Genomic DNA, 68,767 nt, shown 5'->3' on the forward strand with positions numbered 1-68,767 from the left:
TTTGCAGTGGACTTAGTCTATTTGCCGTTGAGTGGGATGAATGTGATACTAGGTATGAACTGGTTGGAGTTTAACCATGTTCATATTAATTGTTTTAGAAAGACGGTGTGTTTTTCTTCTGCCGAAGAAGAAGGAGAAACTGAGTTCTTGACTACTAAGTAGTTGAAACAGTTAATGCACGATGGAATCCAAATGTTTTCTTTGATGGCGACCCTGTCTATTGAGAATCAAGCAGTGATTGATAAGTTGCAAGTGGTGTGCGAATTTCCAGAAGTTTTTCCTAATGAAATTCCTGATGTGCCGCCAGAGAGGGTAGTAGAATTTTCTATAGATCTTATTCCATGTACGAAGCCTGTTTCTATGGCACCTTACCGTATGTCAGCTTCCAAATTAGCTGAGTTGAAAAAGCAGTTAGAAGATTTGCTTGATAAGAAGTTTGTAAGGCCGAGTGTGTCGCCTTGGGGAGCGCCGGTGTTATTGGTTAAGAAGAAAGATGGTAGCATGAGGTTGTGTATAGATTACCGGCAATTGAATAAAGTGACGATAAGGAATATGTATCCACTTCCAAGAATCGATGATTTGATGGATCAGTTAGTGGGTGCACGTGTGTTTCGCAAGTTTGATTTGTGATCGGGCTATCATCAGATTAAAGTGAGAGATGAGGATATGCAGAAGATGGTCTTTAGGACACGTTACGGACATCACGAATATTCAGTGATGCCTTTCGGTGTTACTAATGCACCGGGTGTATTTATGGAATACATGAATCGTATTTTTCATGCTAATTTAGATCGCTTTGTTGTTGTGTTCATTGATGATATTTTGATATACTCTAAGTCTGAAGAAGAACATGTCGAGCATTTGAAGATTGTTTTGCAAGTGCTGAAAGAGAAGAAGTTATATGCCAAGTTGTCAAAGTGTGAATTCTGGTTGAATGAGGTGAGTTTTCTTGGCCATATTATTTCTGGGAGTGGTATTGTTGTAGATCCGTCTAAAGTTGATGCAGTATCACAATGGGAGACTCCTAAGTCGGTTACCGAGGTTAGAAGCTTTTTGGGTTTGGCAGGTTATTACCGCAGGTTTATAGAAGGATTTTCAAAGTTAGCACTTCCATTAACTCAGTTGACCTGTAAAGGTAGAACTTTTGTGTGGGATGTTCAGTGTGAGAACAGCTTTAATGAAATGAAGCAGCGGTTGACGACGACTCCGGTTTTGATTTTACCAAAGTCCGATGAACCTTTTGTTGTGTATTGTGATGCGTCCAAGTTGGGTTTATGTGGTGTGCTTATGCAGAATAACAAGGCAGTGGCTTATGCATCGTGGCAGTTGAGGATTCATGAACAAAATTATCCTACTCATGATCTTGAGTTAGCTGCAGTAGTCCTTGTGCTTAAGATTCGGAGACATTATTTGCATGGTTCTAGATTTGAGGTGTTCAGTGATCATAAAAGTCTGAAGTATTTGTTTGATCAGAAGGAATTGAATATGAGGTAGCGAAGGTGGCTTGAATTGTTGAAAGAGTATGATTTTGGGTTGAATTATCATCCAGGTAAAGCTAATGTTGTTGCAAATGCTTTAAGTAGGAAAACTTTACATGTGTCTGCTATGATGGTTAAAGAGTTGGAGCTGCTCGAACAGTTTAGAGACTTGAGTTTAGTTTGTGAATTATCACCTCAGAGTGTGAAGTTGGGAATGTTGAAGATTAATAGTGAATTTTTTAATAGTTTTAAAGAAGCGCATAAAGTGGATGTAAAGTTGGTAGATTTATTGATTTGTAGAAATCAGACTGAAGATAGTGACTTTAAAGTTGATGATCAAGGAGTGTTGCGATTTCGAGACAGAATTTGTATTCCTGACAATGATGAGATGAAGAAGATGATTCTTGAAGAAAGTCACAGAAGTAGCTTGAGTATTCATCCGGGAGCTACAAAGATGTATCATGATTTGAAGAAGTTGTTTTGGTGGTCTGGGTTGAAACGTGATGTGGCACAGTTTGTGTATTCGTGTTTGATTTGTCAGAAGTCAAAAGTTGAGCATCAGAAACCTGCTGGGTTGTTGACACCTTTATATATTCCAGAGTGGAAGTGGGATAGTATATCCATGGATTTTGTGACTAGTTTGCCGAATACTCCAAGAGGACATGATGCGATTTGGGTAATTGTGGATAGACTGACGAAGTCGGGCCATTTTATTCCGATTAACATCAACTTTCCCGTATCTCAGTTGGCGGAGATTTATATTCGTGAGATTGTGAAGCTACATGGTGTTCCGTCGAGCATTGTGTCAGATAGAGATCCAAGGTTTACTTTTAGATTTTGGAAGAGTTTGTAAGAGGCTTTGGGTTCTAAGTTGAGGTTGAGATCTGCGTATCATCCGCAGACAGATGGTCAGTCGGAAAGAACAATTCAGTCGTTGGAGGACTTGTTGAGAGTTTGTGTACTTGAGCAAGGTGGAACTTGGGATAGTCATCTACCGTTGATAGAGTTCATGTACAATAACAGTTATCATTCTAGTATTGGAATGGCACCTTACGAAGCTTTGTATGGTCGGAGGTGCAGAACTTTGTTGTGTTGGTTCAAGTCAGGAGAAAGTGTAGTTTTGGGACCAGATATCGTTCAACAAACTACCGAGAAGGTTAAGTTGATCCAAGAAAAGATGAAAGCGTCGCAGAGTCGACAAAAGAGTTATCATAATAAGCGTAGAAAAGACCTTGAGTTTCAGGAAAGAGACCATGTATTTTTTAGAGTCACTCATTTGACTGGTGTGAAACATGCATTGAAGTCAAAGAAACTGACTTCGAGGTTTATTGGTCCGTACCAGATATCAGAAAGAATTGGAACGGTGGCGTATCGATTGGGTTTACCACCGCATCTTTTGAATTTGCATGATGTGTTTCATGTGTCACAACTTCGGATGTATGTTTCGGATCCATCTCATGTGATTCCAAGGGATGATGTGCAAGTTAGAGATAACCTTACGGTTGAGACCTTACCAATGAGAATTGAAGGTCATGAAGTGAAGAAGTTGAGAGGCAAGGAGATACCTCTTGTGAAGGTCGTTTGGGGAGGAGCTGATGAGTCATTATTTAGTTAATTTTTATATATTATTTAATTTCGTTTTATTTAGATTTGGTTTTATTTTATTTTAATATTGTTTCCTTTTTGAGTTATTTTACTTCAATTGCCTATTTTTATATTTCAGGAACGAATATTGGATGGAAGGAGTCTTGGAGCAAAAGAAAGGAGTCTGGAATTGATTCGGAGCGAAAATACGAAAGATTCGGGAACAAAAATATATTCCCCCAAGTCAGAAGCTTGGCACGGCCCGTGCCAACATGTGGCACGGCCGTGCCACACCCCAGAAGCTCTTTTTGCTGCTTTTGCTTAGGCCCAAGCTACGCTGTTTTAGTTTTACCGAAAAGTCCTTGTAATTGCTTAGATTTTAAGTCGATTGTAAACTATAAAGAGAGTAGCCTCCCATCACAAATATTCATCTTTATTTCTTGGAATTCAATAGTGGCAATTGTTTTCTTAATAAAGTTCTTATTTTTATTTCTTTACTTTCTTGCAATTTATTTTATGCTTTATCTCTTCTTCCCTATGTCTACGATGAACATGAGTGAGTAGACTTCTCTTATCTTGGGATTGTTGGATAAGTCTAATGACATAATCCTAATCGAACTAAGCTTTAACCCTAATTTCATGTAACCTTAATTTCTAATCTAAATTCACCGTTTTAACATGAATTAACCATTATCAAACTGTGGAAACGAAAGTGGAGGGTTTGATAATTGTTAATCCATCATCTCAAATATCAATTCATAATGCGAAAGCGGAGCTTTGATATTGGAACAAGTGAATTTAGACAAGAATTGCAAAGGCAGTGAAATAGTCTTTGCAATTCTTGAGACATGTGTAGTTTCAATCCTTATAAGCTTCTTCTAGTAATCATGTCAGCAAAATAGGCTTGGTTGCTAGGGGTAAACTCTCACTGGACTTGGTCGGAAAGGTGAGGGGCTAAAGGGAAACCGGTCTTTAGAAATTAGGTGTAAAACATGAAATTAGAAGTTAAAGTCTTGGCTAGTGAAGGACTTGGTATTATGATGAACCAATGATCCCAATGCTCTTTTTATTATTGTTATTTACTTTCAACCAGCTGAACCTCCTATTTTATAATCTTTCTTCTCCTCTAATCATTCTCTAAAGGTTAGTTAAATTGAACAACTCCCTAGTGGAACGATACTCTCTTTTACTACTACTTCGATAGACCGTGCACTTGCGGTTTGGCCTATCAGGAGCAACTGGTGAAAGTTTAACGTGGGAGTTGGAAAGTAAGATGTTGGAGTCTTATCCAGAGTTGTTTGCATGAGGTACATTTTCGAGGACGAAAAATTTATAAGTTAGGGAGAGTTGTAACGCCCTATTTATCTATTTATTTATTTTATTAGGTTTAGAGTCCAATTATATGATTTAATTGATTGTGTGGTATGTTGTTATTTTGTTAAATGACTTTATTTTATTATTTAGTAGAATATGATTAAAAATAGAATAATTAGACTTGAAGGGCTGAATTAGAATTTAGAGGAGTTTAGTAGAATTAAGCAGAATTAAGAGAATTGGTTAAGGAAATAAGAATAGTAAAACTAAGAGTCGGAGAGTTTTTCACGTAAAACAAGTTTTTGGGAGAAAAGGGAGAAACCAAGAGAAGAGAAGAGCCAGAGAAGAGAAAGCTTGTACAACCTTGTAATCAACCAATCTAAGGTAAGGGTGGGATTAACTTTCTCTAATTTTAGGTTGTACTGAAATTGAGTTTAGCATGTTGTTGTTCGTGAATTTGTGAATTTGGGAATTAGGTTTTGAAGTCGTAATTGGTTGTTAATAGAGTAGAAAATCCATTGAATTTGTGTATAATTGATGTTCAGGTAGTAGAATAATCATAGGTTAAGTTTCTTATCAAATTTGGGATTTGGGTAGATGAAGTTTGGGTTTTTGGGTGAAAAATGGAGTTTCCCCGAGAGCTGCCTCTGACAGCATACCCTATTTCATGTTTTTGCGTCTTTTTCACACATTTCTATTTTGAATTGGCTTTTAGTGTAAACATGAAAGTTTTAGATAATTTTGTTAGCTTTCCTGTGGCTTAGGTTTGACGTGAAAATGATTTTTAGGTTTTGAGTTATGATGAAAATACTCCAAGGAGGTCTTAGCGAAATTGCACAGTGACAACATTCTCTGTTTCATGTTTTTACATCTTTTTCACACATATCTGTTTTGAATTGGCCTTTGGTGTAAACATGAAAGTTATTAGATAATTGTGTTAGCTTTCCATTGGTTTTGGTTTGGCTCAAAAATGATTTTTAGATTTTGAGTTATGATTAAAAAACTCCAAGTGGGTCTTAGTGAAATTTTATGAAAATTCCGCATAACTATTTCTAAGTCAACCCAAAACTTATGGATTGTCTCCAAACGTCAAAGCTTGTGTACTATGAGTTCAATTAAGGTGTTTAAAGGTATTTAACATATGTTGTGATGAATCTAACCTGGTTTGACGTGAATATCTTAGACTGAGGAATTATGATATTATGATGGGTAGTCGTTGTTGTTGTCGTTGCCGCTGTTGTTGTCAATGTCGTTAAAGTTGTAAGTTGTTGTCGATGTCGATGAAGTTGTTGGTTGTTGTTGCATTTGTTGCTGAGTCCATGCATATTCATATTAGTTGGGGGCTTGATGCCCTGTTGAATGCTTGATCATTCATACCACGTTGAGAGCCTATGCTCTATAAGTTGAGATCATATGCTTTATAAGTTGGGGGCTTGATGCTCTGATTGGTACCACATGCATAGTGCATTGTCAAGTTGATGTTGTTGTCATTGCATTGTCGTTGATGTTGAGTTGTCGGTGTTGTCAAGTTGTCGAAATAATTAATGAGTTGTTATTGAGAAATTATGTGAAGCATTAACATTGTTTAATTGTTGTTGTTTATGTTGTTAAATTCTGTTGATGAATTATATGCTTATTATTATTGAATGTGAATCTCACCCCTTCTGTTTGAATGTTGCCTCTACGTGAGTAACGTGCAGACAACCAGGATTAGCTATTGATGTGAGTTGACTCTCTCACGCGTCATCTTAGGGTCGCTCTGATATGTAACGGGATGGGGATATTTGCATTGTTTTCCATTTGTTACGTATTACTATAAATTATGTTAATGAACCATTTGAAATGGAATTTTTAAGAAGTTGTTTATGTTGAGGCCGTAGTGTCATTTTGTTGAATAATGAAATATTTTTCCGTTGCGATGTAATTTGAATTATTGATAAAAAATGTTTAAATAAATAGTAATTTTACTCTATTTATCTTTTAAGAAGTGTGACATCCTGTTTAAGTTGAATACTTTGATATTTATGTATTATTTTACGTGTTGGGAAAACGGGGTGTTACGTGAGACATTCTATTAGAATATTAATCAATAATTGTATTGTAACCAAAACCTTAGTTAAGTTTTGTTTCAAAATTTGTTAGTTAGTGACGTAACTTGTTCCACAAGCAAGTGCCATTGTGCCTATATAGGGCTTTGTATTGTGAAACATTTGAATATGAATAAGATCCACAATTTAATCTAAATTCTCTCCATTATTTTCTCTTTTCAGTTTTATAATTTTTTATGTTATTTCTCATCTTACTAAAAACAGCTTATTTCCATAAGCACTTTTGCTGCGCATAAGAACACAGTGTTTGTTCTAACAAGTGGTATAGAGAGCATGGGTTAAATCTTAGGGAAACACAAGTGAAAAGTGAGGGGAATCATCATTGGGAAACATTGAGTGAGGTGTGTGTATTGATTTCTCTGATTTCTTGAAGAATAAGCAAGATGAACACTAACGGTTTTGGATCAAACATCTTGGTTCTTGATGGAAAGAACTGGGAAAGATGGAGTTCTTTGCTGAGATCATTGTTTGGTCCGGAAGATGTGAGTGATCTTGTGCATAATGGGTTTGAAGAACCTCCTGCAAATGCCACAGATGTGCAGAGAGCAGCTTACAAAGAAAACAAGAAAAAGGATTGTAAAGCTCTCTTTTTCATTCAACAAATTGTTGATAATCAGCATTTTGAGAAGATATCCAAGGCAACAAGATCCAAGAAAGCATGGGATATTCTGGAGAGTTATCGTAATGGGGGGAGTGAAACAAGTCAAGCTGCAATCATATAGAAGGAAGTATGAAATGATGCAGATGGAAGAAGATCAAAAAATGAGTGATTACTTCTTAAAGATGATTGAAATTGTGAACTTGATGAAGAAGATCAAAAGGTGAGTGATTACTTCTTAAAGATGATTACTTCTTAAAGACTGAGGAAGCCAATATTGCTAATGGAGGTGACCCTGATGCAGTTTTGTTAATGGTTGCTACATGTGAAGACAAGATGAAAGGTGAAGAGTGATATCTTGATTCTGGGTGTTCTAATCACATGACATCTCATAGAGTGGTTAACAAACTTTGATGCTAGCACGAAAACTAGTATCAAGTTAGCTGATAGCAGGAAACTTGCATAAGAAGGAAGTGGTATTATAGTGACGAAGAGAAATTTTGGCGGTAAAGTCATAATTGAAAATGTGTTCAATATTCCAGATATGAAGTGTAATCTGATGAGCATAGGTCGATTAGTTGAGAAAGGGTTCTCAGTCACAATGGATGGTAAATCATTGAAACTGCTTGATGCAAAGAAGAATTTAGTGTTAAATTCTGCTTTGTCTAAAAATAGAACCTATAGATGCAACATATCAAGCATATCAAGTAACAAGATGATGTGTATGTCTGCAACTATCAGTGAAGATGCTGAAGCTTTATGCCATTTGAGGTATGGCCACTTAAATTTTAGAAGTCTTAGTTAATTGAACTCTAAAGATTTAGTGCATGGTTTACCAAAGTTAAATATCAAAATATCTATATGTGAAATATGTGTGAAGAGCAAGCAAAGTAGGATGTCTTTTGTGTCTGAGGCACCTAAAAGAGAAAGTGAAGCATTACGAGTTGTTCATTTTGATATTTGTGGCCCTTTTGAAGTACCTTCTCTTGGTGGTAGTAGGTACTTCATTACCTTTATTGATGAATTCATAAGAATGATTTGGTTGTATACTATTAAGCTTAAGAGTGAAGCTTTAGAAATATTCAAAAGGTTCAAAATCTTAGTAGAAAAGGAATGTGATAAATCTATTAAGATTTTGAGGACAACTAGCGGAGGTGAGTATACATCAAAGGAATTTGAAGCTTTCTGCACAAGCCAAGGAGTTGTTCATGAAGTAACTGCTCCATATACACCTCAGCATAATGGACTTGCAGAAAGAAGGAATAGGACTCTGCTAAATATGACAAGAAGCATGATTAAGCAAAAGAACTTGCCACACAAGTTTTGGGGTGAAGCAGTCACTACTGCTGCTTACATTCTAAACAAATGTCCTACTAAGAAGTTGAATTTGAAGGTACTATAAGAAGCTTGGTGAGGAAGGAAGCCCAACGTTAAGCACTTCAAAGTGTTTGGATCCTTGTGCTATAAGCATGTATCAGATGCTAGAAGAAGCAAGTTAGAAGATAAAAGTGAGATTATGATACTCATATGGTATCATCCTACTGGTGCATACAAACTCTACAACCTTGTGACTCAGAAGGTTCATTTCAGTAGGGATGTGATAGTGAATGAAGCTGAGAAGTGGAAATGGGAAAGTGAACCTTAGTATAACAGTGAAATCGAACAAATTTGTATATATCATGATTCAAGTGATGAATCAAAAGGTTAAGAGGATCATGAAGTGATTGAAGATGATCTAGAAGAAATTATAGTACCAGCAAGACCACAAAGGAACATACAAGCACCTGCAAGGCTGACTGACTGTGAAATCACTCCTGATAATGCAGTGAATGAAGATGGTGATCTTACTCACTTTGCATTATTATCATATTCTGAACCAATTAGTTACAAAGAAGTAATGAAGATTGATGTGCGGAAAAGATCTATGATTGAAGAACTATAGTTAATTGAGAAAAATCAAACCTATGAACTTGTTAACTTGCCAGACAAGAAAAAGAAGATTGATGTCAAATGGGTATTCAAAGTGAATGAACTCTGATGGACAAGTTTCTAAGCACAAAGCAATACTAGTTACTAGAGGTTTTCTTTAAAAGCAAGGCATTGACTATAATGAGGTGTTTGCTCTAGTTGCTAGAATTGAAACTGTGAGATTAGTGATTGCTCTTGCTTGTAAAAATGAGTGGTCACTGTATCATTTAGATGTCAAGTCACCATTTCTAAATGGTCCACTTGAAGAGTTAATGTTTGTGTCACAACCTCCATGGTTTGAGATTGCTGGGAAGGAAGATATGGTGTACAAACTGCATAAAGCATTGTATGGATTGAAGCAGGCTCCTAGAGCATGGAACAAGAACATTGATCAAGTTCTAAACCATATAGGCTTTAAGAAGTATTCAATTGAATTTGGTGTATATGCTCAGACTCTTAGTGGTGAAGAAACTATCATAGTCTGTTTGTATGTTGATGATTTACTCATCACTGGCAGCTCAACATCAGAGATTAAGAAAGTAAAAGACAAACTCAAGCTGGAGTTTGAAATGACTGATCTTGGTGAGCTTTCATTCTTCTTAGGAATGGAATTTGTGAAATTGAAAGCTGGGATGGTAATGTATTAGCAAAAGTACATTGGTGAATTTCTAGATAAATTTGAAATGAAAAATTATAATTCAGTTTCAAATCTGTAACGCCCTCCTTTTTATTTAATTATTTTTATTAAGTTAGAGTCTATTTATGTGATTTATTTGAATATGTGAGGTGTTAGTATTTTATTAAGTGACATTATTCTATTATTTATTAGAATATGAGAATTATTAGAGTAAATAGATTTGGAGGTAGTTTTGAGATTAGATGTCTTTTTATGATTTAGTCGATTTATTTTGATGAGTGATATTTTGTTATGTTATAAGTTGGTATTTACTAACATAATATATTTGTTATTTAGAGATAAATTTGTTATTTGGTGTAAAAATATATTTGTTATTTGTTAGAGATATATTTGTTATTTGGTGTAGAGATATATTTGTTATTTGTTAGAGATATATTTGTTATTGGTGTATTATTATTATTATTAAGTGGGGGAGAGATATATTTAAATAAATAAGATTATGAGGAATAGAGTAGTTTTGAGGTGTAAGAGAAATAAGAAGGGGGTTAGAATAGAAAGAAGAATAAGTTGTTGGGCCAAAATATATTTAGGAAGAGCGTTTAGTATTATAAATAGAGAAGCTTAGGTTAGAAAGAGTTTTACGTTAAACCGCTTTTTGGAAAAGAGGAGAAAACAAGGTTTAGAGAGAAGAGAAGAGAAGAGAAGGGAAGAGAAGAGAAGAGAAGAAAAGACAAAGAGAAGAGAGAAGGGCTGCCAATCGATAATTCTAAGGTAAGGGTGAGACTAACTTTTAGTAATATTAAGTCTGTAATTCTGATAATTAGATTTAACATGTTGTAGGTTGAGTTTAGGAGAATTTGAGAATTAGGGTTTTGAGAGAGATTGGATGATTAGATGATGAAAACTTGTTGAATTGATGTAGATATTGTGTACAAACCTTAGATAATCCATAGGATGATTATTGGAAGTAGTTTTGAGGTTAGAACCATGAGATTAGGTGAAACTTGGAGCAAATCTGCATTCTGCCCGAATTTTGATATTAAAACTGCTATTGATCGGTGCGGAATTGGTCTTAGGTGTAAACACGAAAGTTGTAGGTATGGATGTTAGCTTTCTAATGTCATTGGTCTCACGTCAAAACGATTTATAGAACTTGAGTTATGGTCAAATTACTGCACGTAGGTCACAATGGATTTTTATGGACTTTCAACACAACTTTTCCGAATTTAAAATGAAAACTGGTATTGATCGGTACAGAATTGGTCTTAGGCGTAAACATGAAAGTTTTAGATAATTTTGTTAGCTTTTTAGTGGCTTTGGTTTGACGTGAAAATGATGTTTGGTCTTTGAGTTATGATGAAAATACTACAGGGAGGTCTTAGCGAAATTGTACGGTGACAACATTCTCTGTTTCATGTTTTTGCGTTTTGTTCATATGTTTCTGTTTTGAATTGATCCTTGTTGTAAACATGAAAGTTGTTGATATTTGTGATATCTTTCCAGTAGTCTTGGTTTGACATGAAAATATGTTGTGCATGATTATTTATGTTCTTACAAAGATGCATGATGAATTGTTGATGTTTGAATACGATGTTATATGATGAATTGTTGATGTTTGAATATAATATTGATGATGATATGTTGTAAATTGTCCATATGCTGCCTATGTTTACTGTTGAATCTTAGTGAAGTTGTATAAGTCGGTCTAAGTTGTAAAGATTTGAGAAGTTGTCCATAATAATGGAATTATAAGATATGTTCCTAAAGTTGTCTAAGTTGTAGGAAGCTGAGCCCATTGCATACTCATTCAAGTTGGTTGGGGGCTTGATGCCCTGGAATGTTTAGTCATTCACACGATGGGTGAGGGCTTGATGCCCTGGAGCTTTTGCTCACTATGTTGGGGGCTTGATGCTCTGAAGAGCCTATTTATGCTCATATAAGTTGGTTGGGAGGTTGATGCTCTGTATTGGTACCAAATGCATTTGCATATCAAGAGGTTTTAAGATGATTTAAAATGTTAAGTTGTCGAGATGTCAAGTTGTTAAGATGATTTAAGATGTTAAGATGTCGAGTTGTTAAGATGTTAAGATGTCAAGTTGTCGAGTTGTTAAGATGTTAAGATGTCAAGTTGATGAGCTATTAATGAAGTGCTTTATGAATGATTATGATGCTTAAGATGATGAATGATTATGATGCTTAAGATGATGATTGATTATGAAGTTGCTTATGATGATTGATTATGAAGTTGTTTATGATAAGATGTTATATGATTTATGATATGAAGTTATGTAATTTATGATAAGATGCTACATGTTTACTAATGATGATATGTGATGATGTTTGTGATATTTATGATGATATATATGATGTTATGATTAAGGTGATATATGATGTTATGATTAAGATGATATATGATGTTTATGATTATTTATTACGATAATATAAGATGAAGTTTATGACTAATGTAGGAAGATTAATGGTACTAGTTAGTGAAGTTTAAGTTGTTAAATGTGATTGATGAATTATATGCTTAATATTGTTGTTGGTGAAATCTCACCCCTTTGCTTGAAAATGTTGCTCTTCGTATGAGTAACTTGCAGGTAACCAAGATTAGTTGCGGTCGTGAGTGGACTCCTCACAAGTGTGTCTTAGGTGCTCTGATACGTAACGGGATGAGACTTGACTTTACTTCTATTCCTTACGTATAGTTTATGAACTTTTATGTATAAATGACGAAACAAGACTTTATGAGATTTCATGATGAGGCTTGCGTGCCAAAGACTTTTATTATGTTGAACTAATTTCCGCTGCGAAGTTTTGAATTACTTATGTTAAATGATTTTGAAGAATAAATTGTTATTTATTCAGTTTAAGAATTTTTAAGAAGTGTAGCATTCCGTTTAAAGTTGTTGAACTCTGATTTTAAATAAGAAATTTTCTTGTTGGGAAAACGGGGTGTTACAAAATCCATCATAAACTAACTCAACGCTAGATGAGTGCAGTAATGACGAAAGAGTGGATCCAACTATGTTTTGACAAATTGTTAGATCATTGAGGTACCTATGCAATAGTAGGCAAGACATTTGCTACTCAGTCAGTGTAATCAGCAAATTTATGCATGATCTAAGGAAATCTCATTTGATAGTTGCAAAGAGAATCCTTAGATACACTAAGGGTACCATGAATTTTGGTCTTTTATTTCCTTATGGAGCTCAAAGTGAAGTGAATGAGCTCATAAGTTATTCAGATAGTGATTGGTGTGGAGACCTAACTGATAGGAGAAGCACTTCAGGTTATGTGTTCTAATTCAATGATGCTGCAATCTCCTGGTGCACCAAGAAGCAACCAGTCACTGCACTCTCATCATGTGAAGATGAATACATTGCAGGAACATTTGTTACTTTTCAAGCACTATGGTTGGATTCAGTGATGAAGGAACTTAAGTGTGAAGTGATGAAGCCTCTAACACTGAAGATTGACAACAAATCAGCTATAAGTCTTGCCAACAATCCAATCTCACATGGCAGAAGCAAACACATTGAGACCAGATTCCATTTCATTAGAGAGCAGGTGACTAATGGAATGATTGAGCTGCACTATTGCCCCCACAGAATTGCAACTCGCAGATGGATTTACAAAAGCAGTGAAACTTGACTGATTTGAATTTTTGAGGAAGAAACTAGGTGTTTTTGATGTGCAGGAGTTATGATTAAGGGGGAGTATTAGAATATTAATCAATAATTGTTTTGTAACCAAAAAGTTAGTTAAGTATTGTTTCAAAATTTGTTAGTTAGTGAGGTAACTTGTTCCACAGGCAAGTGTCAAGGTGCCTATATATGGCTTTGTATTGTGAAACATTTTAATATGAATAAGATTCACAATTTCATCTAAATTCTCTCCATTATTTTCTCTCTTTCAGTTGTATAACTTTTTCTGTTATTTCTCATCTTGCTAAAAACAGCTTATTTCCATAAACACTTTTGTTGTGCATAAGAACACAGTGTCTGTTCTACCATATTCAATCTTTAAAAATCTTTTTATCTCATGTCACAACAAAACATAGCTGCAAATATAATGAAAAATTTCAATGGCTAAACAAATTCATCATATTAATTATATCAAACAACATAATAATATACAAAGGTTGAATACATGTAACTTTAATATATGGTAGTGAGAAAACTTTATGAATGAAAGAAGAAGTTTAACATTTGAAATAAGACCATGAACAAAGGTGTAGGAAAATGTCAATGTCTTATTTTCTTATTTTCTTATGTTGCGTAACAGATGGCACAATGCCCGCAACCTTGGTATTCAGGTTATATCTTCGCATATCTTCCATGAAGGAAACTGTTGCGCTGACAAGTTAGCTGCTTTGGGACATTCCATAGTCGTTGAGATTTGGCTTGGCACACTTCCAGATGAGCTGATGGTTGATTTTTTTAGGGACAGATGTGGGTTACCTAATTATAGGTTTCCTTAACCTATTTTTGGGCTGTTTCTTTGATTCTACTGTTTATTTTTCTGTTTCTTTTTCAGTTTCTCTGGAGGGTTTTGGCATAGTCCCCCCCCCCCCCCCCCCCCCTCCTTTTGTAATTATTTTTTTCCCTTTTTTTAATAAAATTTCTTGAGATTGGCGGCATAGGAGGGTGGTATCTCGGGGTGCCATCCTAGTTGGGATGTCGATGATGCCTCCTGATGTAACACCCCGTTTTCCCAACATAAATTTTTTTTAAATATAAATCAGAGTTTAACAACTTTAAACGGAATGCTACACTTCTTAAAAATTCATAAACTGAATAAATAACAATTTATTCTTCAAAATCATTTAACATAAATATTTCAAAACCTCGCAGCGGAATTTAGTTCAACATAATGGAAGTCTTTGGCACGCAGGCCTCATCATAAAATCTCATAAGTCTTGTTCAACATTTATTCATAAAAATCCATAAATAATACGTAAGGAATAGAAGTAAAGTCAAAGTCTCATCCCATTACGTATCAGAGCACCTAGACACAATGTGAGGAGTCCACTCACGACCGCTTCTAATCTTTATTACCTGCAAGTTACCCATACGAAGGGCAACATTTCCAAGCAAAGGGGTGAGATTTCTCAAACAATAATATTAAGCAGGTAACTCATTAGTTACATTTAACAACTTAAGCTCCATATGATTTAACAATTATATTCAAATACATAGTTAGTCATCAATTCATATTAGCAATATATGTCATCACAATCATAAACAATCATAATCATATTCACATGTCATCATAATCATAAACACCTTCAATTAATACTTTCATAAACGTCATCAAATAACATCAAATATTAATCATAAAAACATCATCACGTGTCATCAAAAATATAGTCACAAACAATCATCTCCTAGCATCAATATTAATTACAACCATCATTACCTTTCATCAAACTATATTTATAGCAACATCATATATCATCCACATATTAATCATAAGCATTATCGAAAACAACTTAATAATCAGATTCATAATCAACTTCATATGTCAACGTAATTCATAAACATCATCTTATAACATCATAAATACAAACACAACGTCATCATGTATCATCATAAATCTATTCATAAAACATCACATATCATTATATCATAATTCACATAATATCTTATCATAAATCACATAACATCATAATCATTCATCATCTTAAGCATCATAAACAAACATCATCATTAAATCATAATCAAGCATCATCATTAAATCATAATCATCAAATCACAATCAAACTTCATAATCAAACATCACTTGACTCGACAATACGACTCAACTCGACTATGCAACTCTTAACATCTCAAATCATCTTAGCATCTTAATAACTTGACAACTTGATATCTTAACATCTTGACAACTCGACAACTTGACATCATAACATCTTAAATCATCTTAAACATCTTGATGATGCAAATGCATTTGGTACCAATACAGGGCATCAAGCCCCCAACATATATGAGCGTAAATAGGCTCTTCAGGGCATCAAGCCCCCAACAAAAGTAAGCAAAAGCATTCCAGGGCATCAAGCCCTCACCAATCGTGTGAATGACTAAGCATTCCAGGGCATCAAGCCCCCAACTTTGAATGAGTATTTAGACAACTTCATGAACATCTCTTATAATTTCATTATTATGGAAAACTTCTCAAATCTTTACAACTTAGACCGACTTATACGACTTCACTAAGATTCAACAGCAACATAGACAGCATATGAACAGTTCACAACATATTATCATCGATGAATGAATCACATTAACTTAAAACATCACAAGTATTCACTTAATGTATTTATAACAACGTCACTTTACTTATAACACTAATCAAGGTTCAACAGCAACAAACAACAACAAATGCAGCATATAACAGTGCTTGAATATCATATTATCATTAAAGAAAGGATTTGCATCAACATGAGCATCATAAATAACACATATAGTGTATAAATAACAATATCACTTCATAAATAAATCTTAGTCATCTAAATCAGATTCTGGACAGCTTTAATCATTCTAAACAACTTTCCCTCTTAACTCTAGGATCAACTCATAACTACACGTGCAAAAAGGATCGCAAAAACTCAACAAGGTTGTCTGATTTTTAGGTGCTCGCGAGGCGAGCTCATCCACTCGCCATTGCGAGTTCATGTTTCAGGGTTACTCGCCATTGCGAGTTGGTCTGCTCGCGAGGCAAGCAAACTTCTGGGTGCTCTCGGGTTCTTGACATTTTTCACCAAAAAGTCCCGTTTTTAACTTCCCTACGTCCAATCCTGACCCCAAAACTTGCCTAATCATTCTTATAACTATTAAGGCACTCAAAACCATGTAAAACTTCACCTAAAACATCAATTACAAAATCATGATTTCGCACTGGGTTACTCGCCATTGCGAGTTGAGTTGCTCGCGAGGCGAGCGATGAAGTTCATCACTCGCGAGGCGAGCTCAGCTACTCGCCATTGCGAGCGATGAATGTCAGCTCGGGCAGAATTCTAAAAATCTCAACTTTTCATATATTCTCATGGTTCTAACATCAAAACAACTTCTAATAATCACCCTATGGATCATCTAAGGTTTGTACACTATTTTCACATCAATTCATCCAATTTCCATCATCTAATCATCAAAACCGCTCAAACCCTAATTTCTTAAAATCTTACAAATTCATCCTAACTCTTGTTAGATGCAATATAATGATTCACAGGCTTAGTATTAGTGAAAGATAGTCTCACCCTTACCTTAGTATGAAGAAATCACAACTCTCTCTCTCTGTTCTCCTCTTCTCTTGACTTTTCTCCCTTTTCTCCTCTTTCTCCAAAAAGCGGTTTTAACGTAAAAACTCTTTCTAACCTAAGCTTCCATATTTATAATACCAATCACTCTTCCTAAATCTATTTAGGCCCAATAACTTATTCTTCTTTCTATTCTAACCTCCAATTCTACTTACACTAATAATTCTCATATTCTAATAAATAAATAGAATAATGCCACATAATAAAATACTAACACCTCATATATATAAATAATTCACATAAATAGATTCTAACTTAATAAATATAATTAAATAAAAGGAGGGTGTTACACCTGATGCCTGTTGTAATGCCCTATTTCTATTAAAGCGATAAAACACGCGAATAAAGCATATATTCAAGAAATAGACGCTACGTCTCAACAAAATCCAAAAACAACATGCATGTATAACAATATCTCAACAGTCGCAGCGGATACAATTCATACATCTCCAAAAAAATATATGCCATGATCAATACACATCATCATATAAATTCTCCAAATCCCGACAAGTGGGTCAAATCTCAAAAATAAAATAAATCCAACAAAAGCATAAAGACACCGACAACCTAATCAGAGCCTCAACCTACGACTCCAAAACGATAACGGAGATTAGCTCCTACTAACCAAGCACTCACCAAAAGCGAACTACTCCTGCACAACGTCTACCCATCCATACAGACAGGTAGGCGGTCAAAATCACTGGAGGTTAGCTTCACATCAATCATAATTAATATAGACAATTTGACGTAAATAAATCAAATCAAGTCTCAGATATTTCACAAGAGCATTTAACTTTCATATACACATGCAACCATTCCAATTATATCAAACATGTAATCATCAACCACATTTATCACCAACAATCATCATTCACGTGTCACAAGTACGACATCATGCCAATATGCAATGCACCTACTAAACACATATATGCATGTGGTACCATATCAACAACCATTAGATGCCAACAGAACATCTTAAGTAAGAGTACACATCCCCTTACAACCAACTATGTAAAAGTACACCTCATTTTACATTTCTCATATGACTCAATATGATTATGATGCATGGACATACAACGACGGCCCAATAATGCAACTTACAACATAAACAACTACCAACGACAATGTAAAAGTACACCTCCAATTACATTGACTAATTCAACAACAATTGCATTATCAAGTACTCATGTCCATAAATTCAACAAATCACAATGCAAATAAGAGTCTTCACCATGATATCAATAAACACCAACATCGGTTGCCACATAAACATTAATCCACAACAACTACACAACTTAGTCCAATAATTCAATACACTTTCTCATAAACCAAGTAAAGTGGAAAATACAACACCTCATGATACACATCATTTTCAACACCTAACAACCATTCATATTTCCTCATTTAATCATATAAAACTATCCATAAAAGATTTATAAGGTAATCGGCTTTTTAAAACCATTTTCAACAAGGTACGTCTATCATTCCACAATTTTAAAATAATTGAAGCAATTGAACCAAAACCAAGTAAATAAGATCCAATGCCTCAACTAAGTATACCTCTAGGCCACATATAAGTGCAATAGAGTATACATATACGTTTCACCGACTAAATACGACGAAATCATGAGAATCACAAAGTTCGTCTCTCTCTCTTTATCACTTTTCAAGAAAATCCCATTTTCAAAGCAAAACAAGTTAAGACTTGATGAAACCAATCACAACCATTTTTAGAAAGCATATAATCAGTATACAACCTTAACCCTACTCCAACTCCGAGAGAAAAACGAGTTTCGGAAAAATCGACGTTCTTGGACCATTTTTCAAAAGTTAAGTTCAATTCACAAAATCAAGTCCAATTCGATTCAAATGGTGTTTTAGTAGGTTTAAGTGTATAAACAGAGGTTAAACAAGTCAAAAGAAACATTTTAGAAAGCCCGGATTGGTCCCCAAGTGCAAGAAACGAAAATCAAAATTTGATGAACTGGGCTTAGCACGCTTATGCGACGTCTGCTCGCTTAAGCGTCCAAGTTCCAGTAACTTCTGGACTGGCTCGCTTGGAGCACGCTCGTTTAAGCGTGGTCTGCACGCTTAAGCGTCCTACATCAGTCTGTCAAAAAAAAACTGTTACGGGTTCCAACCCTTTTTCACCCAAAATCCCCAATTTTGATCTTCAAAATGCCCATACTTGTTCCAAAAGATGTTTACAGGTCATATACACTACTAGACACTTAAACATACATACAACTTGAGATTAAAACTTCAATTCATCAAAATTGACCAATTCACCAAAACTTCTGCAACTTTCAACAACAACAACAATCTCATCATAATTCACCAATTCATGATACCCAATGCATCAATTCATCAACAACACATCTAACAACAACAACAACAACAACATCTAATCATGAAATCATCCACAATTTAACAACCACAACTTCATTCTTCATCAATTTCACACCAAAAACATATCATATTCATATATACCCATTTTGACACACAAATTCAACAACAACAACACAATTATCATTCAATTCATGTACATAATAATATCATCACAATTAAGCACGAATTTCTACAACCAAATTCAAATCAACCACTTATTTAATTAAGCACATAAGCAAAAGATTAGGGAATAAGCTACAACTATTAATTATGGTTGAATCTAACCCCCTTACCTTAATCCTTCTCAAACTCAAGTTAAGGCTTCACTTTAGCTCTAATTCTTGAATCTCTACCTTCCTCTAGCTCTCTCTAGCTTTCCTCTTCAAACCCTTATCTTCTCTTGCTCTTTCTCTCTCTATCTCTTCTCAAAATGTGTAAAATGATTATGGAACCCTATTTTCTCTAAAGACTAGAGTTTATATATGCTCTACATAATTGGGCTCAACTCACAATGCCTTAATGGGCCTAACCCATTTACTAATCTAATTCAAAATGTTTCTACCCATTTAACGGTAAAATGTAAGAATAACGGTCACTTACCAGTTATAAAACAATTCACTACAACTCCCTAATACTTAGTAAAATAACAACGACTCTCACTAAGCACTAAAAATAATCCTCATCAAAATTACTAAATTACCCCTACTCCCAAAATGACCAAAATACCCCTAAGTCCAAAATGACTAAAATACCCTTCTAACACCATATTCTAATAATTTCAACCAAAATACACACAGAGGCAATTAATCACACATGAGCATATATAAACACATATTCAGCTGTTGAGGATGATTGGCATGCTTTTGTAGGTTGTACGGTGGCGAGTGAAAGTTGGTATTTGGCAGGACTTTCGACTGTGATGCAAACGAGAGTTGGAACTGAGAGCAGTTTGGCAAATTTTGTTTTTGACATTTGTTGTTTAGAAAGCCGAGACATTGCTGGTCGGGTGGCATTACTTCTTTGGCAAATTTGGGCTGCACGTAATGATATCATTTGGAATGACGCTCATCATACTTCAACAAGCATTGGAAGGACAGCACTAGATGCATGGAAGCAATGGCAAGATGTTCATAAACATTCCTCGCTACCAATTGTGCAACACAGCCAGAATAGAGTGCAAGGGAGCAACTCAGTTTGGGAGAAACCGAGCGAGACATGGTTGAAGTGCAATGTGGATGCCGCGTTTCATGATCGTAACCATCTTACATCTTTTGCGTGTTGTGTTAAAGACTCCCGGGGGCAATTTATTCGGGTGCAAACGAAATGGCAACGGGCAAATATGACAGTTTTGGAGGGGGAGGCAGTAGCATTACTCGATGCTATTCACTTTCTGATATGAACAGATGGGACCGGGTTGTCTTCGAGTCTGACTCCGCTAGTCTTGTGCAAGCTCTGTCGTCTCCGGGCCATGGTGATTCAGAATTATATGCTATTGTTTCTAGTATTGTTTATCAGTTATCTTTACATTCCAACTTCGAGGTGAAGTTTGTTAGGAGACAAGAGAACATGGTTGCTCATACTTTAGCTAGGATGGCCTGTTCTTGGGCTAGTCACCGTATTTTTAATTCTTATCCTTCTTGTATTGAACATTGGTTGATTAATGATAATAGTTAACTTTGTTTTGGTAAAAAAAAACATATTAAAACAATTAAAATAAATCTAACGAAAATCGGGCTGTTACACCTGTCCTTTCCGCTTGCTTATCAAAAAAAGATATACAATGTGCTCACATATTAAAAAAATATCTACAAAAACCAACCATGAGAACACGATATACTGATCAGTAGAAAAGAAGACTTTGACACTTCAAGTATGCTCAAAATATGTCATTGCAGAAGAGATAGGTACATGTTTCCAAGTGCTAACCAAGGTCATGAGACTTTCATAGTTCATTTCTGCAAAATTTTGAAATAAAAAATTCAATGATTGTACTATTTCGTAAAAATAAGATAAATTTATTTCATAGCTTATAGAAATATAACATTGTTACCTTGGAAATCGATCAATGATTTTGAGTGTGCTATTATGTAATACTCAATTGATAAGTAAATGTTCACTTGAAAACTATACCTATTATAAATACATAGTGCACAGCATGGACAAATTATAGATACATAGTACACAGCAAGCACAAATGTTGAGGGAAAAAAAATGAAAAAAAAGTCAAGACATTATTTTTATGTGTGGAATGCATTGAAGTAGTACTTATCCCCAGGTACTAGGTTCGATTCCCACGGGAGGCAAAAACACTAGTAGGGTGAGGGGGCTAGTGATTAAGTCGGTGAGTAACAGTGGCGGATGGCCAGACCGGGTGGGGTAGACTTGCACGGATGGTGTGGGTCCCACTTGGGCTGTTACAGAACGCACCTCACCCAATGAGCTCTCTACTACAAGGAACCCAGAAAAATGGGTTTCCTCTCGGGAAACCCTCCCAAAACTTCCCCAAAATTTCATTTTTGATCTCATTTGTCACAAAATTGTAGTATAAACATCATCCATAGTTAATACAATAAAAAGGAACATTTAAAACACATCAAAACATGGATTCCACTTTTAAATTCATGAATTCTTCACTCAATTTTCCAAAACTCAAAAACATCTCATAATCGCTTTTAAATCTTGAATTCATCACTTAAATTGCATACAAACAACACCTAGACATACCCAATCATTTATCAAGAGTATACATCATGAATTCAACAACATTCAACAACAACATCTTGATGTTCAAACATTTAAGTCAAAATCTTGAGAACAACTTATTCTATATCATCAAATATGAATTTAAGCACATAAACAAATTAATTTCACAAAGTCCAACATACCAATAATTAACATAACCAATTAGCACGAAAATCAACTTAACATAACACCAATTTCATGAAAATTACATAATCAAACATGACCCGTAATCACTCTATCACTCATAATCTCTAAATGGTGAATATAAACTTTCATCTTACCTCAACCTTTCAAAAGCTAACTTTAATCTTCAATCTATTCTCCCTCTTGAACTTTCTCCTAAGATAGATCTCTCATTCTCTTGAAATTCTTTCTTCCTCTTTCTCTCTATTTCTCTCTCTTTGCCTCTTTTCTTTAAAATGAACAAATGAGCTCTTGACCTAATTTTCTCTAAGACTATTATCTTATATACTCTTGGGCCTAGTCACACTCAATAATGAGCTTAGTAACTTTCTACCACTCATAAAATGTTACTACACAATTACTTCATTAAAACCCTCACTCATACATCACTATTTTGTTAATTACTTAAGTTACTACTATTTTCACTAGCGAAAAGACAAGCACTCACGGGTCTGTCTTTCCGCTCTTTTTATTGCGCTAACGTTTGAAAATTATGAACGGTGTTTTTTTATGAAATTATAATTTTGATTAAAAGTAAAAATATAGATGTTTATTGCTTTCAAATTATAACTAATCGAACTAAACATGATTATTTATTTCAATGAAACCAACAATATAACAAAAAAAATATAATCTAAATTCTTATCTTTTTAATGACACCAACAACAATCACTATTATAGAATTTTTTATGTTTAAGGGTATAATTGAGATAATGAAAAAGTAAATATAGATATATCTAGTTGTTACACTTTTTAAATGATAATGGAAAAAATTGAAGACATGTATTATTTGTTACATGTATTATTTGTATTTAAAATTGAGGACATTTTTGAAAAGAGAAAAAACCAACCCAAAAAAGCTGAAAGAGGTTATTTTTTTTATATATAGCATAGATTAAATAACTCTCCATACCCATAAGTACTAAGATACCCTCAATATCTCTAAAACCCAATTAACCCAACAATTAAAACACACCAAACAATTAAATAATAAATAATAAAATTAAATAAATAAAATCCTAAAATTGGGTCGATACAAACTGTGCTCATGATCCGGTTCTATAAATACTATGAAGACCAAGTTTTTTCATTCTTTCACATCACACCACAATTCCTCATCACGGTTCATCTAGTTCAGAATGAACTAAACCTAACTAGATTGCCTCTTTCCTTCAAGCCATCATCTTGTAAGTCATTTATGTATATGTATTTTGTGGACTTTGAACTTTGAGTCATTTATGACTATATTCAATTTATAACATATATTTAGAATTATTTTTGTTTTGGTAGAATCCTCGATTTTGATTGTGATTTTACGATTTACGATTTTACTATCCTATATCGATTTTATAATAGTCCTTACGTAAAATCATTTGATTCTAATTGCGATTTTACGTTTTGCGAATTCGCTATTCCCCTTCGCCTAAAGTAAAATCCTGATTTTGACAACCTTGATCATCTGGTGCAGTGCCGGTGTCGTTTCTCTTCTCCCCCGATTCAATAGAGGAAATGTGTTGAGAGAGAGATGCAATGATTGTTTGGTCTTGCGGTTGGGGCAATAAAAAAGCATGGCGAAAAACCACTTTAAGACAGAGGCTTAGTTTTGTTACTTATGAAATTCACAGGAGAGCCAGACTCCAAAAAGGGTTTGTCAAACTTGTACCCAAAGAGTATTGAAGAAGATCTTTCACGTGATTCTCTCTTAAAAGAAATGGTCAATTGTGTCGTGGCCACATGATTGTTAATTGAGGTTGTTAAGGGTATTTTAGTAAAAAATCTTAGGGTTTTCCAAAGGTTTTTTTTAGGGTTTGTTAGCAGAACTGTATCCCTTTTATAATATTAAGATTCAATAAAACGTCTTGAAAGATCAAAAGCAGGGAAATAACCTTGAAGCCATGGAAATCAACCGAAACCAAACAGCTCTGTCACCGTACTATGCTTTTTACAAGTATATCCTTAGTGATTCTTAGGGCATAGTTATTACAGACGTTATGGTGAGAAGAAATGAAGTAAGGAGTGAAGAAGATAGGTGAATTCAACCTCAGCCTAACTTGTGACATGTGCTACGAGCTGCAAATCACAGAGTCATAATGGAATTTGCATGATTCAACCATTGCATATCTTGCATTGTGAATTATGAGCTTCGCATCGCGAGATATGCACAAAAGATGAGGTATTGCATTTTGTTTAACTCATGTTGTTAGTTATATACTCGCGTCGCGTGCTAACCTTCCCTAGTTTTTAGGGAAACACACACCTATATAAGACAAGCACCTAGATTAGTGGAAAAACATCTTTTGACGAGAAGGCGAAGGCCGAAATGCAATTTCAACAGATTAGGAGCGACTGAAGCCAATCGTGAGCCAAGGAATCATCAACCCGTGATCCTTTACTCATGCTTTCTTATTCATATTCAATAGTTAATTGTTTAGGAATAATGAGGAGGTAACTCTATCTAGGTTAGGTCATGAAAGAGGAACTTCCCTGTAATTGTTTGATTATGTAACTTTAAATTATCCTTTTGATATAGTTAATTACTTTAGTATTTTATTTAGTTAAATTTATCCCTAATGTATTTTATGCGTTTACTGTTCAGGACCGGTCAGAAGACCAATCCACGATGTCACGTGGCCTAAACTTACACCGCCTTAAGGCCTTGCGCATGAAGGAACACACCAACTTCAAAGGCACCGCATCGCATACAAGCACTCCCCCTGCAAGGATCACCTTACATGTGTCCTCTAACCGTTCCTAATCACACGCTGCAAAATCCGGAGGCGGATATTCTCAACGCGCGCCTATATAAGGGTGGCATTGCTTCACCCTCAAGGTACGATTAACTTTTCACAACACTTTGTACACACTCTTTCTCAGTTCCATAACTGACTTGAGTGTTGAAGTGCTAACATGCCTGCATGCACCTTTCGTTCCACCGCGAAAACTCATCGACACCGTACCAGAGCACTTTTCGCCACTATTGCCTCTCATCCATCCTCACCGAAAAGATCAAGGTAGAAGGGTGCTTAATAGACGAAGGTAACCCCGTAAACATCTTATATCAAGGTGCCTTCGATAAGCTATGTCTAAAGAAAGAGGATCTAAGGTACTAGTTACGAGACGAAAGCATCTGGCCCTAATGTAACAAACACACGGTCATGAGGATACATCAATTTGGGCGTCAATTTTGGGGATGGAACCAGAAATCGAACCATTAAAGTTCCATTCCAAGAGGTTCCCGGGTCCCCCATCTATACTCCACCTAAAGATACAACGACGAGAATGGCGAGGTTGTTACATTCCTAGATTTGAATGGCGCTAATAGGAGCTATGAAGCCCTCTAAGAATTCGGACCCGCTTCACTCGGAAAGAATGACAAAACACAAGACAACGCTCTGTGAAAAGGGTTGTACGGACAATAACGAAGTAGGCAAAAAGTATAAAATAAACTCCTGAAAATTCAAATCATTAATTTTCAATAGAAAAAAACATTTGAATAAAACCACTGTATAAATATCTTCACACGTTAATGAAATGGGCTTGCTTCCCAAAAACATACATTTGTTGTGTATGTGATTGACATGACCTAATTCCAGAAGTGCAATGGTGCACACAAAGGTTGGTAGAACTTCTGCTTTTAAGCGGAACGATAGCCTAAACAACCGTGGCAGACCCACCAGGGGCTAGCTACCCTTCGGGAAGAGTGTCTCGCCCCTTAAAAGCCTTGTAAAGGGGGCTAAACCTTGGCCGGTCATGTTCACCTGGGCATCAAGATAAGGCAAACGTGCGGAACCAAAAACTCGGGTGCCACTGCAGCAACATGAAATAAAATGCAAAACGCGAAGGAGAAACGGATAAAGACGCTAGATGAAATCTACTGAACGTGACATGAAATAAAATGCGTGACGCGAAGAGGGAGAGAAGAAGGCGCACGAAAAATGTAACACCCTAATTTCCAACATTGATTTAATAAATAATGGGAATAAATTTAAACAAAAAAGATGTTACACATACTCATCAATCATTCATTAGAATAATAAATAATACGTTATATTTCATAATGCGGAAAATACTTCAAAAATATTTCATAAAATGAAGGAGTCTGATTCACAATTGTCATTGTGGAAAATATCATAATGATTTCAAATACTTAAGATTCCTAAAATTAAACATTCAATGTTTGACCCCAACCCTATTGTTACAGATCAGAGAGCGTGATTATTCTACTACATAAATAATTAGATAATAGCTACGGAAGTATATCTCCGTCGCCACCTTCTAAACGTCCCGCAAACTAAAGCTCCTCGTCCTGAGTGTCTGTACCCGAAGAGTACAGACACCATAATACACAACAACAACAACAAAGGGGGTGAGAATATTCATTGTAACATATATTGGGATACATGAATAATATATAAATAGGCATAACGACTTCCTTAAACTGAGCTTTCGAAGCAGAAACATCCGCCTCTAAATTAGAAAATTTCAAAGCACCCTCATAAAGGCTTTTGGTCAGACGGGCACGATCAACACTCAGATTTGTCACTTTCCTTTCAGAAGAAGAAAGGTACGCCCAAAGTTTCTATTGGCTAGTCAAAGCCTACTTGGCCTTCTTCTCGACCTCCACAACCTTAGCAGTGGCTTCCTCGAGTTGCTTACCGGCCTCCTCAAGCTTCCTGTCGGATTCAGCGAGCTTTTGGTTAGTGTCACCAAGGCTATTCTCTGCATTTCCCTTCAGTTTCTTCACAGACTCCTGATGAGCAGCATTAAGCTCCTAGAGCTTCCTCTCTACTTCTTCCAGTGCGCGAGACACATTATCAGCCGGACGATTAGGGGTAGCACTTGGGATAAAATCGTAACCAGCCATCATAGTGCACTGGGCGGAAATCTTATAGGCGCTAATGGCACCATCAGCAATCAACTTCCTCCGTTCAACAAGATCCATGCAGGCAAAATAACTCTTATACCACGACGTTATGGCCTCCATAAAATCTTTTCTAGACTTCGAAAGAGATGAAGTAGCCGTGTAAAGATTTAAGAGCAGAAATACAGGCTCCGAACTTGCTTGGGAAGCAGGCGCCAAGGTGACGACTTGAAGGACGGAACTAGTATCACTCCCAACAACATTCAAATTACCAGTTAGGCAACCTCCTTCTCTTCAGTAGGAGGCTTCTTGGAACACCCCCTGTCATCAACCTTATCGCTCCCATCCTTGTGAGGGGCGCCTCTCTTAGACCCGCCATCCTTTTGACCAGGGCTGCCCAAAGGAGACTTGAGACGATCCCTGGAATTATGAGGATGTTTCTTCTAGGGATCCTTCCAAGAAGGTCCCCTCTTGAGATCCTTGGCTGAGTCGGGTTCTACCATAAACTTCCTAAGACCGGGACTGATGGGTTTTGTACCAAAAAGTACAACCCGCAACATCAGTTAAAGTTTACAACCTGCGTGAGTTAACCCACACAGTATGAGTTAACTCACGCTAAAAATACCGAGCGTGACTTAAGCCACGCAGGGTACTTTCATCCATTCAGTTGGGAGTGAGTGTTATTTGATAGGAGAATTATATCGCATTCGTAGTACAAGAAAAATATATTGGGCTTCTCATTTTGGATTTTCGGGTCAACCCGTTTCCCGTGTCTCTCTTTTCACTCCCGAGGCATAGAAAAAAATAAAAAAATCACAAACCCTAATTTCAGCTATAAATTCATTTCCTTCTGCTTAAACCCTATTCTTCTCACGGTTCACTGTTGTAAACCTTTCTCGCCGCTAACACCAATCTCTTTGCAATCTCTTGAACATGGCTCCTCCTCGAGGTATCAAAAAACTCTACTATCCTTTTTCTGTTTCAATTTAATTTTCTAAATTTTTCAGTAATTTTGAATAAAAGAGTACCCTCGTGTTTAATTTATCATATTTGATATGGGTTTGGTTAATTATTAGTTGATTGAATAGAAAGTTTGGATTTTGAACTCATTGATGATATTATTTCATATTTTTTTTAGCTTTATTTGTTGAAATGGGTTTAGAGTAATAGGCTTGAAGGAATGATTATCGTTTGTAATTTTTTTTTTTAATGAACTGTGTAACGTTTGAGGATCTAGCTTGTTTTGTGTTTGAGAAAACACTACTAATATTTTCTGTTTCAATCTATAAATTTCTTATTTTTTTTTATTTTTTTAATTAAAGAGTACCCTTTTGTTTATTTTGTCATAATTAATATGGATTTGTTGAAATATTAGTTAATTGATTAAATTTTTTGGATTTTGGATTCATTGATGATGTTTTTGTTGGGTTTCATTTATTGAAATCAAATGGGTTTATAGTAATAGGCTTGAAGGAATGCTTTTTATTTAATTTAATTTTTTATGAACTGTGTAGTGTTTGAAAAATGTTTTGTTTTTGTTACTTTCATTTGTTTAAAGCAAATGGGTTTATAGTTAGTGGGCTCAAAGCAATAATTTGTAGGGATCCGGTTTGTGTGCAGTCGGAAGTGACGACACTGCAGATAGTCAGTCACATCTTAACTGTCCGATAAAAGCCTAGCTTAAAATCTATATATCTATATATGCTATTATGCATGCAGTTTGACTGTACTCATCCGAATCCAATTTTTGCTGGGCTTTTATGAACTGTGTAGTGTTTGAAGAATGTTGATTTTATTTGTAGAAGCATGTTGTGATCTAGCTTGATTTGTGTTGATAATGGAGTTTTTGAATATGTGCAGGTCGTGGTGGTTTCGGAGGAAGAGGAGGTGACAGAGGAGGAAGAGGTGGTGGTGGAGGTAGAGGTTTTGGTGGAGGAAGAGGAGGAGATTTTAAGCCTCGTGGTGGAGGTAGAGGTTTTGGAGGAGGCAGAGGAGCCCGTGGAGGAGGAAGGGGTGGTGGTCGTGGTGGCGGAAGAGGTGGAATGAAAGGAGGAAGCAAGGTTGTTGTTGAGCCCCATAGACATGAAGGTATTTTCATTGCTAAGGGTAAAGAAGATGCTCTTGTTACTAAGAATCTTGTTCCTGGTGAAGCTGTTTACAATGAAAAGAGAGTTTCTGTTCAGGTAATTTATTTTTGTACTTTTTAAATTTTAACTGAATGGTAATAGATTAAGTTAAAAATACATATGCATGTTTAAATTATGCAATTGTTTAAGTATATACTTTATTATACTCGATCCTTATTTATTTTAATCATTTATACACTGTACATTATGTTAATCATTTATATTCTACATACTGCACTATACAATAATGTGCACTCTTTTACTTGTACTATACTATAGAATAATGTTCACTCTTTTACTTGATTTTACAACAACAATGCCTTTTCAAACCATGCAAATAATTGTGTGCTCTATTAGAAATTTAAGTTTGATTGTTTTTTCCGTCAAAAAAAGTCTGTAAGTCTGTTTTTGGACGTGTACAAACTTTGGCTATTTACTGTGTAGCACTTCCGTTAGTTTATTGTGTCATTACAATGTGTATGATTTTTACATTGTGCAGAGTGAGGATGGTACAAAAGTTGAGTATAGAATTTGGAACCCTTTCCGCTCTAAGTTGGCAGCTGCTGTCCTTGGTGGTGTTGACAACATATGGATTGTAAGCGACTTCGTTTTGCTTAGCATAATCTCATACTCGACATTGTCTTTCAGAAGCATTATATTGACATATATGTTTTCTATTTTATAAAGAAACCTGGTGCTAAAGTCCTGTACCTAGGAGCTGCTTCAGGGACAACTGTCTCTCACGTGTCTGATATTGTTGGTCCAGTAAGGGTTCATTCAAATTTGTATATATATATATATATATATATTTTACTTATTACCTGTTGTCTAAGTCTGATTGGAATATCATATTCTGTGTATGTAGACTGGAGTTGTGTATGCAGTAGAATTCTCCCACCGAAGTGGACGTGACTTGGTTAACATGGCTAAGAAACGTACTAATGTCATTCCCATTATTGAGGATGCTAGACATCCAGCCAAGTATAGAATGTTAGTTGGCATGGTAGATGTCATATTTTCTGATGTTGCTCAGCCTGATCAGGTGTGGTCAATTTTTTCACTGATTTATCTTAAATGATGGTACCAGAATATTTTGGCCTGAACGTTATATATGTTATATCACTAATATTTATCTGCTGCTTCTAGCCAAGTATATAACTGTCTTCTTATCTACTTGTTTTTGCATGGATCAACAGTTTTAACATATATACACTGATTTTAAAGCTTACAGTTAGATTTCATTTTTCATGTTTTGCTTAGTTTCTCTAAACTTGTATTTTAAATCCCTTTTTTTTTTTGTTTTCCATCATTCATTTCAAAGTATAAAAGGTTTCTGTTACTACAATATCAGTGCATATGATGAGTTACTCGGATTCCCCTTCAAGACTTCTTGAATGACGTAGACCCGAGATGCTGATGCACATAAAAAAATTTGCTTCTCTTTTTTTATGCAATCTTGTTATGTTTTTTCTTTTTCAGTGCTACCATTTTTATTTGACATTTTGAAGTTTGGTTTTCCTTTCAGATTTTTCATTATTTACATCTGATTGATTGTTTTCTATGGAAGAATCTCATTTGAAGATATATATATATATATATATATATATATATATATATATATATATTTTTATAATACACTGTCACCAAAATATGAGTTGGATGAGACTCCATGTTGTGTAAGTATCAGTTTTATTTGTTCTAATTTGATGAGTGCTGCAGGCAAGAATATTAGGGCTGAATGCTTCATATTATCTTAAAGCCGGAGGTCATTTTGTTATATCCATCAAGGTTTGTTTAGAAGCCAAATTTAATTTGATATGACTTTTATCACATTGTTTCGTTATCTGTATATTGGGTCCTGTTTAGTTTTCCCTAGTGTTCTGATTTTTTCCTTTCAGTTTTTAGGAATTTAAGTATGATTTTGTTTTTTAATTTTCATTTCCATGTATCAAGTGTTTTGGTTACAACATATATATGTATATCTGTGCATGTGATGAGTTACTCGGATTCCCCTTCAAGACTTCTTGGATGATGTAGACCCGAGATACTGATGCACATCAAAAGTTTTGTTTGTTTTTCTTTTTTATATTGTTCTATTATGCTAAACAACAGTGCTGGTTCAATAGTGACTTGCTTATTAAGCACTTTGGATTTTGTTTGAGATTTCATTTTTTTTTTTGCAGCAGTCTTTTTTATTTGTCTTTTCGATGTTTGCTTTTCATATTGATTTTTCTTCTGTTACTTTTGAAAACTCCACATAGTCTATATATCAATTTTGTTTATACTAATTTGATGACAATTAGCCCAAATGCTTCTTATTATGGCAAAGTTGGAGGGCATTTTTTTAGGCATTATCTAACATGCACAAAATAGTATTGTACCATGCATAAATTTGTTTTTCACCATTAGATCAATACGTCTAATCTAATCACATCTCATTTGATCAAATGGCGAGACTTATTGATCCAATGGTAAAAACAAGCTTGTGCATAATGCAAGACTTGTTTCACTTGTGCATTATAGACTTGGCCATTTTTATATATCTATCAAGGTTTGTTAAATTTATGACTTTTATCACAATAAGGCAAAGTTTTATTTAGGTTATATATTTCCGGGAATGGATTCTCTCAATTTTTCTGAATTGTTACATGTCAACCACAAACTAAATATCCTCTTTTCTTTATAATTTTACTTCTCTTTTTCTCTCATGTTTAATGTAGATGTAACCACCAAGTAAAATTGATGGTTTCTCTTATTCATTCCTGTAAATTAACCCCCTTGTTTTTTAAGTTTGTTTTGTATTGGAAACAGTTAGAGTTTTCATTTTAGTTTTCATTGGATAGTAAATGGATGTCCAAGCTGAGAAATAATCTAAAATTAAGTTTAATCAATTTATTTTGTATGGTAGGCCAATTGCATTGATTCGACAGTCCCTGCCGAGGCAGTGTTCAGCAGTGAGGTGAACAAGTTGAAGGCAGATCAATTTAAGCCATTTGAGCAAGTCACTCTTGAACCATTTGAGAGGGACCATGCTTGTGTTGTTGGTGGATACAGAATGCCTAAGAAGAAAAAGGATGCTGAATAGCCTAGCCTGCTTTTGAGAAAGCATGGGAATCTGTAACTTTAGCAACCTAGGATATTTTTGATGACAATGCAACCTAGGATTTTAATTTTGTTTTAAGGAATTCTCTCCTAATAAACTCTTATTATGTGTGATATGTGTTAAGAGTTTGTTTGCTTAATGATAATTTGTGTGGTTTATAATTTGCAAACGGATGTGCTACTATAATTTAGGACTGCTTCTTTTCCCACCCTATGAGCTTCACATGCGTTCTATGCAGTTTGGATTATAGAATCCGAACGGCATAAACACCTCGTAAACACCTCAATTTTGCTCCTCACCGGGTTGTAATCTTCAGCAAGGTAAGCACTTTTGAGGTGTCTAGCAATCATTATACTAGAGTTTTGATTGTAGGAGAAGAGTCTTGGAGACTTTCCAAATAGGTACTATATGACTTGTGAGCACAAGGAAGGATGTGTAGAGGAATTTCTACCTATGGTACAATATGTAATGTGGATCGAATTAAACCCTATCATCTTATGCTTGGTTAACTTATTAGTAACATAATTTTTGTATCTTCAATTAAAAGATATGAAACAAGTATTGGACATGTTTATGATTAAGCAAGCCATTGGATATTTGCCATCCCTAGTCATGAGTGGCTATTATGACAACTCTCTCTGTCCAAGTAAACTTTCTTCTCCCTGTTATTTAGTTTCATTTTTTTTTGTCATAGTGATACATAGCAATATTTGTACACAATTGTCTACATAGCAATATTTGTACACAATTGTCTAAATGGTTTTTGAATTGAATCACAATGATAGTTGTTTATAGTTGAGGTGCGGATAATGAGTACGAGTATGAAAACTATCCACTTTAGGTATTAAAGTTGCTACATATGCCGGTACGAGTAATTTTTCAAGCTGTAAGTATGAGACATGTTTTATAGTATCCTACTCAGACCTTACTCATTATCATCTCCATTGAAGCTTAACTCTAATATTATCTTGAAATTTGAGTTGTACACAACTCAATCCTGCAAATTTATCTTCTAAAATTAAATGTCTCACTTATAAATATTAGGCCATATCTCATCAAATATACGAGCTGTAGTCATAAAGAGCTAACTAATCTAAACTACGTATAAATTTATTTTACACCATTAGATTAATAGGTTTCATCGTATCTCATTTGATTCAATAACGAGACTTATTGATCAAATAACAAAAACAAGCTTGTGCATTGCACGACACTTATTTGACTTATCCTAGCCTATTATATATCAATAAACAAAGAAGAGCCAACTAGCCAAATTAAGGGATGTATGCCCTTATAAATTAATTATATGACATGTAACTGCAAATTTCAATCTGCAGATTTTCTTGAATTTGAAAGAAGCTTCTCACACAACATTAATATCATATATGTCCTTTTGAAGGTTGTTAGTTGTTAGAGATCCAGATTTGCATGCGATTTGCTGTTTGCTCTACCTGCAATCATATTCCATAAATTACACTATGAAATACTAACATTTAGCACTGCAAAACTTGAGTGATTTAATTTATCATATCATCACTCAAATAGTTTATATTTTAAATTAGTTCTCTTATGGTGTAGATATTATAGAGACTAAAATCAACGTTAACAAATATTAGAGATTTAAATTAAAACAAGTTGTAGGAAACTAAAATATTTACATTTTACTAAAGTAAAATATATTTTTAATCCCTATAAAATCACGTGCTTTCAAGTTTAGTTCCTATTAAATTATAATGAATTTTTTTAGCTTTTTTGGTCAAGTAACATAATGGTTCGAAATTCAGCCCTCAAAGTGAATAATTGAAAAATACAGTGTTTGAACCCCATCTCCTGCATATCGCAATGTTCATATCAATTGAGTTATAATCAGGATGACAATTATAATGTTTTTTTTTTTAAAATAAAAAGAGGGATACTTATAATTCAAAGACTAAATTGATGGTTTATGAAAAATAAAATAATACAAGGTCTAAAAGATGATCTTGGTATCATAGGATACAAATCACTCATTGCTAGAATAATTAACAAGGCATATACCACATTTTTTTTGTTAAGTAGTCTAGCGACTAGAAATTCATCTTTTATGGTGAACAAGTAGGGTGTCCAACGTTTAAATTTCGGCCCCTGCATATATTATATTATATCCCTAATAACCGAGCTAACCTAACCAAGGAAAACATAGACTTAATTAGATGCTAAAAATTGTTATTTTTTAATTAAAATAATCAAACATAATTACCTCCTCGGTCCAGTTGGTCTTACAAATAATGATTGTGAGGACTATAATCTGAAGAATACTTGCGCATATCGTGCCTCCCCAAAGACCCTAAGCCACAAGATAAGTTGAACATTAATTCCTTGGTCGATTGCCAAGCAAAGTAATGTTACAATGACAAATTTAAATGTAAATATTCTTTGCACCAAAAAAATGTAAATATTCAAAATATACGCAACAATTTTTAATAGATAAGTGGTGACAAGATAAACCAGAAACCACTTTTAGTGAAGTAAAGTGAAGTAAAAATATGTTGTATAACAATTTTTTTTCTTTTCAAAAATTTAACTCGTTCTAACTCAAGACCCCGTATACTTGCCATTTCATGTAAATGTCCTTATGTAAGATAATGGAAAAAACCAAATCCATATATTGAAAAGAGATAAGACCTAATATTTTTTTTTAGAAGAGGCCTAATATATATATATATATATATATATATATATATATATATATATATATATATATATATATATATATATATATATATATATATATATATATTATAGAGTGTAAGTATTGGAAAAATTCAAGTTCCATATTGAATAGAGGTAAAACCTAAAAATAGTTTATAAAGAGTAACACTCTTCATCTTCAAAGTCCATTTTATAAAGACGAATTATGTTAACATAAACACTTAATATAGGTAAATATATAAGAAACTTCATTCATGATTTAGGGAGGATACATTATTTTCTAGAGCAAGAATTTAGTGTTATACCTTGACCCCTAAATGCTGGTTGAAACCAAGGTAAATTGCAATTGGGAGTCCAATAATGTAATAACATGCCAAGTTTATGTAACCAACCATAACTTGCCATCCACATCCAATGACCACACCTATAAAAACCTCCTCAAAATTAAAATGTAAATAATAGTGTAATATAACAAGCACTCATGAGACTATATGTTATAAATTAAACATTTTCTAGTCAACCAAGCAAAGTAATTACCTGATATAGTTTGTGAAACACTGTTGAGAACCATGGTTATACCAAGAAAGTATGCTAATTCACTAGCAGCATGTATCATATCCACACTTTTGGTAAAGATGATGGCAAATTCTTGTTTACTCAAGAAAATAACAGTCATGAATATGATTCCAATGAGAAGAGACTGAGACATTGCCACCAAGAATGAGTATTTGGATGCTCTTGGATGCGACATTCCAAGTGTATGAGAGACACGAACACTTGCAAGACATTAGAATCAATATATAGTCAGTTTGAACATTGAAAAAATTATATGGAAAACTATATAATCAAAATCAACATCTTAGATTTAATTTTATTTTAAAATTTATTTATTTATTGAGAAAAAAGTGTAGGTGTCTATGATTATGATGTGTAAATTCAGTTGCAAGAGTTTTTGTCTTATGGCATGAGGGGACGAAATTCAAATTCCTTAAAAATAATGTAAAAGGATAATTAATGTCACTTTAAAAGAATAAAATTATAGATGAATTGAGTCTCAAGTAAGTTTGTTAAAATCACGAGTTAACATGGCATCGTACGATTCCACGAGTCTAGGTATACTCAGCTAAAAAATTATAGAAGGATTTTTATTTTTTTATTTTTTATCTTTTTCTCTCATCTAACTTGTTACATTCAGTTAACTTCCTTTGATTTTGTTCATGCCCATTTTCTTATTTTATAACTGAGTTGGAAATTTGAATATTGACATGTTTACAATATTATATAAATATATATGTCATGTATATATTGGTTTTAATGTTATTTCAATATGAGGTAAACTCGTATGAGACTACGAGCCAATTTCATATCAGCAAAACGAATTCACTTCAACTCTCGATTTTGACAACCTTTGTCTCGAGTTCATGCAAGACACATGGCTCAATGAGTGTTTACAATATATGTTTACAGACTATCACCAACCAAGTACTTAGATTGACAATAAATTCTAAGGCACATTTGTTACATATTAATAAAAATGATTATGCTAACAAGAATAAATACCAGCACTTTGAAATTGCTTAAAAAGTGATTATGCTATACAAGAATAAAAATGATTATGCTAACAAGAATAAATACCATTACTTTAAAAAGTGCCCTAAGATTATTGTTTAAGAAACTTCATCTTGAAAAAAATGCAAATCAAACAAATAGAAAAGTTAAAATTACACAACTTTTTATGTAAAAATTACTCCTTTAAATTGCTTAAACAATGCCCTAAATGTAATTGTTAGTATTTTCCTAATTAGTTTAACTTATAGTCACTCACCTTAATGATGTACTTACTCCAAGAAGCAGCATGGAGTTCCAACCCTGAACATTAAGACTAAAAGCATAAAAGTAAATATATGAAGAAAACCAAGAAACCAAGAAACTTTAAAATTAGAATTTAATTCACATGTACACCGTCGGTGTAGAGATTATTGACACTGTCAACCAATCATAATTGTCAAATCATTAAAAATCTTTGACTTTAATTTTAATTAATTCTTAAAACAAATATGATTTATTATGATTTGTTGACAATGTAAAATATTTTACACAAAATATAACAAAATTCAATACAAAAGTAACATTGGAAAGTTAAAGTGTAAATATAAGTGAACGAAAATTATTTATTAACTTATACTTACCAAATTGAATAGGAACCAAGAGCAATCACAGGATTATCAAGGTGACCAGCAAGAAGAATAATGCAAACACCATACCACTGTTCTAACCAGATCATTCCAGATGAACCAAGACTTAGCATTGTAAATTCCCATAATTCCCTAAATGCCATCCAAGACAATCCATTCCATCCTTCTTTGGACCAACCAATGACATAAATTACCAATGCAATAGAAAATATCCATCCTGAGATATTACTTGCCATTGCTAAACCTATCATTCCCCAATCAAATACACTGATGAAGATGTAAAGTAAACCATTTTGTATGAGTAAAAACAATAGTGATAAGCACATAATAACATTAACTTTGCATTGTGCTTGAAGAAATTTCTTGATGGGTAAAATGATAGCAAAGGAAAACATGCAGGGAATTATTTGAATTGCATATTTGCCAGCTAGATCAGCTATTTCTTGTTCTTGGCCAAGAAATTTTAAGATTGGGGTTGCATATATATGAATAGGCAAGAGTAGTATGCATGTGGTGAAGAGTATAATCCATGACCTTTGAAGATAAATACCAGCACTTTGAAATTGTCTTGCACCATAAGCTTGGCCACAAAGTGTTGCTAGTGCAGTTGACATACCAAACTGAAATTTTACATATGAAATTTAGTTATACATATTTTTGTTATTAACAAATGTTACTGGTTAATTGTTTAGGTGACAAGAGATTTTTTTTTTTTTAAGGAAAGGTGACAAGAGAAATTGTTAGCAGAAAAGAAAATTCCAAGATCAGTTCACTTTTAGTCTCTCATTTAAAGTAAACTCATATAGAATTCATATTTTTAAATACAATTTTGTAGAAAAATTTATAATATTATAAGAATCTCTCCAAAAAAAATATTAGAATTTTTTAACAAACCATGAATTAAATATTAATTTTTATATTTTTGATGGTTAAAAATTCATATTTAATTTACGTTTATTATATTTTTTTTGTGAACGATTTTTATAATATTCTACACATTTCTGCACAATTTCATTCAAAAAAAATACAACAATTAATTTAAAAGTAACGACCAAAAGTAGTGATTGAAAATTTTATAAGAACGAAAAGTATTAGAAAAATTTTAGAAAGAAAAAAACGAAAAAATTAATATATTTATTATGACCAAAAACATATTTAACCTTCAATTTTTAAAACATAGACTAAAATATATCCCTTAATTAAATTAGGTTATGAAACTTTAAACAAGTACACAATTTTTTTTGAGAGGAACATACATTAAAATATAGGTGGTTTCTATGGTGCAGTCAAGAAAATGACTTTTTTGAAAAAGTCATTTTGTTTAGCCAATAGCATAGTTCTTGATGTCATGTCAACTAATGTCTTTGTGAAGGTCCATTGTAAGACTAAATTTTACTTTATTACAAATAAGTCCCTGTACAAAATATTAATTACTTTTGATTTATTAACATATTTTATTTAAGATAAAATCATTTTTTTGTTATTCATTTTGTTCGTTCTTTCTTCTTCATCTGCAAATTATTCATTTTTCTTCATCTTCTTCCCAAAATCGGAAACATGTTCATTACTGACAAAAAATCCCCAAATCTCAATAAACCCTAAATTTACCACACTCATAAACACCCCCCCCCCCCCCCCACCCCCCCCCCCCCCCCCCCCCAAATTGACCAATGGTCTAAGCATTGTGATACACAAGTTTATGTTAAAATTCATATGGTACAGATAGAAGGTTCAACCCAATCAGGAACAACGTGATGAATATAGTGTTTGAATTTGGGGATTTTTCTGGGATTGTTAAATTTAGGTTTTATTATGATTTGGGGATTTTGAGTTTAAGGAAAAAGATGGAAGTAAGGATATTCTAGCAATTTGAAGGTGTATTTAGGTGAATATTTTTGTGGATTTTAAATTTTGATTTAGAGATGAAGATGAAGATGTTCATGTGATTTATGCATTTCTTTATTTTCAACAAAAAAAATTCTAAAAATAAAAGTACTAATAAAACTATTATTTCATTATTTTTTAAATAGAAAAATGATAAAAAGGATTGACCTGTGCATTTTAAGGAAGATAAATGACTAAAATGGGAAGAAAAAAAAGATAAAGGACTGATGTGTTACAATTAAACAAGATAAAGGACTCTAGTGTAATTTTGCCTAAAAAATAATAATAACAAAAATGTTTAATTTTGATTTAATCAGGACACAATTGCAATAAGTAAAACTATAGTTGTTTACCGTATGAGCAAATGTACAATACAAAATATAATTTGATGTGACATGCATTAAATACACAAATGCATTATGATTGGTCATTCTAATGACTTCATCAAAAAGTCATTCTAACAACTTCACCATAAAATTTTCCAAAAATATATCCTTATATTACCAGTAAATTAATTTTTGAGCAAATATTAAATGTTAGATTAAATATTATAAAGTTGTCTTGGGAATACCGAGCAGCAGATTGCCCAAGAATTTTTGGGTAATAATAATATGGATAATGTTTCATGAACACCCTTTTCTTCATACATATTATGGACCACTTTCATAGGAGAGTGTGTGAGTGTGTGAATGTGAGTTTTTTTTGTGTGTGTGAGGGCCACATGGACACATGTCATAGTTGTGTGTGGGTGTACAAGTGGTACATGCCACCTAAGGTGGTCTATGTATCACTACTCTAATACTCCCTCCGTTTCAAAATGAGTGTCGCTTTAGCCCAAAAAATTTGTTTCAAAATTAGTGTCGCTTTCAGTTTCCAATGCAATAATAACTTTTTCTTTTCAATTGTACCCTCCAATTAATACTCTGCACACTACTTCCAAAGTATTACTTTTAAAACTAACCAATAGTTAATAAGGATAATTTGGTAAAATAACCATTATCTTTCTTTTAATCATTGCATTTCTTAATATGTGTGTAAACATCTAAAACGATACTCATTTTGAAACGGAGGGAGTAATATCTATCGGTGGAAAGTGTCCGTGAAACACAATTGCCTAATGTGATGACACTGGTCCCTCCACCTCACTGTTGTCGTGTAATGCAGAAAGACTTTGAATTACTTTGTCATGCAGGGGCTTTGGAGAACAATGAAAGCAGAACCTTTCACTTCTTATCTGACCAAGAAGTAGAATAAACAACTCAACAAAATCAATTTGTATAACATTGAAGAGATTTTTTGAGGATGTCGACTGAGTTAGGATGTCTTTTTCCTTGGTGTCACTATTAGTTTACTTAAAAAAAATATTATTAATGTAAATTTGTTATTTCCTTCCACTAATTCCCTTCCTTTTTAGACCAAGAATAACACATAACTAAAACCCTTCTACAGTTCTACTCTTGTTTCATCCTCTACATTGAACTAACTAGACTTATGGGTATAAATTATAAACTGTTTCTAGTAACTTGAAACTATACAAGTCTCGAATGGCTTAAATTTTATTCTTACATCAAAATTTAGAAAAATATCTAAAAGTTGGTTTTAATTCCTAAAATTGATTCAAGAATTTTCAAAATGTACTGACTCTATTCGAAACATTTGCCTTCCTCAACACTGTGTTGCGTAGGTACGGGTACAGTATCCAATACGATACGGCTATCGGTATGAAAATACAGTTGTTTTAAAAATATTAAGGTATGGGTATGTCAATAAAATCATGAGTTTTGTTATATAATATAACATGAGATGACTAAATTCTCGAATTTACAACAAAAATATCACAAAAAAAAAAATAGTTGGTTACAGCAACAAAAAACTCATATACATATATAATACTATATTATCATATCATATTAATATATACGAGAAAATCATATCATATTAATATATACGAGAAAGTCACAATTTTACTCACAATAGAATAATGAACATAAATGGAGTACCACAAGTATTCTACGCGTACTCGGTACAGGTAAGTACCTTTACAGGTACTTCACCGTTTTAGAAGTACCCATGCTTCAAAGCTCCCACATAAACATAATACAAAACTTTGGATTAATGAGAGTGATAAGAAAGATGCATACTAACCAGCAAAGAATAGATGCAATTGATGATACTTTGAAAAAGAGAGAAAGAAGAAAGCTCAACGTCTCCAAGATGACCAGCATAGATGGAAGTTGAAGTGTTTGTGAGGTACTGAAACAGTGAACACAAAGCCACTGGAAGTGCTATTTTCCATATCTTCAATGCCTCACTCCATAAAACATGTTTAACATCCTTCAAACTTTTCACTGGCAAGTAGTCATTTTCTGAAGTAAAGCTTTTGATCAGCAATGGTGTTTCCATATCAGTTTAGAGATTCTACTCCACAAGTTTTTCAGACTAATTCATTCATAAACTTCTAATTCATTCATAAACATATAAGATAAAAAGACTTTGTTTTTTTGGAAGTGTAATTGTCTTTAATTTCTTTTGTTGTCATGTACATTAAAAGCTTTTTGTCGCACGTAAAATAATAAAGACAAAGTGGGGACTAGTAAATTATTTGGTAATAGTACGATGCAATCACTTTACAGCGTCGGCAATTTACTACTACCAATCACTTTACACGGTCGCAATTCCGTTTGGGGAATTAGTCACTTTAGTCCCTGAATAGGAAAAGAGTAGTCACTTTAGTCCCTGAATACAAAGAAATTGCAAAACAGTCACTGAATGTAGACTTTGTTGGTCAATTTCAGGGACTAAAGTGACTAATGGAGTCTACATTCAGGGACTAAATTGACTAACGAAGTCTGCATTCAAAGACTAAATTAACTAAAATAGTCTACATTCAGGGACTATTTTGCAATTTATCTACAGTCAATGACTAAATTGACGATTCCTTTCCTATTGAGGGACTAAAGTAATTAATTACCCATTCCGTTTCGAAATTGCTTCTGATAAGGAGTGACTTAACTTGTCATTTCACATCAATCAAAAATATGGAAGTACTACTATTCTATAAATGGATTGTTCTACCAAAAAAAAAAAATTCTATAAATGAATAATAGAGAGTGATATCTTTACTAAATCACACTCTCTATCTTCGATTATAAAATCATTTAAAAAAAGTGTTTGTTTTTAAATATAAGATTAGCTATACATTTTTAGATATATTTATTACTTTTTTTGTTATATTTTTTATTAATACTATCAATTGTTTTGGAATACAAAAATAATTACTCCTTCCATTAATGAGTGATTTAATTTGTCATTTCGTAGAATCCATCCGTCTTATATTAGATGTCTTCTTTTCTGTCCATATGAGCATAACTCAGTTGTTAAGGAAAATGCATATAATATGCAAGGTCCGGGGTTCAAACCTCAGCCACTACAAAAAAAAAAAGATGTCTTCTTTTCTGTGCTCGTGAGCTTAGCTCAGTTGGTAGGGACTATGCATAATATATGCAAGGTCTGAGATTCAAACTTCGGTCACCACAAAAAAACGATGTCTTCTTTTCTATTTTTTTCTTGTCTCAAATTATTTATCCGTTTATAATAACAATGAATTATTTATTATTTTTTCACTAACATAACATTATTTATTATTCACTCCGTCCTAAATTATATGTCATTCTAACAACTTCACATATATTAAGAAATAAAATTAATTTTGTATATAAAAGAGTAATTATAGATTATTTTACAAAAATATCATGCATTAATGCTATGAAAAACATAAATAAAAAGAACTAGAAAAAGATAAAGCAATAAATAATAAATGACATAATAAGAAAATTAGTATTCATTAGTCATTGATATTGTAAAATGAGATATAATTTAGAACAATTTTTTTTTTGCTAGAATGACATATAATGTGAAAGGAAGGGAGTATATTTCAATATTTATAATTAGTCCACTAACTATAATTAATAAGAGTGTATTGATAATTGCTCAAAAAAAAGAGTGTATTGATAAATGATACACCCTCCGATCACTATTAGGGTCCGTTTGATGGTCAGGATAGGATAGAGACATGATATGATATAAAGCTGGATAGAGATAGGATATGATAAAGACATGATAAACATTAATCCTATCATGTGTTTGATGCGCAATGAAACAGGATATCATTATAATTAAATGAAAAAATTGCTCTCATAATTAATTAAATATTCTAAAAATGGTATGTTATTAATTATAATAGAAAATACGTGCTATCATTATTTTAAAAATGACAATATTTTCAAAATGGCAGAATATCTTCTAATCCCATCAGGATAATTTCTAACCTAGCATAAACTCAGGATATAAATTACAAAGGAAAATCAGGATAGGATAGGGAAATGATTTATTTTATCCTATCCCTTTGGTGCATCAAACATGAGATTTAAGCAGGATATGATCAATGTATCATATCTTGCCTCCCTATCCTGACCATCAAACGGACCCTTATAAGCAAAAATTTACATTTTATATTCATTCAATTAATGATGTATACAGTCTTTATTATAGACCACATACATCATTTAATGAATGAATCTAAAATGTTGATTTTTGCTTATAATAGTGATCGGAGGGTGTACATATCTTGCTATTAAAATCAACACTATTAATCATTTCTTTAATGACCTTACAAATCTCAAATGAGACGCTTAATATGAGACGGGGAAGTAAATTAAAAAGTGTATAAATATGATAGAGATTAATATTTTATTAAATTAGCATTTATTGTCTGTTAATGTGATGATCATTATCATAAATGTATAATAGAATATATTGATTCAGTTTTCGTCTATTTAAACTTAGTTGATAGGGATATTGCATTATAGATGTAGGGATCGAAGTTCGAAGCCAAGACATCCCATTTATTTACCTACAAAAAGTGAATTTCTACCTACTAAGCTAATCGACAAAAAAAATATTGATTCATTTGAAAATAATAAAGTATTATTAGATGGTAGAATAAAAAACAAATACAATTAATATTGTTTTGAAAATCAAAAGGGTCATTTCTACCTACTAAGCTAATCGACAAAAAAAATATTGATTCATTTGAAAATAATAAAGTATTATTAGATGGTAGAATAAAAAACAAATAATTAATATTGTTTTGAAAATCAAAAGGGTCATTCATTTTAGAACGAAAGGAGTAAAACAAGAGTCTTTCATTTTTATCCACCCATCTCTTATCGAAAAGCAACAAATAATGTAATCAACTAATGTGTTAACTCGTTTCATGCATAAAGTTTTCTCTTATCCACCCATCTCTTATCGAAAAGTAACAAATAATGTAATCAACTAATGTGTTAACTCGTTTCATGCATGAGTGATAGGTTACTATTTTTTTGTCTCTAAAATTTATTATATTGTTATCCTTTTACATAATGGTCTTTTAATTGTTTTTTGTTTGTAAATTTGATCCTCACTTTAAAATAAAATTAATATGATTCTTTGTACCAAATAAAAAAATTAATATGATTCTCTCTCTTCCTAAAATTAGGTGTTTCTTTTGAGTTTTATTTGATTATTAAGAAAATGATTAATAATATTGATTTTAATGATAAAATATATTTAATTTACTAAAACACTATTATTAATTACCATTAGTGAAATAGTTTGATGAATGAAATATAATGAATAAGGTATGTTAGTGAAAAAGAATAATAATACTCCCTCGTCCCAAATTGTATGTCACTTTAGAAAAATAATTTGTCCCAAATTATATGTCGTTTTACAATTCCAATGAAACATTAATGTCACTTTTCCTATTATATTTTTAACTATTTATTACTCTTTCTTCTTTCAATTCTTTCATTTATCTTTTCCATATCCTTTATTAAGGACAATTTTGTAAAACAACTCATAATATCTTTTTCCTACACAATATTAATTACATTTCTTAATATGTGTGAAATGCCCAAAACGTCATACAATTTGGGACGGAGAAAATATCGTTTTAAACACCATTATTAATTACAGTTACTAGATTAGTTAGATGAATGAAATGCAATAAATAGAACATATTAGTCAAAAAAATTATAAATATTTGTTTTGATATTGTAAAAGAAATAAATAATTTGAGATAAAGAGACATTTATTTTAAGATGAAGTGATTATTGTATGAATTGATTAAAATAAAAGATAAATATTAGGGTTAAATATGTTTTTGGTCCCTATAAAATTTGGAACTTCTAAGTTTAGTCCTTACTTAATTTTAATAGTTTTTTTAGTCCCTAAAAAAAACATTTACTTCTAATTTTAGGTCCTGCTAAAACAAAGTTTGTTTAATTATCCTTAAACTCTTAAATTTTTGAACGATTTTTTTAAGAGAAGTTTAGAACACTATGAAAGGATTTACAAAAATTTAGAATTTTTTAACATAAAACGAATTAAATATGAATTTTTTAAAACGACAATAGTTAAAGATAAATGTAATAAAATTTAGACGTGGAAATCAAATTTTGCGATAATTTTCTGCGGAGGAACTTTTAGTAATGTTCTTAACACATCACAAAAAAATTGTTCAAAAACTTAAGAGTTTAAGCATAAATTAAACAAATTTGAATTGAGCAGAGACTAATCTTGAATGCATAATTTTTTGTAAGGACTAAAAGAACTATTAAAATTAAATAAGGATTAAACTTACAATGTCTCACAACCATTATCTCTCTCTCTCTCTCTCTCTCTCTCTCTCTCTCTCTCTCTCTCTCTCTCTCTCTCTCTCTCTCTCTCTCTCTCTCTCTCTCTCTCTCTCTCTCTCTCTCTCTCTTTCCTTTCTCTCTTGTGAGCCGTCACAAAACCCCTAGTTCCTTATCCATCATCCACCAAAGAGGGGTGATTTATGGTCAATTTTTGACCCAAAATCATCCCTCTAACTCGTTTTTCTATTTCCCTTTTATTGAAATAAGTGATTTCACATCTATTTCGTTTTATTTTGTGATTTCGTCGTCTTTGTGCGACGTTGTTTGTTTTTCTTGTTTCTCTCAAGTATTTGATCGCTTCAGATTGTCAGATCAGCTTCGATCCAGTGCAGATTCAATCAATGACTTTAGCGTAATCCACGTTGCAGATCCGGAAACATGGTTATTCCAGAGATTTAAATATAGTCATATGTGTAGGCATTTGTACTTTGCCGTTTTATGCTATTAACATGGATGTTGTGAGCCTGTTCACATATTCATACTTTTTGTTTTTAGCGAATTTGCATTATATCAATGTACTCTTTCAATTTGAATGAATGAATATTTTTATTTTGTCAAAAAAAATGTCTCAATTTTATAGGGAACATATTTAACCGTAAATATAACTACAGAGACACATTTATTTGCCCATCGTGATCGATCGTGGTCATATTAACCGAATTGCTATTGTTCCTTATATTATTCCAATCGGTTGTTTTGTTTCAAGAGGTTCTTGTTGTGTGTTCTATCGTCATCCAACGTTAATGCAATCAATTCACTATACCATGTGTCAATTCACTGTTAGACCATCCCCAATGGTGGTGTCTTTACCAATTAAGACACCGTACCTAATAGGTACCCCCATTGGGGAATTTTTTTTTGGGGGTCTCTTAAGACCCGGGGTCTTATTTAAGACCCCCAACTTTAAACGGGACCTGCACGCTTTTAATATTAAAAAATTGAAATGTAGTGATATAAAGTTATTGATAGTTGATTAGTGGGTCCCATTTAAGAACTTTGTGTGAGATCTGGGTTGGAGAGATTGAGTGCTTATTAGGTACTACTATTAAAAAATAATAAAAGAGTGATGTGTACGTGTGGGACCCATTTAAGTACCCAAAAATGGATGTCTCCATTGTGGATGCTCTTATAACTAAGTTAAATTGTTGTTCGGTGGTGATTTTTCTATTGTTCGGTGGTCCCTGGTTCAGAAATTCACAATTTTTTATGGTGATATCACTTTCACGGAACTCAACCAATATTTTGAGAAATTTAGTGACATCAGGGAGTAATTAATTGTTTCTCACGTTGACTTTGAGGTGTCCAAGTCCTTGTAAGAGTGTAGAGGAATCAACACGTGTTGATGTTCAAAAGTTTTTTTATTTATTTAAGAAAAAGATAAAATTATATTAAAATGATACAAGTTAAGCACAAATATTGAAAAGAAAATATATGATCTTACCTTTGAGAAACTGTGAGAGTTAACTTAAAATTAGGAGTCTGCAGAAAACGTGGCACGATGGCTGGGCAACGTGGCACGATGGGAGGTTTCAGTTTTGAGGCAAGACACTGGTTTTTTCGTGGCACGATGGAGGTTCAACGTGGCACGATGGTGCGCTGGCAGCGAAAAACAGAAACGTATTTTTGGGTGCAGATTTATTCCAAATTTTAAGTAAAACTTTTACTATAAATATAGACCTTGTATCAGACTATTTTGAGAGAGATAGAGGGGCTGAAACAAGGGTTTAGAAAGGCAACAACAAATCTAAGGTTTGTGTAGAGTTTGTCTCTTTGGAACAAACACTAGGGTTTGAGGGTTGATTCACCTTGGGAAACACTATTAGGATTGAGTCTCTTGGTTACGGGAAGAGGCTGGGATTTGGGTAGAATTAGGCGGGAGACTTATTCTTGTAATCCATCTCTTTTGTAACGTTACTCATCATATAGTGAAACGGAGGGCTGCTCTCTCCCCTAGACTAGGTCAATTTGGACCGAACTGGGTCAACAAATTCTTTTGTGTTCTCTTCTTCTTTTCTCTCGCTGTTGTTTTCTACTTTTGGCTTGTGATTATAACTGTTCCATACACTTTGATTTTGGTTGCTTAATTATCCCTTGCTCCACACATCAAGTTGTTATTGGTGTGGTTTTCTCATTGGAATCCGCAACAATTGGCTTCCACCGTGGGGCAAGGGTCAAAGGATAATCAAGTATCATGGGTTCAAAGTGGGATATTGAGAAGTTTACCGGAGATAACGATTTTGGGTTATGGAAGGTAAAGATGGAAGCGGTGTTAATACAGCAAAAGTGTGAGAAAGCTTTGAAGGGTGAAGGTTCGTTACTGGTCACCATGTCACGAGCGGAGAAGACTGGGATGGTGGACAAGGCCAGGAGTGCCATTGTCTTGTGCCTCGGAGATAAAGTTTTGAGAGAAGTAGCAAAGGAACCAACCGCGGCATCGATGTGGGCAAAGTTGGAATCTTTGTATATGACAAAGTTTTTGGCTCATCGGCAATTCCTAAAGCAACCACTCTACTCATTCAAGATGGTGGAGTCAAAGGCCATCATGGAGCAACTTACGGAGTTTAACAAAATCCTTGATGACTTGGAGAATATTGAGGTGCAACTTGAGGATGAAGATAAAGTTATACTCTTGTTGTGTGCTCTACCGAAATCTTATGAATCGTTCAAAGATACCATGCTCTATGGCAAAGAAGGCACTGTTACCTTGGAAGAAGTTCAAGCGGCTTTGAGAACCAAGGAGTTGACCAAGTCCAAAGACTTGAGAGTTCATGAAAACGGTGAAGACCTAAGTGTCTCAAGAGGGAATGGTGGAGGTAGAGGTAACCGAAGAAAGAGTGGTAAAAAGTCAAAATCTGAATGCTTTAACTGTCACAAGATGGGTCACTTCATGAAGGATTGTCCGGAGATTAATGGTAACTCCGCACAAATTGTCACTGAGGGTTATGAGGATGCAGGTGCTCTGATGGTGTGGTGTTGTTTGGAGGATGAAGGTGATGTTGGTCACCTTGGGATTGATGCCTAGTGGAGCGGTGTTCGTCTGGAGAGACGTTAAACACTCAACATCAGCCTGGAGAGGCGGTGGTAAGAATACTCATGATCAGCTTGGAGAGGCGGAGGCAACAATACTCATGATCTACCTGTGGAGGTGGAGTTTCAAGGTTGAAGACATAGTGGGATGTACGCATTTGCTAGTTGAGGTAGAGTACGCTCAGCTTGAGGTGGAGTTGAACACACCGATAATGGTATGACTATGGAGGACCTTGGGTGCTATGCTCTATGGTGAGAAAGGGATTTCTTCATAAGGTTGAAGAATGTATAGCACAACTTGCGGGATTACTCTAAAAGAAGGCCAAGGGTGATTGGATGCAAGGAGATCTTCAAAGAAGCGGGAGATGTCCTGTGTTGAAGATGTCATGGTGAATGCTTGTGGAACTACCTAAAACTCCTTGTGTAGTTAGACTGCAAGGACACTTCGAGAAGACGGAAGACGTTCCGATGGCTGAAGAGGTTGAAGTAAAGGCTTGTGGAACTACCTAAAATTCCTAGCGTAGTTGGACTGCAAGTACCTTCGAGAAGGCGGAAGACATTCCGATGACTGAAGGGATTAGGGTGTAAACTTGTGGAGCTACTTGGTGTAGTGGGAACAAGGGAAAGAGCAGCAATGGTGGTTGATGGTTTGACATCATCACTGATTTGAAGTCAAGGTGGAGAATTGTGAGAGTTAACTTAAAATTAGGAGTCTGCAGCAAACGTGGCACGATGGCTGGGCAACGTGGCACGATGGGAGGTTTCAGTTTTGAGGCAAGACACTGGTTTTTTTGTGGCACGATGGAGGTTCAACGTGGCACGATGGTGCGCTGGCAGCGAAAAACAGAAACGTATTTTTGGGTGCAGATTTATTCCAAATTTTAAGTAAAACTTTTATTATAAATATAGACCTTGTATCAGACTATTTTGAGAGAGATAGAGGGGCTGAAACAAGGGTTTAGAAAGGAAACAACAAATCTAGGGTTTGTGTAGAGTTTGTCTCTTTGGAACAAACACTAGGGTTTGAGGGTTGATTCACCTTGGGAAACACTATTAGGATTGAGTCTCTTGGTTACGGGAAGAGGCTGGGATTTGGGTAGAATTAGGCGGGAGACTTATTCTTGTAATCCATCTCTTTTGTAACGTTACTCATCATATAGTGAAACGGAGGGCTGCTCTCTCCCCTAGACTAGGTCAATTTGGACCGAACTGGGTCAACAAATTCTTTTGTGTTCTCTTCTTCTTTTCTCTCGCTGTTGTTTTCTACTTTTGGCTTGTGATTATAACTGTTCCATACACTTTGATTTTGGTTGCTTAATTATCCCTTGCTCCACACATCAAGTTGTTATTGGTGTGGTTTTCTCATTGGAATCCGCAACAGAAACTCTTACTTGGTCACAGGACCAACACTTCACATTTAGGCACACACCTATATAACTAAAAAAATTAAAAAGAAAATGATTAAAGTGATATTGATTGATGTAACTATTTTATTTATCTTTTAATTTTTTTGATTTATGTGTGTGCCTAAATTTTGTGCATAAATGTTTGTGCCTACACAAGACTTTCTCCTTACTTTGGTAAGAAGAACAGCCACAAGTTTGGTGGTTTTACACGTTTGTTGGTTTGGGATGACGGAGTGTGTATTTGCAGAGTTAGCAAGAGTTCAGAATGAGGGTTAAGCGTTGAAAAATATCGTACATTTGAGAACTATGAAAAGTACTCTTATATCGAAGGAGGTGCATGTGTCGTTATAATGACAAAGAGTTGTTGCTCAGTGGTTACAGTTGTGGGTCCAAAATCTTCAAGTGTTACAATATTGTAGTTATAGGAGCCGTTACGATTTTGTGTTTGAATGGGTGCCTCATTTTTCTACGAGCACCTCTCACATGAGAGGGGATGTGAAGTAAGTAATTAGTCCAAGAATGAATTAGGCTTGTTTTATTGGGTCTGAAATTGCTCTGAGCAAAAGGCTTTTGGGCAGTCAAGAACAATATCAAAAGAAAGAAGAAATTTGTTAAACTACAATATCAGAAGAAAGAAGAACAATATCAAAAGAAAGAAGAACAATATCAAAAGAAAGAAGTCAACACTTTGGATCAGAAAAGAAGTAGTCACTCGAAAGTAAGGGAAGGCCTGACTCTGGATCATAAGGCTTTGAGTCTCTCAGGCTTGGAGTCACTCAGACTTTGTGATATCTAGACTCTGAGGGACCCAGAAGCCAAGTTAGCAAAGGAATTTTAAATGTACCATCAACAACATTATCCATATCAAGTAATATTGCAACGTTCTTGATTGAAGCTTTTCAAAGACTCAAATTATGCGCTTGCACCTCTCCAACACCTCTCAAATCCTTACCTATACAAGGAGCTGAAGACTTGAACAATAAACATTAGACTATGCCATTCTAATCGTGCCCTTGCTCTATCAAATTCAAAAGTGCATAAAATACTTAACAATTTCTTACTAAATTCATATCTTAGAAATTATAAGTCTTTAGACTATATTCTGTTTTATAATCGATTACACCTCTGATTATATGTCAAGTGTAAAAGCTCTTTATTATTTGTAAACTCTTGGAAGTTTCTTTCAGTTGTGATTGAACATTTGCAAGTCATTTGCTTGTGTGCTTAAGCTTAGGAAGTCTCTTGGTTGTGATCTTGAGCAATTGTAATCAGTTGTGATTATAGTCAAAATCCCTTGGAAGTGCAAGGGAGACTGAACTACTTCTAAATTGTATGAGGAACTAGTATAATTGCTTTTCCTGCTTTCTATCTCTCTCTCTCTCTCTCTCTCTCTCTCTCTCTCTCTCTCTCTCTCTCTCTCTCTTATATATATATACCCCTATCTCTCTATCTATCTTTGTGTTTTATTTACACCGCTGCATTCATACTCTGAGTCAGACTCGGAACAACTTCAGACTCTGAACAGTTATAAACACTTAGAAAAAAAACAGAAAAAGCTAACACAATTTAACCCCCCTTCTTGTGTTTTTCTCACCTTCAGTTGGTATCAGAGCATAGTCTGTGCTAAGTAGCTTAACTGTGTCATAGTTAAAGATCCATAGACAAGAACATGTTTGCTGATGAAAGTGGTACTAGACCTTCTGATTTTGGTAGAAATAATAATTCATCTGTCAACTATGATTACAACATTTCCAATATTGAGAAGAACAATTATTGTGAGAACTTCATCCTTTAATGGAGATACTAAGTTTTCATGATGGAAGAGCCAGATCTACAACCACATCATAGGCGTTGATAATGAACTGTGGGACATCATGAAGATGGGGTCAGTTTTTTTATGATGTAGAAGGAATGGTAGTAGACAAGAAGCGCTTGAATGAGGCTTATAGAAATATTTATAGGAAGCATCACAGATTACGTGGAATTTTTGTGGATGTTTTGCCTCATTGAGAATATACTAAGATTGTGGATAAGTCTACTGTTAAATCCAGATTTGAGTCACTATGTTATATATATGAAGGAAACCAACAGGTAAAAGAGGCTAATGATAATCAATTGTTCCATCGATATGAGCCTTTTAGAATGAAGGAGGATGAAGATATTAAAACCATGTATTCAAGGTTTCAATCTCTTGTATCTGACCTTCAGTTTCTGAATAACAGATATAATGTTTCCGATCATGTCAAGAAGATTATTTAAGTCTTCATGCCAGGTTAATACCAATGGTTACAACCATTCAGGAAGCAAAGGATTTAAACAAGTTAAGCTTGGAGAATCTGATGAGTTCTCTTAAAAGTCATGAAATTGAGCTTTTATTGGAGATGAACCTGCTAAGAAGTCCAAATCTATTGCTTTGACATCTAAGCAAAAATCTGCTAAGGCTTTTTAAGCTGTTGAATTTGGAGAAGAAACTCCTGATGGAGGGTCTGACAATGATTCAGATCTTGAAGAGATGACATATTTGACCAAGAGAGCTCTTAATGCACATGCAACTCTCCAATGTCTCTCAAATACTTGCCTATATAAGGAGTTGAAGACTTGAAAAATAATAACAAGACTCTGCTATTTTAATTGTACCCTTACTTTTTCAAATTCAAAAGCGCATAGAACACATAAGAATTTCTTACTAAGTTCATATCTTAATTCTAAGTTCATAGAGTCTGTTATGTTTGTAATTTCTTACACATTTGATTGTATACCAAGTGTTAAACAAATACTTTATGAACAATGAATTTAAACTAAATATTTTATTGAATACGTACATTATATACAGCTAGACATATTAATATTACTTCATAGATTCCTAGCTATTTACATAAACTCCCAACACAAAAGAGAGTTTAATTATCCATAGAATGAATAACTGACAAAACATAGTTGATAGATGTTGCAGATGAATCAATAAGTTTGAATCCAAGTTTCCTATCCCTTCAATGGTGTCTCAAATTCTATGTCCTATGTTCTCTCTTTATTGATTCATTTTCAGAGATTACCTCTTTAGAAATGAGCTACACCTCTATTTATAGAGCTTTTGTAATTTTAAGTTCACTAGGCGAAGCAAGACTTGCCTAGCGAATTGAATTGTCTTATTTGGAGGGAAAAGTCAGTTGTATTTAGATGTTTTCATCTGAAATTTTGTGTTTTGGCTCGCCTTCACCTCACTCAGCTCTCCTAGAGAATAGGGCCTTTCACATATGTCATTTGATACTCTAGCTTGGCTTCCGACACGTGTGATTGCCTCACTTTGCTCCGTATTGATGAGTCATGTCCAAAACCGATGAAAAGGTGTGTCAAACAGACGTAATAGATTTATGGCTTAGTTTAACAATATAAACATTGGGGGTGGGGTGGGGCGGGGGTTGTATTGAATTACTTGTAAAGTAATCCTCCTTTTTTCCCCCAACTTAAGCAAAACTATATAAATTAAACGAGTGCTCCTTTATCTTAAGACATGTGAAATAATTTAAACTAAAATACGAAGGTTCATCGTTCCAACGTTTAAGAAAAATCAAAATTTGTTTAATGAATCAGTTCTGAACTGAATTTTGAAAAACATGGCATGTTTGCTAGGAGAGTTAGGCTTGCCTAGCGAATCTGGCAGTTTCAAAATTGATGTGAATTTTGTCATTTTAGCTCAAAGGGGTTATCAAGTACTCTCTACTCACAAGGTAGACTATATTTTCTCTAGTAGTTGTAATCAATTTTAAAAATATGTCTTGATCCTCGCTATTCTTTCATACATTTCCAACTAATAGCAAGATTAGACATAAATCGACCAAGTTAAAGCAAATAATTGTCGGTCTCCTATGCATATAGTAACACATGGAAAGCTTCCTCACATTTCTGTTTGGTTCTAAGTGATTCAAAATCAGAAGATGTTATTGTGGAGCAATGGGTGAAATGACTCTGTGTAACGTACAATGTTCACATTCAAGTTATCATTCAAGAAAAACAGTAAACATGTACCTTAGCTTTGTACAACTCTTTCAAAGTTTTTATCAGCATCATGCATTTGATGCTGAGATATATATCAAAGTTGGACATCTGGAACTTTCACATTCATTCACATAGACATAAGACTAAGATGTGTGTGTGTGTGTGTGTGTGTGTGTCTATATATATATATATATATATATATATATATATATATATATATATATATATATATATATATGAGTTAGGATCCGTTGACACCAGGTGTCAACGGATTCGTTGACACCAAATCCCAACCATTCATTTAAGTTTGATCAAAGGCTCATAATTTTCATTAAATGGTCTCCATAAATTTCCAACTTTCTTGCTACACCCAATCACACTCTGTTTCAATTTAGTGCCTAAAAAACCAGAAATGAAATCAGCCACCACTTGTATGTACAACCGCCGTTTATTCAAGAATTTCTTTTGGCCGATCTCAAATTATCTAACTATACACTACCAATTATTCACAGCCAGTAAAGTAATTGGCTTCAAACTCAATTTGAATGAAATCATCTCGGTGCTCCCCTTTGTTCCTCTCTCACAGTACGATTAGTTTAATTTTGTTTGATCCAAATGGTTTGGGATCATCCCCTTCCAAATTCCTAATTCACCTAATTCACAGTCTCTTTCTAGTTCTAACTGAACAAAATTCTCAATTTCCAAAAAAAAAGAGGAGATTTAACACATAAATAAAATTCATGAAATTGGAATATAAAAATTTATGAATTAATCGAACTGCATCATTGTTGTGAAATTAAATTAATGCATTATCACCACCATAATTGATCCAATTTCACCATGACATCTCTAAAGAATTAGATAGAGAAAGCACCATAATTAAAAATGAAACACAGGATGAGAGAGAGCGAGAGTCATACAAGAGTGGATTTTTCAAACACATTGAAATGAAACACAGGATGTGAGAGGCAAAAGATCAAGCAGATTTATGAGTATCATATTCATTAACCTCGAAAGAGTTAATAGCCGAGTAGTGGTGAGCAGGTGTGGAACACGTAAACAACTTAAATGAATAAAACACAGCCATTGGATTAATTAAGATTGACGGTTGGGATTTGGTGTCAACCAATCCATTGACACCAACGGATCCTAACTCTATATATATATATATATATATATATATATATATATATATATATATATATCACACAAAAATAACTATTTAATTAAACAAAGTTTAAGTATTTATCTGGACACTTAGGTAATCAAATTTTTACATCACTACTTAAAATCATAACAAGTTTTTAAACCACACAAAGTACGAACATAGTCATCAAAAGCTTAATTATAACAAATTATTAGAGACTGAAATTGAAGGAGAATAAAGAACTGAAAACATTTTAAAATTATCACTCTGTAATGGTGAGATTTTAGTTCAATTTTAATCAATCACTATAGTCTCTAGTATTTTAAATAAGAGCTTTCAGGGCTATTGACATGATCTGAAACATTTATCTGCCAATAATCCGAGTCTGAACTTGCTCTATCACCATCTTCTTGTTCTCCACCCTCATCACTACAAGAAAGCAGCGTTTTAGCGTTGGCTGAAAACCCATTCTACAAGGAAAAAACTGATGCTAACACTGAATTAGCGTTGGACTAGCGTCGGGGTCGAGGGCATATGCTAAAAAATTTGAAGCTGCTGGGTAGAGTCGACTATTTGCCATCCGAGGCTAGTTTAACGTCGGTTTAGCCGAGTTTAAAACTGACTCTTCAGGCAACCGATGATATTAAATTCAAAATCAAAAAGTCAACAAATTCATTTAGAGTTTGCCATACCGACGCTATCCGTAAAATTTATAGTCGGATACACTAACGCTAAAGTCAACTTCAAACCCTCCCCCTAAATCTTATAGAGTCGGCCAATCGACTCTATTATCAAACAAAAGTCAACTAAATCTTAGAGTCAGTTTGGCCGACTCTAAAGTCAAATTCTAAAAGTCAATGTTATTTATTAGATTCGGCCTAATGGATGCTAAAGTCAAGATCATAAAAGTCAACGAAATTTGTTGAGTCGATGTAGCCGATGCTTGATATTTTTTTATAGCTATTTTTAATTTATACCCTGTTCTGCAAAATAGAACCACAAATTTGCAAATCATTTCGTTTCATACTCTGTTTTGCACAACAATACTTCAAATATACTAAATATTTCACTTTATATCATGTTTGTTGTGATGCCAATAAACTAGTTAACACATCAAATAAGCCACAAAAAGTAATATTGTGCTAACATAACAAACACAATCAGTTTAATTGCTATTGTGATACTACAAAATAGCCCAAATCTACAAAATATCAAAGTTATGACCATAATAACATGCTCATATCATAATAGATTGCCAACAAAATAAACACGTCCAAAAAAAGTCGTTATAGTACTGAAAACTACTCTGAAACAACTAAGGTCAGGAGACGCTATGCAATGATTGGTCGTCCAAGATATAATCATAATGAGGATGTGAAAGAGGTTGAGTGACACTACACGATCCGTTACATGTACGATGCTCGCGCTCCATAAATATATTGTTTTTAGTTCAACCATTTGACTCATCAATTCCTTGTTTAGGTCTATAGCCAATTGAGATTGAGCTAATGCATCATCAGCCTTATGCTTAGCTCTAACAGCCGTTTCCTCAGCTCTAACTCTTTCTGCCCTCTTCGCCTCCAAAGACATCTCATACATGGAACCTTGACAATTTTGAGATGTTGAAGTAAATGACGTGCTCCCACGCCGAAGTTTTACAGACAAGTCTATTATTCCATAAACTCCACCATGGGTACGACCCCCTGCAAACTTGGTCCACAACTTAAGTATTGTTCCTCTATCAACCTCTTGCACACCATATTCAGTTGTTTCATCAATCTGGGCTTGTATTGTACTCAATTTCTTTTTAAATGAGTCCTGCTCAATAGAGAAAAATATATAAAGATTTCATGGTATTCATTAACAAAAAAAGCATGTCATGAGGCATTATTTATAGGTAATTTGCATGGTATTCATTAACAGAAATACACGTCGAACATCTCTAACAAATGGGTGACTTTAATGTTAGTGTTTAATTGATCATGGAAAACATAAATTAAACCAGATGGTAACTAAATCATATAGAGCCCATAATAGGTTAATTAGCTACAGGAAGAGATGAAGCAGTACATTAAGAGCTCTAACTTTATTATAGTAACTCTACAAATATTTAACATCTCATTTAGCTGTTTTGCATAAACTTGTAGCAATATTTCCTTCCCATTACTAGTAATCTGAACATAATCTAATTGTTATTTTACAACAAGCAAATTTAATAGGGACACTACAAACACACTTTGAACAAAAAATTTCACCTACATTTAACATGGCCAAAACCATGCAGAAACTATCACCTTTCAGGGCCTATCTCCCAAGTCTCAAGTTGGTGTGGATGAAAGCAAGTAAATTATATTGAACATTTTGAGTTGAAATCTAAACAATCATAACGGGAAAAAAAGGAAATGACAAAATATTCACTTTCATAAAAACAATTACATGACTCTAATCAGAAAGAAGTTCAGAGCAGGGTACTCAAACAACACTTAGATGTATATGTAGACATAACGCTGAAAATTCGGACCACACCATCAAAATTTAAGGTCCCTTCTGCAACATTGAATCATGTTTCTTGATACAAGACTCATCGCAGAATGTTGCAGCATAAAACTCATGGGAAATAGCTAAGTATATTCTATCAATAATTTAACAAATCCATATACGCCTATATTTTGTTTGTGTCTTTCCCACCATAATACTCTTTATCATCGTAATCCCAAGGTATGATAGAAAGACACCAGCAATAGCCAAATGAATGTAAAAAAATATATACAGTCAATAACTTACATATGTCGACTATGATCTACTATCAACCCATTCAGAAGTCTTCCTCTTGTGAGTTTGTAGAATTAATTCATCAGGGGTGCAAATGCCTTCGAAGATTATTGGACTATAAATCATAAAAGATTGAAATATCATTATAGAAATAATTAGTATAAACAATTCAAGTGTCGCTTTTCGTTAATATAAGTGCAATAGGTTTTATTAACATCAATAGACAACTTAGATACAAGACTTCAAATTCAGAGTATCATTTTCACTTACGAGCTCAAGTGCCACATCAATATGAGCCTTGCGGCCTTAGGTGTGGACTGCTTCACCTCTTGCTAAAGCTCGATTTGTCTTATTTTGATTGGAGGATTTCATGAAATCAGGGTTTGTTTTCCAGTAGGTTTTAAGACAAGTCCAAGCATCCGGACTTATCCATCCAGGCCGCTCTTTCTTCCTTGCCTTTGTAAGCATGTCTGTTAGTCGTTTAGCTCCTTTTTGTTCAAACACGCGATAGACAAAACCTTGATCGCGAGGATTCCAAGATACCTTGTCCTGCAAATATCATTGCTTAAGTGGTTGTTCATGTCTTGTACAAAAACTAGACTTCAAATTATAAATAGAAATTGGTTGTGTGACATAAAATAGACTTTAAACAATCTCTGCTATCAAGTATTATCTCACAATTTCTACACATGGCAAATTCAACAATCAAACATTCATTAAGCCAAATCCAAACCATCCTTGTATTGAATTGAAATACCATTTTATTTCCATACCAGGTTTATCTTTCATTGGCACATCAAGCTCTCCTTTACTATGATAAAATTTCTTTTAGCAAAAGCAACGTTATAATTCATTATTTTAACTCATTTAATGCAAGAATAAGTCATATCACAATCAGTAGATTTTGTCAGTATAAGATATTGTCTAAGATTAAGAATAAGACTAAGTGATTATTGTTCATCTAGGGACTGCTATAACAAAGATTGACACATTCAAATTGACAAAATAATTTCTATTTGGTAAATACTTACTCCAAATCATACAAACCATTCTCCTTTAACTGTTTTATAAGCTGGCTCGTTGGTGAGTTGACCCCAACATTGGATAGATTTATAAAACTGTTTTCGAATGGCATAACCAATTGCTTTTGAAACATGATAGGCAGGAATGAGTCTGCAAAGTATCAAAAGACTCATCTGGAGTCACCAATCATTCATAAATAATTAGAAAAATGCAAATAACAATGTCACATGCAGAAACACTAAATACCTAAACTAACAAATGAGAGGATTTAAAATTGTTTCTTATATGTAACTTACCCTTTACCAAAAGGCCGTATAATGATCCTCCCCTTATCATTTGTCCTTGGCAATTGACGAGGAACTTTCCCTTGACCCAACTCCACCTCCTCTTCGTCAACCTCCTCATCCTCATCCCCATCCACATCCTCATTGTCATCATCATCCACATCATGGTATTGTTACACCCTAATTTTGGACCTAAAAATACTTACCCAAAATTTTCTTTCATCTTTGATATATGTCTATTATTCTTGAACATTTGCCAATTTGTTATTGTTTACACTGACATTTCACTCTGCTTTATCTCTCAACTTAGTTTTACAAATCTTTTCAACTGTATATTTGTCCATGTTTTCTTGCATTTCAAGTCACCCAAAAATATCTTTCTTGCATTTCAAGCCATTTGAATTGGTCTCTAATCAATTGCATCTTTCTCTGCATCTCATTTCAATATTGTTTGCAAAATTCATGAAAAAGGGCATTTTAGTCATTTCCTATGTTAAAATTTCTTTCAATTTTTGAAAAATTGCCCCTGAGTCCTTTCAATTGGTTTGAATGAATTTTTGTTCAATTCCATGTCAAAATCCATTTCAAAAATTGCATTTGAAGTCATTTTGAGTCAGTTTAGCCCCTAGGGGCATTTTAGTCCTTTCATGTGTTAAAGCTCTGTTTAATCTCTTAAAATTGTCTCTGAGTCTTTTCAATTTGTCTGAGTAAGCTCTTGCTTTAATTCCATGTTAAAAACCACTTAAAAATTGCATCTGAGTCATTTTGAGTCGTTTTAGTCCCTAGGGGCATTTTGGTCATTTCACACAAAATTTTGACAGAGAGAGGTTACTTTGAAGTACCTCATTTAAGTAATTGGTTCATTTTAGTCCGTTTTGTTATTTTTAAGCGTTTCACTTTACGTTATTTTTCATTTACCAATTTTAATTCAATGTTATTTTAATTTTCATTTTTAGTCCTAAAATTTCTAATAATTGCATTTTTAGTCCTTATTGTCATTTTTCTTTTTAGTCCTTCAAATTTTCATAATTGCAGATTGGTCCATAAGTTTGTTACAAGCTGGTGCCCACGTGGCAGTGTCTTATTGGTCCAGAGTGCACAAGTGGCAGCCTATAAAAGGCCACCTCATCAGTCAAAGTCACAGATCCATTCATTGTGCTACACATCATCATAACACTTTCATTTTCTCTCTCTCCACAAAAACAGATCAAAAGCCATAAAATCTGAAGAACACGATGAAGAACTTCATCATCTTCAAACCCTAACCGTTTTTTCCAGAATCACAATCCATCCAAATCCTCTCAAATTCATACCAATTCTCATCAATTCAGTCACAAACAAGCTCGTTTCAGCAACTATTCCATCAAATCAAGTTCCAATTCAACAAATTCTTACAAAATTTGATCGAAATCACGAAGGTTCTCAGTGATTCTCTGCGAGAATCATCATCACCGAACCTTTCTCTTGCAATTCAAGCACGAATGCGATCACAAGAAAGGGACCGAGGAAGAGAAGAAAAGGATCAAGAAAACCAGCATCAACATCGAACTGAACTCAAATAGAAACAAGTTCAGCAAGATTGAATCAATTTCGCCATAACCGAATCAAAACATTCAACAAAACCAGATCAAATTCCAATTCGAGCCAATTCAAAACCCTAGGGTTTCGAAAATCACCGAATCGAAGGTCAACAGGGAAAGAATTTTGAATCTGCGAAAGAATCGAAGAGGCTAGGGTTGGAGTAATTTCCAGAAAATCAAAAGACAGCGAGGAAAGTACGAAGCTAAACGAAGCAAGGACGGTAACAACATCTGTAAGGAGTGACGAATCAAATCGGTACTCCTTTCTCCCTTTCTTCTCTTCAAAATTTGTGCCACTTAGATTGTAGATCTAGCTCGATTGCATGATTGTTTCTAAAAATTACTTGCAAATTCGAACAGAGGAGGAGAAGAGGATTATTTTGGTATAAAATTTTTGAAGAAAAAATAAGTTTCGTTTTCCAGTGTGGCGGCGCCGGCGGCAGCCACCGCACCGGAAAACTATGCCGTTCATCTTCTCCGTTCGTCCAGTTTCAGAGCATCTCTCTCTAAAAACAACTTAGAGAGAGAAAGGGAGGCTTAAAATGATGGTTTGGACCGGTTCTTGCCTATATATGCCCTCAAACCGGTTCAACCCATGGTTTTGAACCCTACCCGATCCAATTGCTCTCTTGAGGCCCAACTGCCATGCATGTGTACGTTCTGCTTTGCACACCCCCCCTCTAGTGTGTTTGTGCTATTTCTTGCTAATTACACCCCTGTCTGTCTAAAATTTTTCATAAAAAATCCTAAAAAATTTCTGTATGTTCTTGATCATTTTCTTGGCATTTTTGTGATGTTGTTATGTGTTAAATCTTGATTAAAAATATGTGTGGTATTTTTCTTGTTAATTGTTTACTATTCTTTTTAAAATTTGCGAAGTTTTATATGTTCTTGAGCTTAAAAATCCCTTAAAAATTCTAAAAAATTCATGTATATTTCTTGTTATTTTTGTGATGTTTCTATGCATTTTGTTTACTGAAAATTTTGCTAAAAAAACACTATCACATTTTCTTGCATTATTTCTTGATTTTATGTGAAAAATCTCTAAAAAAAATTGCTCAATTCCATTCTATGTTCTTGATGATTGTTTGATATACATGTTATATGATTCTATGAATCTTTAGCTACTGTTTGTACATAATTTTGATGCTTGTGTGTGAATCTTGATTAGTTGCTTGGTTTACAAGTTACATTTGTGAATAAATAATGCAAATATGCCTAAGTTTACTTTGTAAATGTCAAGTTCATCATGTTGCCTTAATCCTCATTTTAAGACCTGATTCTAAGCCTTTGAAAAATGTATTAGAATATGAGAATTTTAGGCAATAGGATTCTTGCATTTTGTGAGTAAATTTTAGTTATATTTTCACACTCTTTTGGCTTTATTTTGTGAGGTTTTCTATGCTTTTGTCTTGATATTTTACTTGCTTTATTTTCTTTGATATCACCCTATGCTACTAACAATTTCATTGTGTTCCATTCATTTCATAAACATTTCATCCTCCCTCTCACATTCTTAGCCCTTATTTTCTTGCATTTTACAATTCATGCAACACTTAGAATGTAAAGACTTAGGAATTTTGTATTTTACTTCATGCAATTTTAAATTCTTGCAAGACCATAGAATGTATCTAGGCCAATGATGTAAAGGACAATGGACTCTAATGATGTACACCGACACAAGCACCGACACATGCACACACATTACGTAGATATCTTTAGATATATGCTTAGGTTATGCATGTTTAGATGTATGTTTAGGATTGAATGTTTAGATGAATGCTTAGGATTTACACTTAGAAAAAATCATTTTCCAAATAAACATGAACAATATCACTCAAATCATTTTCTAAATAAACCTTGAGATCAAAATCCCATTGTATTTTCCCTTTTATTTTCTTAATCAAATTTCAATGAAAAAATAATCATACTTGACTTCTTTTCCAAAATAACTAATTCAACTTCACAATTTCACAATCTTATGCCCTTGAGGCCTCTCTCTTATTCTTCAAATTCCAATTTTTCAAACTTAAAATCAACCAACAAAAACAAAAACATTTTTTGGAAGAGAACTACGGTGGATTTGATCCCTTAAACGGGTACGTAGGCAAGGAACCAATATTCCTTCAATTCAAATAAAATAAAAATTCAAACGCTTTCTTCTCCCTCCAATTCTTCACTTAGCAAACTCTTAGGTGTAAATATCACTTTCAAATAGCATTTAAAAATAAAGCGCGCGCGTAGAAAGTAAAGACGGTTCCTATAGGATACTATAGTCGTTATGTGTGCCTAACACCTTCCCGTAGCGAAAACAACTCCCGGACCTCGATTCTCAAGGGTTTTGCTTATTTTTTCCCTTCCCAAGAAAAAAATGAGATATCAAAGGTTAAAAAGGTTCAAACGTAATCAATGTTTGATACCCGAAAACCAAGATAAAACAGGTATGTTTGTTGCACATCCTCATTTGTTGAAGCCTCACACGAGACATATTGTGAATTGTTAATCATTGATTCACGGCCTAAACCTAGAGTCGGCATAAACCAGAGTGCCACGGGGTAGAGGAATGAATAGGTGATGGTGTTGGTCATGCAATCTGAGACGGTGTTGTTGTCTTAGCCGGTGCCAAAGTCTTGTATGATGCCACATACTTACTTGGTGTTGAAGCCTTAGCCAGTATTATAGTCTTAGTCGGTGCCGCAATTTGAGTAAGTATTGCAATCTGAGGTAGTGCATGAGACTGATACGGGGTTCTAGAGGCCTGGAAAAAAAATTGTGTGGTAGATTTCTTTTTACTAATGAGATTTCGCTGCTCATTGAGTTTTTCCAGAGTTAATATCCTTAGTTTTCCCTTAGTAGGATTTGTCTTTTGTTTCTTGCTGCCACCTTTGTTAGTCATCTGTTGTCATAAAATATTAGTCATTGTAATGAACACATCTTCAATTGAAAAAATAAATAGAAAAAAAAATAACAAGAAAATAAATAATTGAAGAATGAAGACCACAATTAACTTGTCAGCCAAAAAATAAGTTAGAAAAAAGTACAAATCACTAAAAAGTGATTGTCTTTGTGGGTTTTTTTTTGTCACTAAGTTGTTAGATAGTATAACACAATATTACAAAGAGAAAATACAAATTAAAATACATATTACATTACGTAACCAAGATGAAAAATTTCAATACATATTTTTGAAAACATAATTATTTTATCTAATGAGGACTAAATCACAAAACAAGTGAAATAGAAAACAAAACAAAGAGTCTCTTTTTATGGAAACAACTTCTGTTATATAAAAATAGTTTGCTTATTTCACATTGTTATAGAATTTTTTTATACTATGTACATTGTAGGCTTAAAGTTCAATTGTAACCATGATTGCTTAGTTATCTTTTCTATCTTTTAGTTTTTTATGAGAGCAGCTGAGTTTGATTTGCAATTTAATTTGCATCATGTTGCTTGTGATAGAAATTATGTTTTCGGTACTTTTTTTTGTTTGTTGCAAAATAGAGTATAAAATGAAGCGAGTTGTGAGTACTTGTCTCAAACATGTATGTGTTCTTTTGCAAGCAACCTTACGCCAATCAAATTTCAAACCAAAGTCAGCTGCTCTAATATAAAACTAAAAGGTCGAAAAGATAATTAAGCAATCATAGTTACAATTGAACTCTTAAGTCTACAATTGATAAACTTTTTGAGGTTTTTTTTTTTTTGAAATAACCAATTTATTTGAAACTCCCCACTTGAACAAGACAGACAGGCATAGACAAAAACAATACAAACACTCCAGGATAGAAATACAATACAAACACACCAAAAGAGAGGCTAAATAGGATGACATCTTTAAACAATAATGCTTCCAACACCCAACTAAGACAACAAAAGTGCCATATACCCACTATAAACCAACTACCTTATTCTATGATAGTAGAAAACAAGAACCAAACATACAACAGCTATAACAAACCATCATTTATTAACTCAGTTACAAAACATCAAATTTGAATAACCTCGCTTATTTATAAGCTCGTCTCAAATATATTATGTTATGTTTAGTCAAAAGATGAGAATATCCACTAATTATGGTTTCAAAATCATATTTAGGTAAAAGATGAAAATAGGACTAATTATAAGGACCAATCACATTGAGTAGATTGCATTTTTTGATATGGTTTTTTTTTTCTTTCTAAAAAACATCTGAATTTTTAATTAAATGGTGGTTTATCAAAAAAGTTGAATTATTCTAAACTAGGACAATTCTAATTTGCCAAATCCACCACACAAGTTTCTAGAGCCACAAATGATGGATCTTATACATGAAGGATATTTAAAGGAAAACAAAATGCAATTTGAAACGTAAAATATTTGAAAATGTACATTGCTTTAACAGGCCAAAAGTAATACAAAACTCTCAACCCACACATGGGACAATCGTTGAAATTTTCAATTATTAACATAACACAAATGATAGATGTATTGGTATTTGATTTATGTAGTTGGAAATTTATTCTTTGGGCCACTTGTATGCAAAAACATATAAGATTAATCCCTGAAGATGTGTACGAGAATCACCAACTTCTTTTACCAAATTTTGGTCATCAGTTAAGTCTTAGTTTGTGACTATTTGCAATGAAGATACACAACTGAATGCAAATGTGTGGATTCTACTATGTTGCCTTAAACCTTGTTTTAACGTAATTGTGTTTTGAATCGTTGGGTAAATCAAAAGCAAACTCTATTTGACAAGCAAACTCATTAAACAACTATACCAAACATAACTTCATAGTCGAAAAACTTCATACTATAGATTTGAGAGTTTCTTTTCCCATTCAAAAAGCCTTATATTTAAAAACAAAATCATCTTTTAATTAAAGTTTGTAACTTCATAATCAATCTTAAAACCCAATAAAGAGACAACACATTATGAATTCTCAATACACTATAACAAGCAGAGATTAATAAATTATATATATATATATATATATATATATATATATATATATATATATATAAAGGTGTGGTGATAGATAAAGTATGAAGGGATGAGTGATGAGAGGAACAAATTCCACTATAACCAAACCAGTCACACACTCACCAAAGAAGAAGAAGAAGTTGAGCAAGAAGGTTAAATCAGACAATGGAGTGAACGAATAAGAGATAGCAAGAAGAAGAAGTTGTTCTCGATTAGAGGAGAAGGTTGAATCAAACGGTGGATCAGAGGTATGTGAACGAATCATTGTTTTAGAGTTTCTGTTAATCTGGAAGGAACCAAATCGATGAACGAAGTTAGCAGATGAAGGTAATCAGTGAAGAAGCTATGAAGCATGGTGATTAAACTTAATCCATGAAAGGTATGGTGAGAAGTTAATATGTGAAAAGTGATTTTTTTTTCATTGTTGGTGCTGAGCTGTGAAAAGTGATTAAAGGAAGGGAGATGTGTCTAATGAAAAGTAGGGCTGGTCAGAAAATCAGAAAACTAGGCCAAACTTCCTTACCTGCGTGGCTCAACCCACGTCGGTTAAGTTAACCACAACCGGTTTGAGAAGGGTTGAAGAAATGGGTTTGATTTGTTTGTACTTGTCGATTTCAGGTGGGCAGATCCAACCCACTAAAAACCACAACCGACCGATACATTCAGCTACCAAAGGCCAAACTTATCTTGCATACTTAGCCCAATATAGATGGAATCCCATTTAAGAAAAGCCCAGTATATATAACCTAAGTTAAAGAGAAAGAGAAGAAAACCCTAACTCATTTTACAATAACACTACTACCGCGGCTTGTTTCTCCCCTCATTCTATCCATCTGTATCCTTTCCAGAAATCATTATCCCTTCTATTTTCATGTTATATCATCATCTCTAAACTTCAAATATCAAACAAAACCACTTATTTTACTGAACTCAAGTTCTTAACTCAAGATTGTGTGTTTTTCGCCCTTCCTTTTTGCTGAACTGGTTCATCTTCTCTCCCAATCATCATCTCTGTCGTTTCACCGCATGATTCAAAGCAAAACTTAATAGAACATGAATCTAGAGCATCATAAGAGAACATTTTTTTATGGTACTAATCCATAATCTCAAGCACCATGAATCCCAATTTTAGAATTATTATCGGGATGTACTGACTTTGTTTATCCTTTGGAATGTTAAAAAAATTAATACGCAGAATTCAAATTTACCATTCTTAAAATTAACCGAGTGAAGCCACTCGATTATCCGCGTAATCCGACTTAAACGACACCGAGTGGGAATTTGGGGGGAAATTGTAACACCTCAAACTCACATACAATATTTAATAAATAAATCAACATATATACACTGAAGTCAAGGTGCTACATCATCATTAATCCAAAACAATCACACATCAACATAATCATAAACAGTCACAACGGAAATAACATCTAAGACATAATAAAGTCATAAACTCCAAAATCTCACATACATCTCATAAAGAACTCAAAGGTTCCACGAAAATAAAATCTATAAAATAAATAAGACTCCTGACATCCTAATCAAAGCACTGCGATAAAGATACCAAAAATAAACGCATAGAAAGGATGAGTATTAATCAAGTTTAGGGGTTTGGGACCCATATACATGCCTTGGATACACTTTAAAAGCAAAAAAAAAAAAAAATTGAAGTTTGGACACACAAGGAAAAACGCATGGCCGTGCTTAAAAACGCACGATCGTGTGTTTTTCCAAAACACACACTAGAACAAAACATAAGGTCCGTGCTCAGGGGGCACACGATCGTGCGTTTTCCCTAAGCAGGGCCTGTGAAATTTTGTTTCTCTATGTTTTCAACACAAAAAATCACTTTTCGACTCCGTTTTTTGATCCCAAACACGCCAAACTCAACCCAAATCATCCAACTACTTATACCCAATCACTTATACATCTATTTTACCTAAATCAATTTAATTCCACTTCTTTTCAACATCAAATTAACTTAGTTATCCTCCAAAACAACTTGTCACTTAAAAATCCAATTTCACTTAACAATTCATACCCAAACATAATAACAGTCATCAACCACATAACTCCATCACATACACGTACCCTATGCTATAACAAGGAGATAAGACATAGATTGAGCAACATTCATCAACAACTTCATGGTTTTCATGCAATTAAGGTAAAAACTCATAATCACCAACTTATCATACTCAAACATAGATTTTCATGCAACAGCAACGTGTTTTTATCACTCTTCACATATACAAAATAACCACAATTAATGGAGTATAAAATTCAACTTAAATCAACAACAATTTCATGAAAATGCAAGAGCACACATGACCCAAAACCACACAATTGCTCAAAAGTTTTAGATGGTGAAAATAACATTCCCTCTTACCTCTAAATTCAAATAAGCTAGATTATAAGCTCCAATCTACCTCTTCATTTTAGTCCTTCTAGTTTCCTCTTCTTTTTCCTATTTAGATCTTCTTTCTCCTCTTTCTCTTCTCACTTACTCTATTCTCTCTCTTGTGCCTCTATGTGTAAACTTACCAAATGATTTCTCAACCCTAATTTGTGACGACTAACTCTCTTATATACTTACACCAATTGAGCTTGGTTCACTTATCTCCTACTAAGCTTAGTCATTATTCTTACTC

General features: G+C 33.8%; 3 protein-coding genes and 2 non-coding genes across 8 annotated transcripts; 4 read left to right on the forward strand and 1 right to left on the reverse strand.

Annotated features, from left to right (window-relative positions):
* The first annotated feature begins 13,523 nt into the window (after positions 1 to 13,523).
* On the forward strand, positions 13,524 to 20,789 carry LOC146915030 (uncharacterized). Its single transcript, XM_085721209.1, has 3 exons — positions 13,524 to 13,531; positions 13,975 to 14,141; positions 20,260 to 20,789. The coding sequence occupies exons 1-3, from the start codon at positions 13,524 to 13,526 to the stop codon at positions 20,787 to 20,789; spliced, it is 705 nt and encodes a 234-aa protein (XP_085577335.1).
* A 7,250-nt stretch (positions 20,790 to 28,039) lies between these two features.
* Positions 28,040 to 32,571, forward strand: LOC146915031 (rRNA 2'-O-methyltransferase fibrillarin 1-like). Its single transcript, XM_085717594.1, has 7 exons — positions 28,040 to 28,125; positions 29,037 to 29,359; positions 29,802 to 29,897; positions 29,990 to 30,067; positions 30,168 to 30,344; positions 31,022 to 31,090; positions 32,211 to 32,571. Exons 1-7 carry the CDS (start codon positions 28,110 to 28,112, stop codon positions 32,385 to 32,387), a joined length of 936 nt encoding a protein of 311 aa, XP_085573720.1. The 5' UTR covers positions 28,040 to 28,109; the 3' UTR covers positions 32,388 to 32,571.
* LOC146915032 (small nucleolar RNA snoR60) lies at positions 30,653 to 30,723 on the forward strand. The gene has a single exon (XR_015016920.1). It is a non-coding gene; the product is annotated as a small nucleolar RNA snoR60 (small nucleolar RNA).
* LOC146915033 (small nucleolar RNA snoR60) lies at positions 31,287 to 31,357 on the forward strand. The gene has a single exon (XR_015016919.1). It is a non-coding gene; the product is annotated as a small nucleolar RNA snoR60 (small nucleolar RNA).
* Positions 32,572 to 33,504: 933 nt separating the features above from the next.
* LOC146915034 (protein DETOXIFICATION 34-like) lies at positions 33,505 to 41,619 on the reverse strand. Of its 4 annotated transcripts, none has more exons than XM_085717601.1 (8): positions 41,321 to 41,619; positions 37,842 to 37,911; positions 37,286 to 37,535; positions 36,922 to 36,978; positions 35,634 to 35,872; positions 35,402 to 35,520; positions 34,645 to 34,731; positions 33,505 to 33,856 (listed from the first exon to the last, which is right to left on the reverse strand). In XM_085717601.1, exons 1-8 carry the CDS (start codon positions 41,576 to 41,578, stop codon positions 33,809 to 33,811), a joined length of 1,128 nt encoding a protein of 375 aa, XP_085573727.1. In that variant the 5' UTR covers positions 41,579 to 41,619; the 3' UTR covers positions 33,505 to 33,808. The 4 variants fall into 4 exon arrangements, with proteins under 4 accessions (XP_085573727.1, XP_085573726.1, XP_085573724.1 ...); XM_085717600.1 differs by having other exon boundaries at positions 37,286 to 37,558; positions 37,826 to 37,911; XM_085717598.1 differs by having other exon boundaries at positions 37,286 to 37,911.
* Positions 41,620 to 68,767: the final 27,148 nt, after the last annotated feature.

Source organism: Medicago sativa, chromosome 6 (assembly GCF_051527215.1).
Source record: "Medicago sativa cultivar Bolivia chromosome 6, Bolivia_mono, whole genome shotgun sequence".
NCBI lineage: Eukaryota > Viridiplantae > Streptophyta > Magnoliopsida > Fabales > Fabaceae > Medicago > Medicago sativa.

Coding starts and splice junctions, on each gene's coding strand:
- LOC146915031 (XM_085717594.1), top strand. Junction 30,068..30,167: donor TGTCTGATATTGTTGGTCCA/GTAAGGGTTCAT, acceptor CTGTGTATGTAG/ACTGGAGTTGTGTATGCAGT. Junction 30,345..31,021: donor ATGTTGCTCAGCCTGATCAG/GTGTGGTCAATT, acceptor TGAGTGCTGCAG/GCAAGAATATTAGGGCTGAA.
- LOC146915030 (XM_085721209.1), top strand. Junction 14,142..20,259: donor TGATTTTTTTAGGGACAGAT/GTGGGTTACCTA, acceptor ATGCTTTTGTAG/GTTGTACGGTGGCGAGTGAA.
- LOC146915034 (XM_085717598.1), bottom strand. CDS start 41,578: ATGGAAACACCATTGCTGATCAAAAGCTTTACTTCAGAAAATGACTAC. Junction 35,521..35,633: donor TGTTTCACAAACTATATCAG/GTAATTACTTTG, acceptor AGGTTTTTATAG/GTGTGGTCATTGGATGTGGA. Junction 34,732..35,401: donor ACCAGCATTTAGGGGTCAAG/GTATAACACTAA, acceptor CTTGTGGCTTAG/GGTCTTTGGGGAGGCACGAT.